The sequence below is a fragment of the Nicotiana tomentosiformis genome, chromosome 5 (assembly GCF_000390325.3).
Source record: "Nicotiana tomentosiformis chromosome 5, ASM39032v3, whole genome shotgun sequence".
NCBI lineage: Eukaryota > Viridiplantae > Streptophyta > Magnoliopsida > Solanales > Solanaceae > Nicotiana > Nicotiana tomentosiformis.
Genome location: NC_090816.1, coordinates 54,509,252 through 54,581,340, shown reverse-complemented (window position 1 = coordinate 54,581,340; position 72,089 = coordinate 54,509,252). Strand labels below are relative to the sequence as shown.

The 72,089-nt window shown below is 40.3% G+C and overlaps 3 protein-coding genes across 3 annotated transcripts; all 3 read left to right on the top strand.

Annotated features, from left to right (window-relative positions):
* Positions 1-36,344: 36,344 nt before the first annotated feature.
* Positions 36,345-37,593, top strand: LOC138892378 (uncharacterized). Its single transcript, XM_070176087.1, has 3 exons — positions 36,345-36,520; positions 36,588-36,944; positions 37,149-37,593. Exons 1-3 carry the CDS (start codon positions 36,345-36,347, stop codon positions 37,591-37,593), a joined length of 978 nt encoding a protein of 325 aa, XP_070032188.1.
* Positions 37,594-39,716: 2,123 nt separating this feature from the next.
* Positions 39,717-44,360, top strand: LOC138892377 (uncharacterized). Its single transcript, XM_070176086.1, has 3 exons — positions 39,717-39,892; positions 40,051-40,502; positions 44,125-44,360. The coding sequence occupies exons 1-3, from the start codon at positions 39,717-39,719 to the stop codon at positions 44,358-44,360; spliced, it is 864 nt and encodes a 287-aa protein (XP_070032187.1).
* A 10,346-nt stretch (positions 44,361-54,706) lies between these two features.
* LOC104087721 (26S proteasome regulatory subunit 8 homolog A-like) lies at positions 54,707-60,887 on the top strand. Its single transcript, XM_009592277.4, has 9 exons — positions 54,707-55,020; positions 55,552-55,649; positions 57,571-57,795; positions 57,914-57,976; positions 58,097-58,260; positions 59,366-59,522; positions 59,619-59,717; positions 60,072-60,182; positions 60,407-60,887. Exons 1-9 carry the CDS (start codon positions 54,822-54,824, stop codon positions 60,545-60,547), a joined length of 1,257 nt encoding a protein of 418 aa, XP_009590572.1. The 5' UTR covers positions 54,707-54,821; the 3' UTR covers positions 60,548-60,887.
* Positions 60,888-72,089: the final 11,202 nt, after the last annotated feature.

The window sequence follows — 72,089 nt, the reverse complement described above, 5'->3', positions numbered from 1 at the left end:
TGGTGTTATACAATACCGCCAAGGCGAACTGCCCGATACCATAAGAATAACTGACAATATTGCAGAGGCAAACAACCTGATCCCATAAGAGTATTTATAATCCTGCCGAGGTGAACGACCCTATCCCATAAGAGTAGAGAAACTCTCTCGCTTGCAAAAATACATGCATGTAGAGAAGACATGGACCTACCATTCATCAAATATTTTATGATTTTCAAAGTAAGAGACTCGGTCAATATTTTATTTTAGTTTCAATCCCAGTCATAAATTGAAGAAATCAAATATACAATATTAATACACACAGTACATTTAAGGAATGGTATGAATCTAAGTCTACTTAAATATAAACATGAATACAGCTACATACGAACTCTCATCACCTAGTGCGTACGTATCCCCCACAACAAGTAGAACACAACAATTTATATACCTAAGGGGATAATTCTGTGATGACCCAAAAGGTCATCTTTAAATTTAATTAATAATTATGTATTCTAAGACCTCAAAAAGTACTATTTATCATTCCTCGGCTTGCATGTGTAGTCTGTATAATTTTTCGAAAAGTTTTTATATGAAAAACTGATTAAATTGTGAAATAGAGCCTTAAAACTCAACTAAGTTGATTTTGGTCAATATTTTGAGTAAACAGACTCGGATCAGTATTTTGACAGTTCCGGTAGGTCCGTATCGTGATTTGGGACTTGGGCGTATGCCCGGAATTTAATTTAGAGGTCCCTAACTTGAATTATCACCAGTTGGCAAAAACTAGAATCTTAAAGGCTTAAAGATTTCAAAGTTTGACTATAAATTGACTTTTATTGATATCGGGGTCGGATTCGAGTTCTGAAAATTTTTATAGGTCCTTTATGTCATTTATGACTTGTATGTCAAATTTGGTGAGAAACGGAGTTAATTTGACGTGATTCGGACGTTCGGTTGTAAAAATATAAGTTTTAAGGTTTTCTTAAAAATTTCATTTGATTTGGTATCCGGTTTGTAATTCTAGGTGTTAAATTGGTGTTTTGATCGCGCGAGTTGAACAAGGCACGAATGTATATAGATTATCGGCAGTTGAATAAGGCTACTATCAAGAACAAGTATCCACTGCCAAAAATTGATAACTTATTCAATCAACTTCAGGGTGCCAAGGTGTTTTCAAAGATCGACTTGAGGTCTGGTTACCAGCAGTTGAAGATTATGGCATCTGATGTCCCTAAGACAGCTTTTCGGACTCGGTATGGGCATTACGAATTCCTAGTGATGTCATTTGGGTTGACAAATGCTCCAGCAACATTTATGGATTTGATGAATCGGGTGTTCAAGCCTTATTTGGATTCCTTTGTGGTTGTGTTCATTGATGATATCTTGATTTACTCCAGCAATCGAGAGGAGCATGGGCAACATCTTCGGAGTGTACTCCAGATGTTGAAAAATAATCAGTTATATGCTAAATTTTCAAAATGCGAGTTTTGGTTAATCTCAGTTGCCTTTTTGGGGCATGTTGTATCGGCAGAAGGCATAAAAGTGGATCCTAAGAAGATTGAGATTGTTCAGAATTGGCCTAGACCTACTTCAGTTACAGAGATCCAGAGTTTCCTAGGTTTGGCAGGTTATTATCATCGGTTAGTGGATGGGTTTTCATCTATAGCAAGCCCATTGACCAGACTGACCCAGAAAGGTATCCCATTCAGATGGTCAGACGAGTGTGAGTTGAGCTTTTAGAAGCTCAAGACTGCGTTGACTACGGTGCCAGTGTTGGTATTACCCACAGGTTCAGGATCTTATATGGTGTATTGTGATGTATCTCGCATTGGTCTTGGTGCAGTATTGATGCAAGATGGAAAGGTGATTGTATATGCGTCGCGGCAGTTGAAAGTTTACTAGAAGAATTATCATGTTCATGACTTAGAATTGGCAGCCATTGTTTACGCGCTGAAGATTTGGAGGCATTAGCTCTACGGCGTCTCATGTGAGGTATTTACTGATCATCATAGCCTTCAGTATCTGTACAAACAAAAGGATCTCAATTTGAGGCAGAGAAGATGGTTGTAGTTGTTGTAAGACTATGATATCACCATTTTGTATCACCCCGGAAAGGCTAATGTGGTGGCCGATGCTTTGAGTAGAAAGGCTGTGAATAAGGGCAGCGTTGCTTATATTCCGGTTGGTGAGAGACCGTTAGCTATAGATGTCCAGATTTTGGCTAATCAGTTCGTGAGGTTAGATGTTTCAAAACCCAGTCGGGTTCTAGCTTGCACAGTCACTCGGTCTTCTTTATATGAGCGCATCAGAGAGAGGCAGTATGATGATCCTCATTTACTTATCTTCAAGGACACAGTGCGGCACAGTGATGCCAAACAGGTTGTTGTGGGGGAAGATGGAGTTCTGCAAATGCAGGGTCGTATTTGTGTGCCTAATGTGGATGGGCTTCGTGAATTAATTCTGGAAGAGGCCCACAGTTCCATGTATTATATTCCTCCGGGTGCCGCCAAAATGTATCAAGTTTTGCGGCAACATTATTGGTGGAGGAGAATGAAGAAGGATATAGTTGCATTTGTAGCTCGGTGTCTGAATTGTCAACAAGTCAAGTACGAGTATTAGAGACGTGGTGGTTTGCTTCAGAAGTTAGAAATTCCTGAGTGGAAGTGGGAGCGTATCACTATGGATTTTGTTGTTAGGCTCCCACAGACTCAGAGAAAATTTAACGCAGTTTGGGTCATTGTGGATAGGTTGACTAAGTCAGCACATTTTATTCCAGTGGCAGTTACCTATTCTTCAGAGCGGTTAGCTGAAATTTACATTCGTGAGATTGTCCGCCTTCACGGTGTGCCCGTGTTTATTATTTCATATCGAGGTACGCAGTTTACCTCACACTTTTGGAGGGCTGTACAACGTGAGTTAGGAACGCAAGTTGAGTTGAGTACAACATTTCATCCACAGACAGACGGACAGTCAGAGCGTACTATTCAGATATTGGAAGATATGCTACGCGCTTGTGTTATAGACTTTGGAGGTTCTTGAGATCAATTCTTGCCACTTGTAGAGTTTGCTTATAATAATAGCTACCAATCGAGCATTCAGATGGCTCCATATGAGGCATTATACGGAAGGCGATGTCGTTCGCCAGTTGAATGGTTTGAACCAGGAGAGGCTCAGTTGTTGGGTACCGATTTGGTATAGGATGCCTTGGATAAGGTCAAAGTTATTCAGGATCGACTTCGCACAGCTTAGTCTAGGCAAAGGAGTTATGCCGACCGTAAGGTTCGTGATATTGCATTCATGGTTGGAGAAAGAGTATTGCTCCGGATTTCACCTATGAAAGGTGTAATGAGGTTCGGAAAGAAGGGCAAGTTGAGCCCTAGGCATATTGGACCCTTCGAAATTCTCGAAAGGGTGGGTGAAGTAGCCTACAGGCTTGCACTACCACCTAGTTTATTAGCAGTTCATCCGGTGTTCCATGTGTCTATCCTCCGAAAATATCATGGTGATCTGTCCCATGTGTTAGATTTCAGCTCAGTCCAATTGGACAATGATTTGACTTATGAAGAGGAGCCAGTAGCTATTCTAGCCCGACAGGTCCGACAGTTGAGGTCTAAGAGTTACCCTTCAGTTTGGGTGCAATAGAGAGGTCAACCGGTTGAAGCATCTACCTGGGAGTCTGAGTCAGACATGCGGAGTAAATATCGATACCTTTTCACCAGCTTAGGTACTTTTTCTAACTCTGTTCGAGGACGAACATTTATTTTAGAGGTGAAGAATTTGATGACCCAAAAGGTCATCTTTAAATTTAATTATTAATTCTGTGTTCTAAGACCTCGAAAAGTACTATTCATTATTTCTCGACTTGCGTGCGCAGTCCGTATAATTTTCTGAAAAGGTTTTATATGAAAAATTGATTAAAATGTGAAATAGAGCCTTAAAACTCAATTGAGTTGACTTTGGTCAACATTTTGAGCAAACAGACTCGGATCAGTATTTTGACAGTTTTGGTAGGTCCGTATCGTGATTTGAGACTTGGGCGTATGCCCGAAATTTAATTTGGAGGTCCCTAACTTGAATTATCGCCATCCAATGAAAACTAGAAGCCTAAAGGCTTAAAGATTTCAAAGTTTGACTACAAATTGATTTTTATTGATATCGGGGTCGGATTCGAGTTCTGAAAATTTTTATAGGTCCGTTATGTCATTTATGACTTGTCTGTTGAATTTGGTGAGAAACAGTGTTGATTTGACGTGATTCGGATGTTCGGTTATGAAAATAGAAGTTTTAAAGTTTTCTTAAAAATTTCATTTGATTTGGTGTCCGATTCGTAATTCTAGGTGTTAAATTGTTGTTTTGATCATGCGAGCGAGTTCGTATGAGGTTTTTGGACTTGTGTGCATGTTTGGTTTGAAGCCCCGAGGGCTCGGGGTGAGTTTCGGATAGCCTACGGACCATTTGAACTTTGAGAAAAATCTGGTTTTTAGCTTCTGCTATCATCTGGTGCATTGTGCTTCGCGATCGCGAAGCCATTCCTGCGATCGCAAAGAGGAAAGTTGGACTGGCACATTTTGTGCTTCGTGTTCGCGACCGAGGGAACGCGTTCGCGAAGGGTCCAAGTGCAAAGCTTCGCGTTCGCTATCGAAGACTCGCGTTTGCGAAGAGGGAATAAGGCAGAAATTGAAGCACACAAAATTTTGCTACGCGATCGCACAAGTCAGTAAGCGATCGCGTAAGGTTGAGAAAATGTTCTATTCGATCGCATGGCCATTTACGCGATCGCGTAGAGTTAAAATTCCGGGCAACCAAAACATGATTCGCGATCACAAAGTATTATTTGCGATCGCGAAGAGTAAAATGGACCTGGGCAAAAGTTGTTCTACGCGATCGCGAACGAATTTCCGCGATCGCGATGAATAAAAATCTGGGCAAACAGAACTTAAGTTCTGGAAATGGGATTTTGACCCATTTTTCACCATTTTCGATTTTGAGCTCGGGTAAGACGACTTTTGGGCGATTTTTATGGAAAAATATTGGGTAAATGTTTCTTATACTATATTGATTATATATCATGATTTCATACTCATTTACATCATGAATCCGTGAATTTATGGAAGAAAAATCAGACTTTTATAAAATCTTCCAAAAATGTAAAATGAAGATTTGAAAGCCAATCTGATGTCAAAATTTGATAATTTTTGTATGGTTGAACTCATATCAGAACGGGTGTTCGGATTTTGTAAGTTTTTTTCGGGATTCAAGACGTGGGTCCCGCTGTTGATTTTTAAAATGAATTTCGGATTTTTATCCGAAAAATTTATAAATTCATATGGAATTAATTCCTACGATCTGTATTGAGAATATTGAATTGTTTATGACTAGATTTGAGGATTTAGGACACGAGTTCGCTTGGCAAAGGTTTATTGGATTCTTGAAATTTGATTGCAAAGTGAGGTAAGTGTCGTGGTTAACCTTGACTTGAAGGAATAGAACTCTTGAATTATTAATTATGCGCGATGCATGTGTATGACGTATAGACAAGGTGACGAGTGTCTATACGTTGTCAAATTAATTGTTTGCATAATTACTTGAAAAAATCATAAATCATTTTAAATCATGAATTAATTATTATATTAATTATTTCACTCATATTCCTTGTCAAATATTAATTCTTGAATTCCTGCAATAATTGTTACATGCTTATTTGACTTATATGTCTTGATTTCTATTTGACATGTAGCATACTAAATATTAAACTGCCTATTTTCTCCATGATTTCCACAATTAATTGCTAATTGTCATTGTTTGTTCATAAATAAATTATAATTATTGTGTGCCTTAATGCTTAATAGTTTCTCATTGAACTTGGTATTTATTGGAGTAATTTTTATTATATTTATGAGTTGTTAAAATATATTGAGGGATCGGGTTGCACGCCGCAACGGAAATAAAAGTAAATCTATATTGGGTGATCGGATTGCACGCCGCAATAGACTTATTTAAAAGTCTATATTGGGGGATCGGATTGCACGCCACAACAGACTTATTTAAGAGTCTATATTGGGGGATTGGATTACACGCCCCAACAGACTTATTTAAAAGTCTATATTGGGAGAACGGATTGTACGCTGCAATAGACTTATTTAAAAGTCTATATTGCGGGATTAGGTTGCACGCCACAACGGAATTGTTTAAAATTTATATTGGGGGAATGGGTAGCATGCCACAATAGAAACAAGTTGAGGGATTGTGACTGCTGAGTTGATTTCAATTATTAATATTATTTACTGGTCTTACTAATATTCCCGTTATTATTATTGTTGTTATTACTATTATTGCGTACAAGTTAAATGTAAGTGACCCGCCTTAGCCTCGTCACTACTTCGTCGAGGTTAGGCTCGGCACTTACCAGTATATGGGGTCGGTTGTACTGATACTACACTCTGCACTTCTTGTGCAGATTTCGAAGTTGGTCCCAGCGGCGTACCATAGACTTGCTCGGATTTCAGCTACTCAGAGGAGACTTGAGGTATAACTGCACAGCGTCCGCAGTTCTGAAGTCCCCGTCTATCTTATTTTAGTTGTATGTTTGCTTTCAGATAGCTTTATTTTATTCAGACCTTTATTTGTATTATTCTAGAAGTTCGTTCACTTGTGACACCAATTCTGGGATGGTATTTAGACATCGCTATTTTTATGGATCATTCAATACATTTTAGACTTTACTTCCACATTTGTTTCTTTGTTATTTATTAATTTAAAATTGTTTTAAAATGGATAATATTATTCTAACGTTGGCTTGCCTAGCAAGTGAAATGTTAGGCACCATCACGGTCCCGAAGGTGGGAATTTCGGGTCGTGACAGTTGGTAACAGAGCACTAGGTTACATAGGTCTCACGAGTGACGAGCAAGCTTAGTAGAGTCTGAAGGATCGGTACGGAGACGTCTGTACTTATCTCTCAGAGGCTATGAAGTTTAGGAACAATATCACTTCTTTCTTATTCTGTTGTGCGATTTTATTCTATCATCGATGATTGAACCATTCTACTCTTATTCTCTCGCAGATGGTGAGAAAACGTAATACCTCTACCGATGGTCAGGGACCAGAACCCCCAGTGGAAACTATGGCCAGGGGTAGAGGTCGAGGCCGAGGTCGTGCTAGAGGCAGAGGCAGAGGCAGAAGCAGAGGTAGAGCTCAGTCTAGAGCTCGAGCAGTATCACTTGTTGTAGATCCTTAGGTGGATCTTCAAGAGGCGGTTCCAGTTCAGACTGTACCAGTTGGACCAGTTTAGGTTCTGGAAGGGTTCATAGCTACTCCGGTGCTTCAGGATGCTCTAGTCCGTCTGGTGAGTCTTATGGAGGGTGTGGCCCAGAATGGTACATTTCTAGTGGCACCAGCTGTCTCACAGGCTGGGGGAGGAGCACAAACTCCCACTACTCCCGCTCCGGAGCAGATGGCTCCCCAGAATCGGGCTCCCGCAGCCCCGCCAGTTGGGGTAGTTCAGCCAGTTATTGCAGCACAGACCGGTAATAGGCCCGCCATTTCTTTTGAGGCCTTATTGAGACTGGATAAGTTTACTAAGCTCTTTCTAGTTCACTTCAGTGGTACACCTTTTGAGGACCCATAGGATTATCTTGACCGCTGCCATGAGGTGCTGCGGAACATGGGTATAGTTGAGACCAATGAGGTTGATTTTGCTGTATTTCAGATGACGGGTTCCGCCAAGAGGTGGTGCAGAGATTATACATTGACCAGACCAGTTGGATCGCCTGCACTAACCTGGGAGCAGTTCTCGCAGCTATTTCTGGAGAAGTTCCTTCCTATCTCACTGAGAGAGGATTATCGCAAGCAATTTGAGCGTCTACAGCATGGCAGTATGACTGTTACTCAGTATGAGTCCCGTTTTGTGGATTTGGCCCGTCATGCTCTCCTTTTACTACCTACAGAGGGAGAGAGAGTGAGGAGGTTTATTGATGGACTCACCCACCCTATCAGACTTCAGATGGCCAAGGACACCGGAAGTGAGATTTCTTTTCAGGCGGCTGCTAATGTCACAAAGAGGATCGAGATGGTTCTTGCACAGGAGAGAGGGTAGAGGTCCGATAAGAGGCCTCATCAGTTCGATGGTTAACGGATCATTTTTGGAACATTGGTCACATCAGGAGATATTGCCCTAGGTTGTTGAGTAACAGATCTCGACAGGATTCTCGTGCCATCATACCGGCACCGGTTGCTTCACCGTCTGCTCAGCCAGTTATAGGTAAGGGTCAGGCAGCTAGAGGTGAATGTCAATCCATTAGAGGTGGAGGTCAAACCATTAGAGTTAAAGGCTAGCCAGTTAGAGGCTGTCCCAGAGACACAGTTCAGAGTGGTGGGGCCTAGCCCCGATTTTATGCTTTTCCAGCTAGGCCTGAGGCCGAGTCATCTGATGCTGTGATCCCAGGTATTATTCCAGTTTGCCATAGATATGCCTCAATTCTATTTGATCCAGGATCTACTTATTCCTATGTGTCCTCCTATTTTGCTTCGTATTTGGTTGTGCCTCGTGATTCTCTGAGTGTTTCTGTGTGTGTAGCTACACCAGTGGGAGACTCTGTTGTAGTAGACCATGTCTATCGTTCGTGTGTGGTTACTTTTGGTAGTCTTGAGACTAGTGTGGATCTTCTACTTCTTGATATAGTAGATTTTGATGTCATTTTGGGTATGGATTGGCTGTCACCTTATCATGCTATATTGGATTGTCATGCCAAGATGGTGACCCTGGCCATGTCGGGGTTACCTTGGTTAGAGTGGAAAGGAACTCCTGGTCATTCTACCAGCAAGGTTATTTCTTATATGAAGGCTCGGCGTATGGTCGAGAAAGGGTGTCTAGCCTATTTGGCTTATATTCGCTATTCCAGTGCGGATGTTCCTTCTATGGACTCAGTACCAATTATTTGTGAATTTCCAAAAGTATTTCCTGCAGATTTGCCGGGGATGCCACCCGACAGAGATATTGACTTCTGTATTGATTTCGCTTCGGGCATTCAGCCCATTTCTATCCCACCATACCATATGGCCCTGCCAGAGTTGAAAGAATTGAAGGAATAGTTACAATACTTGCTCGATCAGGGGTTCATTAGACCCAGTTTCTCGCCCTAGGGTGCACCAGTATTATTTGTAAATAAGAAAGATGGTTCTATGCGAATGTATATAGATTATCGGCAGTTGAACAAGGCTTCTATCAAGAACCGTTATCCACTGCCAATAATTGATGACTTATTTGATCAACTTCAGGGTGCCAAGGTATTTTCAAAGATCAACTTAAGGTCTGGTTACTAGCAGTTGAAGATTAGGGCATCTGATGTCCCTAAGAAAGCTTTTCAGACTCGGTATGGGCATTACGAATTCCTAGTGATCTCATTTGGGTTGACAAATGCCCCAGCAACATTTATGGATTTGATAAATCGGGTGTTCAAGCCTTATTTGGATTCCTTTGTGGTTGTGTTCATTGATAATATCTTGATTTACTCCAGCAATCGAGAGGAGCATGGGCAGCATCTTTGGAGTGAGACAAATGGGCTATGTTCCGTGTTAAAATCAAGTCAGCCCGGGGATTTATTCTTCGCGATCGCGGAAGGTCTCTCGCGATCGCGAAGGCTAACTGCCCATCTGACCAAAAATTCCCTTCGCGTTCATGACCGACAGGCCGTATTCGCGATGCACCCTCTCCTAGCATTCCTCGTTCGCGATCCCCTTGTCGTGTTCATGAAGGCCAATAGCCTTCCTGCCCAGCTCCACTCCTGCCTTCATCGCGTTCGCTTTAGGACCCCCGCATTCACGAAGGAGAGCCAGGTCCTCCCTCGCGTTCGCAGAGCTTTCTTCGTGTTCGCGAAGAGCAACCTGTTTCCACCCAGAATTCATTCTTCACGATCGTGGGATACCCTTCGCGATCGTGAAGCACACCAACAATTTCAGCCAACTTTAACTTAGCTCCGGGTGGTAAAACATACACCCGAGCCACTCGGGGCCACATCCAAATGTACCAACAAGTCCATAAGCATACTACAGATCTACTCAAAGCATCGGAACACATAAAATAATACTGGAACCAGGAATCTCACCTCAAAACCAAATTAATCAACTTCTAAACTTCAAACTCATTCCAACCAACTTCGAACATGACAAAACACACTTAGACAACTCGGAATGATGACAAATTTTACGTAAAACTCACAAATCACAATACGAACCTATTCCAGGGCTCGGAATCCCAAACGTACATCGATAACACCAAAGTCTACTTCAAATTAAACTTAGGAAATTCTAAAACCTTCAAAATGCCAACTTTCAACATTAAGCGTTGAAACACTCTCGGTTCAACATTAAGTGCTGAAACACTCCCGGTCTACCCAAAACTTGATCCGAACATACGCTCAAGTGAAAAATCATCATACGAACTTATTGGAACCTTCAAATCTCGATTCCGTGGTTGTTTACTAAAAATATTGACTCAAGTCAAACTTGGCCACCTTAGGCCACTATTATGGAACTAATTGTTTCAAATTAAACCCGAACCCTTCCAAAACCAAACCAATCGTCCCCGCAAGTCATAAAACAGTAAAGGAATATAAGGGAAGTCTTAAATAGGGGAACGAGTATCTAGAAAGTAAAACGACTGGTAAGATCGTTACATTATTCACATCTTAAACAAATGTTTGTCCTCAAACGGGTATAGAATCATACCTGGAGTGCCCTCCTTGGTCCCCCAAGTGTGGATATATGCTCCACATGTCCTCCTTCGTCTCCCAAGTCGCCTCATCGACTGGTTGACCCCTCCACTGGACCTTCACTGTTGAAATATTCTTAGACCACAACTTGCAAACCTGCCTGTCACCAATAAAAACTGGCTCCTCCTCAAAACCCAAGCTCTCATCAAGCTGCATTGTACTGTAATCTAACACATGTGACCTGTCAGCATGGTACCTCCAGAGCATAGACATGTGGAATACCGGATGAACACCCGATAGGCTAGGAGGCAAATTAAGCATGTATGCAGCCTCTCCAACCTGTTCCAACACCTCGGATGGACCGATGAATCTCGGACTCAGCTTGCCCCTCTTTCAGAAGCTCATGATACCCTTCATCGGTGAGACTTTCAAGAGAACCTTCTCGCCCACCATAAATGATAAATCACGCACCTTCTGATTTGTGTAACTCTTCTGTTTGGATTGTGTTATGCGAAGTCACTCCTGAATCAACTTTACCTTATCCAAGGCATCCTTTTACCAAATCAGTACCATAAAACCTAGCCTCGTCGGGCTCAAACCAACCGATGGGGGAACGACATCTTCAACCATACAAGGCCTCAAATGGATCCATCTTGATGTTGGACTGATAACTATTGTGATAGGCAAACTCGGCCAATGGTAAGAATTGATCCCACTGTACCTAGAAAACAACCACACATGCTTTGAGCATATCCTCCAAAATTTGAACTGTCCACATCGACTGCTCATCAGTCTGCGGATGAAAGGCCCTGCTGAGCTCTACTCAGGTACCCAACTCACTCTGTACAGCTCTCCAAAAATGTGAAGTGAACTGAGTGCCTCTATCTGAAATGATGGAAATAGGCATGCCATTAAACCGGACGATCTCTTGAATATAAATCTGGGCTAACCTATCTAAAATGTAAGTAGTCACCATCGGAATAAAGTGTGCAGACTTGGTCAGTCTGTTGACAATGACCCAAACGGCATCAAATTTCCTCAACGTTCACGGTAAACCAACCACGTAATCCATAGTAACGCGCTCTCACTTCCACACCGATATAACTATCTGCTGAAGTAGACCGCCTGGCCTCTAGTGCTCGTACTTAACCTGCTTGAAATTCAGACATCTAGCCACATACTAAACTATGTCCTTCTTGATCTGCTGCCACCAGTAATGCTGCCTCAGGTCATGATAAACCTTTGTGTCACCTGGATGAATAGAATAACGTGAACTGTGTGCCTCCTCTAGAATCGTCTCCCTCAGGCCATCAACATTAGGAACACATAAATAACCCTAGAGTCATAGATCACCATCATCGTTGATAGTAACCTCCTTGGTGTCACCCCGTAGCAATGTCTCTCTAAGGACTACCAAGTGTGAATCATCATACTCACGATCCTTGATTCGCTCGAATAAGGAAGACCAAGCCACAACACATGCAAGAACCCAAATGGGCTCTAAAACATCCAACCTCACAAGTCGGTTAGCTAAGGACTGGATGTCCAAAGCCAACGGACTCTCCTCCGCTGAAATGAATGCCAAACTACCCATACTCTCGGCCTTTCTGCTCAAGGCATCTGTGACCATATTCGCCTTGCCCGAATGATAGAGGATGGTAATATCATAATCCTTCAGTAACTCAAGCCACCTGTACTGCCTTAGATTAAGATCCCTCTACTTAAACAAATGCTTCTTACTGTAGTGATCAGTGTAAACCTCACATAAAACCCCATAAAGATAATGCCTCCAGATCTTGAGGGCATGAACTATCACAGCCAACTCCAAATCATGCATAAGATAATTCTTCTCATGGGGCTTCAGCTAACATGAAGAGTATTCAATAACTTGCTCATCCTGAATCAATACATAACCCAAACCAACGCATGAAGTGTCACAATACACAATATACATCCCTGAACCAGATGGCAAAACCAACACCGGTGTTGTAGTCAATATGGTCTTGAGCTTCTGAAAGCTCGCCTCACAATCATCGGACAATCTGAAATGAGCACCCTTCTGGGTAAATCTAGTCAAAGGAGCTGAAATAGATGAGAAACCCTCCACAAACCGGTGATAATAACCTGATATCCTAAGAAATGCCTGATCTCGGTCTCTATGGTAGGACAAGGCCAACTCTGAACTGCCTCGATCTTCCTGGGATCCATCTTAATACTCTCACCTGATACAACATGCCCTAAGAAAGACACAGAATCTAACCAGAACTCGCACTTAGAGAACTTAGCATATAGCTTTTGTTCCCGCAAGGTCTGAATCACTAACCTCAAATGCTGCTCGTGCTCCTCCATACTAACCGAGTAGATCAATATGTCATCAATGAAGATAATGACAAATGAGTCAAGATATAGACTGAACACAAGATTCATCAAATCCATAAACACCGTCGGGGCATTAGTCAAGCCGAAGGACATCACTAGAAACTCATAGAACCCATATCTAGTCAGGAAAGTCGTCTTTGGAATATTCGAAGCACGAATCTTCAGCTGATGATACCCAGATCTCAAGTCGATCTTCGAAAACACTCTAGAACCATGTAGCTGATCAAAAATATAATCAATGTGCGGCAACGGGTACTTATTCTTGATGTTGACTTTGTTCAGCTGGTAGTAATCAATGCACATCCGCATACTCCCACCCTTCTTCTTCACAAATAATACCGGTGCACCCCAAGGTGACACACTCGGCCTGATGAACCCCTTCTCGAGAAACTCCTGAAGTTATTCCTTCAACTCCCTCAACTCCTTTGGAGCGATGCGATAAGGCGAAATAAAGATAGACTAGGTGCCTGACACCAAATCAATGCCAAAATCAATATTCTGATCTAGTGGCATACATAGTAGATCAGCTGGAAATACATCGAAAAACTCTTGTGCCACCGGCACTGAATCTATCGTGTGAGTCTCTTTAGTGGTATCCCTAACAAAGCCAGATAGGCTAGACAACCCCTCTCGCCAATATTTTGAGCCTTCAAGAAAGAAATAACCCAACTAGAAGTACCAATAGATGAACCTCTCCACTCCAATCTAGGCAACTCAAGCATTGCCAAGGTAACGGTCTTGGCATTGCAATCAAGAATGGAATGGTATGGAGACAACAAGTCCATGCTCATCATAACCTCGAAGTCAATCATATCGAGCAATAGAAGATCCGCTCTGGTCTCATAACCACATAAAGTCACTACAAAGGACCGGTAAACACGATCCACAATAACAGAATCACCCACTGGCGTGGACGCAAATACAGGAACACCCAAGGACTCATGAGATAATCCAAATAAAGAGAAAATAGAGAAGAGACATATGGATAAGTAGATCCTAGATCAAATAGTACCGAAACATCTCTACGATAGATAAAAATAGTACATGTGATCACTGCATCAGAGGCGACTGCCTCTGGCCTGACTGGGAAAGCATAGAATCTAGCCGAAGCGCCACCTAACTGGCCTCCACCTCTAGGGTGACCCCTACCCACCTGCCCTCCACCTATGGTCGGGCAGACGGTGCGGTAGCTGGTGCAGTAATTATAGGCCGATGGTCCTTCTGCACTGCCATGCCCCTAAGCCTGGGACAAAATCTCTTCATGTGGCCCAACTCCCTGTACTCAAATCAACCTCTCTAAGTGGTGAACTGCTGGCTCGGAGTCTGACCCTGATAAACTAAATACCCACTAGAGAAACCTTGAATAGCCGATGGACGATAAGTACTCTCTAGACTACCACTGAAGTAGGGTCGTGCTGGAGCACTCCGAGTAGGCGGTGGTGCTGAATACATGGTCCTGCTAGGCTGGCCCCTTTTAAACTGACCTTTGCCCCTAAACGGGGCACCATTGAATCCACTAAAATGTCGAGAACATTTATCCCTTGATGCAAACTCTCTACTCTGGTTGTGGATACACTCGATCCTCCGAGCTATCTCCACAACCTAAAAGAATGGAGTCCACATCTCTATCTCACGGGCCATAGAAACATGAATCTGAGGGTGTAGACCCGTAATAAACCTTTGCACTCTCTATGCATCTGTTGGGAGTATAATAGCTGCATGATGAGAAAAGTTAATGGATCTCACATCGTAGTCGGTCACAGACATCTGACCCTGTCAAAGTTACTCAAACTGACCCCGAAGTTGCTCTCTCTCTCAAGGTGGAATATACTTCTCCAAGAAAAGATGTAAGAATTGATCCCAAGTCAAGGGAGGTGAACTTGCTGGCTTGCTCTAGAGGTAATCTTGCCACCACCTGCGGGCCTTGACCTCTAGCAGAAATGTGGTGAAGTCTACCCCGTTGGACTTCAATATTCCCATATTATACAGCCTCTCCTTACAATGGTCAATGAGATCATGTGGGTTCTCTGACCTGTAAGGCCACGTACAATTTCGCCAAGGAACTTGAGGCTTTGTGGTGCCGAGGTACAAACGTTTTGGGTTGAAGAATGCATTGAAGAAGTTGGTGGAACTTTTGGTAGAAGAAGACAATTATGTGGTCAGATTTGTGACCACATTTATCTATACTGTGGGCCGCATACCCGTCGCAGAGTTGAGCAGAAAAATTGTGAATTTTGAAGGTCGTTTTGCGGTCCATTCTGCGATCGCATATCCATTTCACGGTCCGCACTTCTGTCGCAGAGTTAGCATGAGGAATTACGTTGGGCAATTCTACGGCCCACTCTGTGGCTGCATAAGTGGTCTGCGGACCGTAGACCGGTCCAGGCCAGTCCAATTCTTGGCATCATTTTTGCAACCCATTTTGCGGGCTGCATATCTATTATGCGGTCCATTCTGCAACCACAGACCTGAGTTCAGAGGGTCCATTTTCCTATTTTTATAACCCGACCCCATTTTGATAAATAGCCTTAGGAGCTCATTTTGAAGCAAATGTCTGATGATTTTAGAAAGAGGTAAGAATATTTTAGAGAGAGAAGGAGGAAACCTAGCATTCTAATCACCCATTCTTGCACCAATCTTCAAGAATCAAGGAAGCCAATCACTAGATTATGATTTATCCGGGTAAGTCCTACTCCTAAGCTTTCATGCAAGAAGTTATAAGTTCAAGTATATTGTGGGGGTTGGAAATAGGCCATGCATGTGACAATAGATTGTAGTGTGTGTGATTAATGAACCATTTTGGTTAGTTTCTTGTTGAAATTGGTTGAGGGAGGAAGGGATTACAATTGTAGAGCTTTATAGTCTATTTTGCATACTATGTGTTTGACAAAATTCCTAAGAGAGTTACACAATGAGAACCCTTCTAATTATTATCTGATTTTCGCTATCTTCCTATAGATTGTTATTGCTAGAAGTGTTGGGACGTTGTAGTAACTTAAGGAAATCTCAAACAAGGTATGTTGGATAAACTACTCTCTTAGAATTGAATTACATGTTCACGTAAGTTTCAAGTATGGTTGGCTCAAGTTCCTTATTCCCATGTTCCGGGTTGTTCCCAAGAATGTGTTCAAGAATGATACGTGTATTAAAATGTTATGACTTGATTCGTGTTTCAAATGAAAGTCCATTATGCTTAACTTGGAAATAATACTCCATGCGTCTAAAACTCCAATTGCTTATATGTGTACCTAAAGTCTTGATTTGAAATGCCTTATTGTTGATAATCTATAAGGATGCTTGAAAGTGAAGGAAGTGGGTTGGAGATATAAAGTGTGGCCAACGTGCCAAGAATGAAAGTTTTTCTTGTGGTCAATGGTGCCGAGGAAATGAAATGATGTGAGAAAAGTTGTGAAATAAGCCTTGATTCAGCTGTTCCAAACTGACTTCAAAAATAGAATTGCCTAAAAGCTTATGTACCTAAGTCATGCCCAAATGTGGTTGTTTTAACAAATGCTATGCTTTGTAAGTATTTTCAATGTGTGTTGAGCTCTTATATCTTCATGAGTTGAAATTGTGTATTGCCCTTTTGGGAAAAGTATTTCAAGAATAAATGATGTGTTACTCGTTTATGATTTTAACTTGTGCTTCGATTGCCAATCATTTTACTCCATTTCTTGGAAAGAAATCCATTGTGTTTAAAGTCTTCATTACTAATAAACCTAAAGTTGTGATTACACCTCCACCCGCATATATTGGGGTGAGGCGGCAGGGCTGCTTTGTGTAGAGATTATGGTATAGTGATACACCTCCACCCACATATATTGGGATGAGACGGCAGGGCCGCTTTGTGTAGAGATTGTGGTATAGTGATACACTTCCACCCGCATATATTGGGGTGAGGTGGCAGGGCCACTTTGTGTAAAGATTGGGGTATAGTGATACACCTCCACCCGCATATATTAGGGTAAGGCGACAGAGCCGCTTTGTGTAAAGATTGTGGTAATATGATTACACCTCCACCCGCATACATTGGGGTGAGGCGGCAGGGCCGATTTGTGTAGATATTGTGGTGTTGTGAATGTGATTTGGTTGTCTCTGGTGAGACGGCTTAGCCGATCGGGCTGAGATCGGACTCCGTGCTAAAAATAAAACACTGTGGTATATCGGATATCGATGCTAATGATCCCCTAACCAAAAATATATATATTATATCTGTATTTTGAAAATTGTTATGTTTTAAACTTGGCATTTGGATATTGTTGATTGTTACTTGTTGTTTCCATAGTTTTTCCCCTTTCTTATATTGGCATTCTATTTTGAAAGAGGATATTTAGCTTTACATACTAGTACTATTCCTTATGTACTAACCTCCCTTTTGCCGGGGGCGCTGCATCTTCAATGGATGCAGGTGGTTCGTCAGCGGGCGGTTTTGATCCTTGTTAGCAGTTACTCTCTATTCAGTAGATTTTGGTGAGCCCTACTATGTTCCGGACTTCATGTCATTTGACGTTGTACTTTATGTTTTGAGGTATAGCCGGGGTCTTGTCGCCGGCAGTTTCATACAACTCTTTTGTTATACTTAGAGGCTCCGTAGACAGGTTGTGAGTGGTGTTTAATGTTGGGAATTAAACTAGTAAGTGTTGGTATTTGGGCAAACATATTTTTCAACATATCTATAAACTTGTAATATTTTGGAAATCATAAATGAATATCCTTTAGTAATGGAAAAAGAATGTGGAACACTTGACTCTTCTCATATCTATCACTTGTACTGATTCTTATGTTGTTAATGGGCAAGGTTGGGTAGAAGGCATCTTGCAGGCTTGCTTAACCAGGGTATCTTGGTTGAGCGCCGGTCGCGCTCCCTGAGGTCGGGGCATGACATGACCGCTCACCGCCAAAGACAAAAGGACGAACCCTAGTCCATATATCTTGCCGCTTCTACTCCTCAATGGTCGCAGCCAGTCTGGTCTCTGGTCTAACAGTTGCAACTGGCTGAGCCCCGGCCACAGGTAGTGTACCTGGGGTCTTATAAATAGCAGTAGCATGCCCTGGAGCATGAACGGTAGGAGGCTGTGCTCCCCCTCCTACCTGAGATGTGACTGGATCTTCTGGAAATAGCTTAGCCTGGGTCATAGAATCCATGAACCACAACATAAAGCTCATGACCTTCTTAAAGCCTGGTGCGATCATAAAATCTTATGGGGCCGCCTCAACTGCCGGTACCTCATTATGCTCCTCAATAATAGGATCCTCCACTGGATCCACTAGTGGTACTACTAGAGCAACTCTAGGATGTCCTCGTCCTCTAACAGGAGTTGTGGCCCTCCCTCGGCCTCTGCCTCTAACAACCGGGGGAGCAGCCCCTCTACCGCTAGGTATAGCCGTAGCACGCGTTCTCACCATCTGTGAGAGAATAAGAGAAAGATACTTAGCACAACATCAATTGCATGATAGGAGATGATGAAAAAGAAGTTTCCTAACACCTTATAGCTTCTCGAAGATAAGCACAGACGTCTTTGCACCGATCCGCAAGACTCTACTAGGCCTGCTTATGACTCGTGAGACCTATATGAACCTAGTGCTCTGATACCAAACTATCACGACCCAAATCCCATAGTAGGTCGTGATGGATCCCAACGATGTTGTTAGGCAAGCCAACAGTGAACCTCCAATTTAATTATTCATTTTTAACTTTTAAAATCAGAAATTTCTTTAATTACACAGAATTAAATGGAGATCTCATGGAAACATACATACCTTTTTACCAAAAATACCAAGTACGAATAATACATCAAGCAAAGAGATAATAACAATAATTACAGCTGAGAAAGTACCCTAGAAGTCCCCAAAACCTGGTGTCACATGTGCGTGAGAAATCTAGGGAATATACAAAACTACTACAGCTACTATCTGAAATGAAATAGACAGAATAATAAATAAGATAAGAGGAGACTCCGGGTGCTGGAGATCAAAGCATTGAATACAACTCACTACTAAGTTTCCGTGTAATGCGTCTACGCGCCCGTGTGACCACTGAAAGTACATGTCTCAGTACATGTACAATCAGTACAGAAGTGTAGCATGAGTAGGTAAATCAACGAGTATCTAGTCTAACCTCGAATAAGTAGTGATGAGGGATCGATTTGACACTTACTAGTGGTCAAATAATAAAATACATAAAATAGACAGGTATGAAGCGTAACATGTGACAAAAAAACAATTAATCTTTAATAATAAACTCCCAAACATGGATTATCACGAAATCACTAAAATGTCATAATCGGCCTCGAAGGCACAAGATCAACTGATACCAATACCAAATCAACTCTCAAGTGTTATGCACGAGTCTGTCGAGGTGAACGGCCTGATCTCATGGGAATGGTGTTACATAATATCGTCGAAGCGAACAACCCGATCTCATAAGTGTAAAGAAACTCCCTCGCTTGCGGAAATACATGTGAGTCGAGAAGACACAAAACTACCATTCATCAAATATTTCACGATTTCCAAAGAGACTCAGTCAATATTTTATTCTAGTCTCAATCCCAGTCATAAATTAAGAAAATCAAATATACAAGATTAATACACACACTACATTTAAGGCATGGTGTGAATCTAAGTCTACTCGGACATAAATATGAATACAACTAAGTACGGACTCTCGTCACCTTGTGCGTATGTATTCCCCATAACAAGTAGCACACAACAATTTATACACCTAAGGGGATAATTCTCTCTTACAAGATTAGGCAAGAGACTTACCTCACTTCCAAGCTCACTACTCGGCTCTTAAGCCTCACTAGAAATTCCCAAATGACACCGAGCAATCCAAAACTAGTCAAAAGTCGTACAAACTAATCAATATATGCTCAAAAGTTCATAATTCATCTATTAGAGTAATTTCCCAATCCAATTCAAAAAATCCATAAAAGCTACCCCCGGGCCCACTTGCCCGGATTTCGAAAATGTTTTAAGTTAAATGTTACTCATAACATTACGAGCTCAAATATATAATTTATTTCCAATTCCATAATAGATATGTGGTCAAATCTCATTTTTACCAAATCCTAGGTTCTTAAACAAAAATCCCAAAATTCCATAATTTCTATGTTAAAATCTACTCGTAATCCATGTATTTAATTCAAGAATTGGTAGAATTCACTTATCTTGTGATGTTGATGAAAATCCCCCTCAAAAGTGCTCTCAAATGCGTCCAAAACCAAGTGGAAATGTGAGAGAAATGGGCTAAGTCTCATGTTAAAATCAAGTGTTCCCAGGGATTTCTTCTTCGCGATCACGGAAGGTCTCTCGCGATGGAGAAGGCCAGCTGCCCAACTGACCAAAAATGCCCTTCGTGTTCGCGACCGACCGGTCGTGTTCGTGATGCACCCTATCCCAGCCTTCCGCATTTGCGATCCCCCTGTTGCGTTCACGAAGTCTAATAGCCTTCCTGCCCAGCTCCACTCCTGCCTTCTTCGCGTTTGTGTCGGGACTCCCGCGTTCGCGAAGAAGAGCAAGGTCCTCCCTCGCGTTCGCCGAGCTTTCTTCATGTTCGCGAAAAGAAAGATGTTTACCCTATAATTCCTTCCGATCGCGGGATACCCTTCGGATCGCGAAGCACACAAGCAATTTTAGCCAACTTTAACTTAGCTCCGGGTGGTCCGAAACACACCCGAGCCACCCGAGACCCCATCCAAATGCACCAATAAGTACATAAATACTACGGACTTACTCGAAGCATCAGAAAACATAAAATAACACCGGAGCCAAGAATCCCACCTCAAAACCAAATTAATCAACTTCTAACCTTCAAACTCATTAAAACCAACTCTGAACGCGACGAAACATACTTAGACAACTCGGAATGATGCCAAATTTTACGTACAAGTCACATATCACAATATGAACCTATTTCAAGGCTCGGAATTGCAAACGAACATTATCGATAACACCAAAGTCCACTTCAAATCAAAATTAGAAAATTCTAAAATCTTCAAAATGCCAACTTTCAACATTAAGCACTGAAACTCTCCTGGTCCACCCGAAACTGGATCCGAACATACGCTCAAGTCCAAAATCATCATACAAACCTATTTGAACCTTTAAATCTCAATTCTGAGATCGTTCACTAAAAATGTTGACTCTAGTCAAACTTTGCCACTTTAGGCCACTATTATGGAACTAAGTGTTCCGAATTCACCCTCGAACCCTTCCAAAACCAAACCAACCATCCCCGAAAGTCATAAAATAGTAAAATCATATATAGAAAGTCTTAAATAGGGTAACGGGGATCTAGAAAGAAAAATGACCAGTCGGGTCGTTACACATAACAGTATTGCGAGGCGTTCAGCCCGATCCCATAATTGTGTACACTGTCGAGGGTCGACTGGCACGAACCATAGATGCATCTCATAATACTATCAAGGAAAATGGACCGATCCCATAATGATACTGCTAAGGTGTTCAGCCCAATCCTATAGGAATAGTGAAACTTGACGGGTCACTAGCCCCACTCACGACTATATGTGTGAGTTATGAGATTCAAGAAACTTTCGGACAAATTCGTACAGCGCGGGAGAAATCCGTAAAAGGAAGTGCAATTTTTACTGCTAATCAGGTAACTTGCCAAATATCTCAGATATCAAGTCTGATACTTACGCAAGTCTAGTCTCAGGCAAAAATGTAAATTAAAGCATGTAAGAAGGCAAGGATAACTCAAACAATACAATTAAAGAATGGCGTGACTCTAAGTCTACCCGGAGCTAATCAGGAAACGTACAAACACTCGTCACGTCATACGTGTGTAGCTCCCACAACATATAGCATATAACAAATATAACACCTACATGAAGATTCCCCCTCACTAGATAGGAGACATACCTCGCTCCGAAATCTGATAACCGGCTCCAACGCCCCTCTTACTCCTCAAACCAATGCGAAACGAATCTGAAACTAGTCAAAAACGTGCAAACCAATCACAATATACTCAAAACTCGTAATTTAATAATTTATAACAATTTCCAATTCCACTCGAAAAGTGAACAAAGTCAATCCCCGAGCCCAAGCGCCCGGATTTCAAAAACTTTCGAAGATAAATATTACAAATAGCACCACTAACACAAATATATGATTTATTCCCAATTCCATGTCTAATATTTTGGTAAAAATCCAAAAATACCATTTCTAGGTTTTCTTCCAAAATCTCACAATTTCTACAAATGTTCATGTTAAAATCCATATATAATCCATGTATTTAACTCACAATAAGTAGGAATCACTTACCTTACAATAGGTGATGAAAATCTCCCATCAAAGAGCTCCAAAAATCACCCAACCAAGTGAAAGTGCGAGAGAAATGGGCTAAGTCCCGAAATAAAAAGTAATCTACCCAGGCCTTTCCTCTTCGCGATCACGGAAGAAGCCTCGCGATAATGAAGGCCAAAAATTCTAGCTTCCCAATGTACTCTTCACGTTCGCGGATACCTGGTCACATTCGTAATGACCAACAACCCCAGCCCTTCACGTTCGTGGTACCCCAGCCGCGTTCGCGAAGGCTATTAGCCTTCCAGCCTCCAGCGCCTAATCCTTCTTCGTGTTCGCGGAGAGGAGCAAGGTCCTCCATCGCATTTGCGTTGGACTCCTCATGTTTGCGAAGAGCAACCTTAGATCCCCCTCATAAGCCTTCTTCGTGATCGTGGGACCACCTTCGCGACCGCGAAGCACACCAACACACCAGCAGCAGCAAAACACCCAAACTTGGTTTGAATCACACCCGAGGTCCTCCGGACCCCGTCCAATCACACCAAAAAGTCCCCATATCTTATCCAAACTTATCCAAAGACTCGAAACATCATGGACAACATCAAAACCATGAATCGACGATCAAATTCCTTTTTTTTATCTTTCAAATCATCAAACTTCGTCGAACGCATCTGAATCACACTTAGACATATGCCAGATCATGACCAAACTTCACACACAAGTTCCAATCCATAAAATGAACCTATCCAAGGTCCCAGAATACCACCCGGAGTCTGATAACGCCAAAGTCCATTTAAGTCAAACTTAGAAAATTTTAAAACCTTCAAAATGCAAACTTCCGATATTAAGTGCCGAAACTCTCCCGGACCATCCGATACTTAATCCGAACGTACGCCTAAGTCCGATATCACCTTATAAAACATATAGGAATGTTCAAATCCCGATTCTGAGGTCATTTACTCAAAAGTCAAACTTTGATCAATTCTTCTAACTTAAGGCTTCCGAATTGAGAATTTCCTTCCAAGCCAACTCCGAAATTTAAATCTGACTATACGTGCAATTAGTATTATATGAAGTGAATCTAATCAATGTCTTAAGCAGGCGAACGACATGCTAGAACCCGAAACGACCGGTCGGGTCGTTACATTCTCCCCCACTTAAACATATGTTCGTTCTCAAATGTGCCAAGAAATCGTTTCAAGGTTACCAAAACCATTGTATAACTCCTCGTGCACCTACCCGTGCCATCATAATCCATATGATCATGTTAGATCAACCCAGACGGAGGATCCTTCCTGGCACCTTAGCGCACACACCTTAGAACCAAATTCCAACATCCGAAATCTTCTATAAGATCTGATTCTAGCATACGTACTCTATATCGATCCCCACAAGATGTACCATACATATACACCCAAGTCGTAGTAACACGATGCACCACATAGCTCATATGTCCCTAGTAAGATCTTCAAACCACAATAGCTGCAATTTTCGAACCCGATGCTGGTAATATACCTCATGACATATAAAAATCATGTTCCCAACCTCACAATACCGCAGTGATGAAAGAGAGGTACAGACTCTCATAACCACCCGTCAAATCAATACATCATGGGGTTCTTCCTCTTGACAAAACCATTGCCGCTTTCTGAACTGATTAGTGACATTCCTTCTCTAAACATATATTATACTCATTTGATTACACTGATTCCAGGTCCAACAATCTTATCTCACCCAGTACAAGCTGCTCGGTTGAACAGCCACATCAAAACCATCTAAAATCTCATACGACATTATCAATGCGCCAATAAGCCATAACTCGAATATGACCAATAAGGAAAAGCGATCCCGAGTACAGAACTATCCAGCCCACGTAAAGAATAAAACAACCAAACGGATGCTATGAACCAATCTTAGAGATGAGAAACAAAACACACAAAATAAGTATAAGGAACCGTACTCAACATCTTAGTGTTGCGGCATTCAACCCGATCCACACATAATACCTGTGGCGACGTGCCACCCGATTTATACATAACAATCAATAAGGGAGTACCCATTGAGAAAAAATGCGCATACCCACTCGACACACACATATCAGCTACAAGCACGCCAAGTACATAAACATAACTCTGGGGAGACAGATAGCACCATGCGCTATAAAGGCCCAAGCACGTCTAAGGTACAATAAACAACAAGTATCTCGAGAGCCATCTCGCTCATATAACATCATAAGCTACACAGTATCACAACATACGTGTGAATAACCAAGCTGTCTCACAACCCACATGGTATAAAAGAAAAACACATGAAATAGACGACAACATGAATAACATCCACCACGCTCGAAGATTCATCCATAGATAAATGTTGCGTCATATAAACATATTTGATCTGGTGTAGACACATTAGGCCTATCAATGGACCTTAAGCCAATTCTGATCATTCCAAAATAGGCCAATAACCTTCCAAAGATCCACAATGACCCTATCCATGACATATATGATCAACCGTCAAATCCGGGAAAAACTTCCACAGTCTGCAACCAAAGGAATAGAGTGTCTCTCAAACATAAACTCTCCAATCAGCAACAGTACCAAAATCTTCATACCTGATTTCAATCTCTACCACTTAAATGACTAACACGTCACACTTATACAATCATCCCATGGGAGATACTCCCACAACCTTCCACACCAGGTAGAAAAATCTGCACATCCATAGCTACCAACCATACTATTTCTGTAATGCAAATCAAGAATTCTCAATTCAATACACAATGCCTCTTCCACCCAACACCATTCTCAAGTGACACTAAAATAGCACCAGCATACTTTGAACATCTGAAATCTTTCCCCGTTCCTCCGAGCACATGGAATCCCGGTCAAACTGAACTGTAACCTTGATCCTTTAATTCTAATTCCACACTGCTCACTGCACCTATCATATTATTACGCGAGAGTGCAAGAATTCCATCATATATACTGAACCATCAATGGAATAACCACTCCATTAGCTATAACCCTTTACTTAACTTTTTTCAGAAGAAAAATTGCAACACGCAACCAAATTCCCATAACCGCAGAAGACACAAACCTCAAGTTGTGGCCTAAACTGCCATAACTCTTTCGAGACCAATTTATACATAACCAAACCATCATAATTCAATTCTCTGAATCAACCAAATTATAGGGACTTCCAAGCCTATAGTATAGCCACAAAACACCTATATAGACTTATCGCATCGAAGAAACCGATCACTTCCTTTACCATGCCAATCCAAACTGCTACTAAGCTAACTCAACTCCTCAGTTTTCTCTTGGCTTACCTTAAACATTAATACCTATCCTTTCCAGCACACAATGGATCTCAATCGACACCCATCCCGAGTGACCCCAAACTGCAAGGCCACGTCGTCTCAATATCTATAAGCTAATTTATGCCCTTTCATGCGCTCAATAGTACTTCCAACTGCTACACCAGTTCCGATGAGACCTCTTGCGAACCCGAAACTATTTCTTCCATGTTTCTAACACTGTAATGCAGAGCCGATGATAACATATAATACTCCTAGCACCCTTCACACTCTACTGCAAAACCCAATCCTCAGATATATAAAGAACCCAAAAATCCTTAAGCATCACCCTTAAATCTTGAATCCACTAGAACCATTATTGAGGGTCGCCCACTCTAAGCTAGTCATGAATATATCCAAACAACTAGCACTCTGTTAGCACACAAATACCTTAAAGAAGCAACCGCATGAATCCCTTTCCTTGTACATCACATTCACAAAGAAATATCTCATCTGAGTCATTCCACAACCTTCACACGTCAATAAGGTGAAATGTAGCACATATCCATCAAATTCCTTGCTCGAATTACTCTTGGTGTTCTCTTACACAGTCATAAAAAATCCAATAATGTATCGATAACCAAAAACTACAAAGCCACGTAACCACGTGACCCAATCATCAACGGTAGGCTCCCCCATTTGGCTTTAAGCCATAATCACATCAATCAAGAATCACCCGCAATGACTTCTCCTTCTAGCTACCATGATCCCACACTGTTACCTAGCCAAATTTCTCACAAGCTCTTGTTGCACTAATCATACACATCCCGAATTATCAGCCACAAACTCACACTCGACCTCCTGACAATCGCACCATCTTCTTCAAGCGATCAAAGCCCACATCGTAGTACATGCTTCTCGTTGGATAGAAAGTAGAACTATTCATAGGAACTTTTTCTGAAATCATGTAACCCTAACCTGCTCACAGGAGTTAGCCCACCTATGTAACCCCATATCGACATTCCCTAACGACTTTGCCATAGTTATACCCACTATGAAATCAGTTACTCCTCCTGAGCCCGCACTCGTCTACCAGCTGTAAGAGTCCATTTATTTCCATTAACATTAACTGAAGGACCAACATTGCATTCAAAACTCGAAGTCATATTACACCTCAAAATGATAATCAATCATTTATGTTCCTCTACATTCCAAACAAATCTTTAAATCACATTTGAACTTCCTAAGCATAGAAGTTGACACCTAAAATGGAATACACCGACTTAGTCATTTGTCCACCATGACCCAAATCTCTCTAAGCTTTCTCAGAACATGTGGCAATCCTACCGCTAAATCCATATGATACGCTCCCCACTCCCGCTCCAATCTAGCCATCTTCAAAGAAAACCACTCGATCTCTACTGCTCATACTCGACCTGCTAACAATTCAATCACCATGAGACACATTCCACCACATCCCTTCTCATCCTTTGCTGCCAAAAATTCTGCCTCAAATCATGATCCATCTCTATAGCACCCGAACAAATAAAACGCCATCAACTTTAAGCCTCCTTAATGATCATCTCCCTCGAGCCATCCATACTGGAAACATCGATCCGACTTGAAGGTCGCAATACACCGTCATCTCAGATTACCGCTTCTTAGGTACCACTTCACAACACCATTCCTCCAAGGGCAATCAAATGAAGACCATCGTATCGACAAGCCTTAATGCACTCAAATAAGGATGACGATGCGACAACACAAAATAAAATTCCACCACGTTTGGAAATATCAAGTCTAGCTACTCTGTCAATCAAAACCTGAACATCTATAGTCCACTTGCCTCTCCTCTGCTGGAATTAAATATCGAATCTCCCAATCATGAGCCGAATAATTCTCCTCCTGAATCATTCATAGTTGTGACACATAGGTGAGCACCCTACCACTTACGCCAGTAATAGGTGATGTAAATCTCCCCTCAAAGAGCTTCGAAAATCGCACAACCAATTGAAAGTGTGAGAGAAATAGGCTAAATCTTGAAATAAAAAGTAATTTGCCTAGGCCTTTTCTCTTCGCAATCGCGGAAGCAAAAACTTTCAGCTACCCAATATACTCTTTGCGTTCGCGTTCGCGACTGCCTAGTCGTATTTGCGATGACCAGCAACCTCAGCCCTTCACCTTTGAGGTACCCCAGCCACGTTCGTGATGGCCATTAGCCTTCTAGCCCCCACCGTCTCATCCTTCTTCACGTTCGCAAGGTTGGCTCCGCGTTTGCAAAGAGGAGCCAGTCTTCCATGCGTTTGTGTTCGCCTCCTCACATTCATGAAGAGCAACCTCAAGTCCCCCTCACTGGCCTTCTTCGCGATCGCGGGATTACCTTCACGATCGCAAAGCACACCAGCACACCAACAACAGCAAAACACCCAAACTTGACCCGACACCACCCCGAATCACACCCGAGGCCCTCGGGACCCCGTCTAATTATACCAACAAGTCCCCATACCTTATACAAACTTATTTGAAGGCTCAAAACACCGCAAACAACATCAAAACCATGAATCGATGATCAAAATCCTTCTTTTAACTTTTAAATCTTCAAACTTTGTCAAACGTGTTCGAATCATGCTTAGACATGCCGGATCATGACCAAACTTGGCGCACAAGTTCCAATCCATAAAATTAACCTATCCAACGTATATTAATACCACCTAGAGTTCAATAACGCCAAGGTCCATTCTAAGTAAAACTTAGAAAATTTAACATAGAAGATGCAAACTTTCGATATTAAGCGCCAAAACGTTCCTGGACCATACGATACTCAACCCGAATATATGCCCAAGTTCGATATCATCTTACGAACCTATAAGAACCTTAAAATCCTGATTCTGAGGTTGTTTACTCAAAAGTCAAACCTTAGTCAATTCTTCTAACTTAAGGCTTCCGAATTGAGAATTTCCTTTAAAGTCAACTCCGAACTTCTCAAAATTCAAATCTGACTACACGTGCAAGCCATAATACATGAAGTGAAGCTACTAAAGGTCTTAAACCACCGAACGACATGCTAGAACTAAAAATAACCGGTCGGGTCGTTACAATAATGGATATAGAAAAAGAAAACAGGTTATCCACTGTGAGATTTAAACAATGGTTTCATGTCTTGCTTCTTAATTAATATCTAATAATTATTTACAATTTTTATATAGAAGTTTAAATTTTAAGGTTATTTGCACATAATCCAAATAACCCAAATCAAAATTTTACATGATTTATGTCTGCGCATTGCGCTAGTACTAATACTAGTTATTATATATTGGATTGGGTTGCACGCGCAATAGTATTATTAATATTTGGGATCGGGTTGCGCGCTGCAACAGAGAGGATGTTATGCAGTTGCTTTTGGTTGTTATGCTCCATTACCGTATTGTGTTAGGAGGTTGTGAAGTGATGTTATTCTAGGGCCCTCTGTTAGCTACTTCTTTTATTCCATTGGTTATGTAGTTATCCATTTCCCTATACTATTTTTGTTTCTCTACTTATTACTTGTCAGGTTTACGGTGAGTGTCTTGTCATAACATCGTCACTACTTCGTTGAAGTTAGGCCCAATACTTACTGAGTACATGGGGTAGGTTGTACTCATACTATATTTCTGCACTTCTTGTGAAGATCTCGATGTTGGTTCTAACAACGTTTAAAGGTGATTGCTCGGACCCTTTTCTTCTAGGAGACTTGAGGTAGTGATGTTTGGCGATTACAGACCCTAGAGTCCCCTTCCTATCTCTTACTACTGTTTATTGTACTAGACAATATTGTATTTCCATTTCAGACTTTTATTTAGCATTGTTAGTGGCTCATGTACTTGTGACACCAGATTTTAGGAATAGTTTTAGACAGCGATGGTTGTACCTAATATACGTTTATGTTATTTTACCTTTTTATTATTATAACAACCCGACCGGTCATTTTAAGCTCTATCATGTTGTTCAATGGTTTGAGACCTTGAATAGCTTCACTATATGTATTATGACGTGTACGTGTAGTTGGATTTGATTTTCGAGAAGTTCGAAGTTGAATTGGAAGGATAATTCTTAATTCGGTAGCTTTAAGTTGGAAGAGTTGACCAAGGTTTAACTTTTGAGTAAACGACCTCGTAATTGGGATTTGAAAGTTCCTATAGTTTGTAAGGTGATTTTGAACTTGGGGGTATGTTCGGGTTGAGTATCGGATGGTCCGAGAGCGTTTCAATGCTTATTATCGAAAGCATGCATTTTGAAGGTTTTGAAATTTGCTAAGTTTGATTTAGAGTGTACTTTGGTGTTATCGGACTTCACACGGTATTACGGGAACTTGGATAGGTTCATTTTATTGAGTATAACTTGTGCGTGAAGTTTGGTCGTGATCCGATATGTTTAAGTGGGATTCGGATGCGTTCGGCAAAGTTTGCAGATTTGAAAGTTAAAAGAAGGATTTTGATCAACGATTCGTGATTTTGATGTTATTCGTGGCGTTTTGAGCCTTTGGATAAGCTTGGGTAAGGTATTGGGACTAGCTTGTATGATTGGATGGGGTCCGGGGGGCCTCAAATATGTTTATGGATGGTTTCTAACCATGTTTGGGTGTTTGCTGGTGCTGATTTATGGTGTTGTTCTTCGCGAATGTAGTGGGAAGCACAAGTTCGCGATGGAGGATTTTGGCTACTAGAAATTTGTGCTATATGAACGCGACAAAGGCGTCGCGAACGCGGAGAAGGATCTGGGGCCAGGGGACTTTTACCCTACGCGAACACAACATGGGAATCGCGAATTCGAAGGATAACGGGCTGGCAAATTTTCCCTTCGCGAACGCAGGAGATCGACCACGAACGTGAAGGAGGGGATTGATGCTGGAGGAATTTAGTCATCGCGAACGATATGGTTTGCTCGTGAATGCAAAGCTATGGGGAGGGTAGGCCTTCGCGAATGCGTTTGTTTTCTCACGAACACGATGAATGGCTTGGCAGAGGCTTATAACAGTGAGCGTGGGGGTGAGCTCATTTATTTCAATTTCTCTCTTGTTGAGGCGATTTGGGTCAATTTTGAAGAGTCATTTTCATCATCTATCATAAGATAAGTGATTCCTACTCATTATGAGTTAATTACATGGATTATATATGAATTTTAACATGAAAATTGGCATAAATTGTGAGATTTTGGAAGTAAACCTAGAAATGGTATTTTTGGATTTTTTCCGCGAAATTGGATGTGAAATTTGAAATAAATTATATATTTGAGTTTGTGGCACTATGGGTAATATTTATCTTCAAGAATTTTCGGAATCCAAGCGCGGGAGCCCGGGGTTGACTTTGTTGGCTTTTCGTATGGAGTTGGGAATTATTTTTAATTGTTAAATTACGAGTCTTTGGGTATATTTTGATTGGTTTGTACGTTGTTTGATTAGTTTCGGATCATTTGACATCGATTTGAGGTGCTAGAGAGGAGTTGGAGCCAGTTATTGGATTTCAAAGCGAGGTAAGTCTCTTGTCTAACCTTGTGAGGGGGAATTTATCCCGTAGGTGTTATATTTGTTATGTGCTATATGTTGTGGGAGCTATACACGTATGAGGTGACAAGTGTCCGTGCGTATACCAGAATTCCTGATTAGGTCCGAGTAGACTTGGACTTACTCCATGCTTTAGTTGTAATATTTGGGTTATTCTTGCCTGTTTATTTACTTTAATTTGCATTTTTGCCTGAGACTACATTTGCGTAAAGTATCGAACTTGCTATTTTAGATATTTGGCAAGCTACTTGATTAGCAACAGAAATTATACTTTCTTTTATTGATTTCTCCCGCGTTGTACGAAATTGTCCGAAACGTCTCTTAAACTTTATAATTCATACATATGTTCGTGAGTGGGGCCAGTGACCCGTCATGTTTCACTATTCCTATGGGATCGGGCTGAATGCCTTAACAGTAATATTATGGATCGGGTTGTACGACCTTGGCAGTATTATGAGATGCATCTATGGTTCAAGTGGGTCGACCCTCGGTAGTGTACATGATTATTATGGGATCGGGCCATACGCCATGACAGGAAATCATGCCATTACTGTTATGGGATTGAGCCATTCGCCTCGGCAAAATCGTGCGAAATATTTTATAAGGAGTCAGCGTACTTATGAGTCTTCCTGACTTGAGATGTGACCGTTTAGTTGGTGTTGACCATTATGTATTCTATTTGAAGAAGTATCCGCTACTTGAGTTCTTTGTGTTTACTCTTCAGTTGAGGATCATATTGTATACTTATATATGTTTTTATTGTTTTACTTTCCATGCTTCATACTTGTCTACTTTTATCGTACTTAATTTATTGGACCACTAGTAAGTGTCGATGTCGGCCCCTCGTCACTACTTTTTCAGGGTTAGGCTAGATATTTACTGGGTACGCATTGATTTACGTACTCATACTATACTTTTGCACTAATTGTACAGGTACCGAGATAGGTTCATCTGCTGATCATCTTGGCGCAACTGCTATAGGACTTTATCGTGAGTTGCATTCCATGTTACGATCTGTAGCACATAGAGTACCCATAATATTCATTTATTTTATTCTGTCCATTTTATATTCCAGGCAGATATTGTATTGTACTCCCTAGTAGATGCTCATTTACTTGTGATACTGGGTTTTGGGAGTTTCTAGTGGGTGTTCATAGTTGTACTTATTGTTATTATCACTATGTTTTATGTATTATTCGTACTCAAAATTTTGGTAAAGAAATATGTATGTTTCTATGGGTTCTGGATTTAAATTCTATTTATTTAATGAAATTCATGATTTTAAAGGCTAAAAAGGATAATTAAGTTGGAGGTACGCTCGTTAGCTTGCCTAATAGCATTGTTAGGCGTCATCACGACCTATTATGGGATTTGGGTCGTGACAATTATTATAAATGTCTCTTTAATGGTTTAACTATTTAATTGTTGTGTTAATGTTGGCTTGCCTAGCAAGCTGATGTTAGGCATCATCATGACCCCATGATTGAGATTTTGGGTCGTGACAGTTTCTCATCTGATTATGAGCAACTATATCTTCCTAGGCCACAATGATGTTGGAAGAAGTAACCTTGTGTGATTGTGATACTAGATCCAAAATTTATTTGGTTTGTTGAGTGAAATAAAAATCGAAAACACGGCATTGAATTGGGTAGTGATATTGTTAATTCACTTATTAGATATCTTGTAATTGAAGCGAGGACAAAAATATTATAGGAGTTGGATTCCTCAAAAGTTCGAAATTAAAGTTGTGAATTCTTTAGGTGATAAATTTGGACTTGAGAATTGAAGTGTTTACCTTTGTTCGGTAAAACTTATTTGGAAAGTATTGTCTGAAACTGTATACGGCCAAAATCGGGCTATCCCTTTGCTTGACTAATCAAAACTGGAATATGATAGATTAAGGTCCGACCTCGAGTCATATCGAACCGGGGTGTGAAATTATATCGCCAAGCTCGACACCCCGGGACTGAACAAAGTCGAGATCAGGCGAGATCGGGGGAAACTTGCTGAGTCGGATAACAGAAAGGTGAAATATCCACGATCAAGCGTAGATCACGACGGAGATCTCGGCATGTATCAAGGATAGGCCAATTAATTAGCCAATCAGGAAATTTCTTACTTCATTTAGAACTGTATGAAGAGTAGGACTCCCCTACTATATAAAGGGGGTATGATCATTTGTAAATAGAGGAATTTTACGCAACATAAAGCAATACATTGTCATTTTCTAGCTTTCATTATTGTTTAAGTTGAAAGCAATACTCTGTTCTTATATCAAGTTGAAACTTCTCTTGGTTCAAAGGTGGTCTAACACAAGGGCCAAGGCTATTCGTCTCGTTTGGTTTGCATTTATTTCTTATATCGTCAAATTCAATATTAATATATTTGTAACACCCAAAATTTTTACTAATATTTGCATTTTCGATTGAGCATCTTTATAATGAGGAGATAATTTTACTTCGCACTTCCTAAACATGAAATTTACAATACATGAAAATTCCTTACTCTAGGTTGTGTTAATATTGACAAAGAAGTTCCATGGTATTGCTATGTATAACACTTAATATTATTTTGATGAATTATTATTAAATATATTATAATTAAGTTTTTGGGCTGCCACCCTTTTGTATTTATCTAAGGATATTTAGTAGTTGGGCAGCCATTTTTATTTCATATTTATCCAAAATTCTTAAAGATAACTTTGATTGACTTAGTCTTCTATAAACTCCCCATTTTCATTCTTTCAAGAAAAATAAAACCCCTACTCTCTCTCCTTCTTATCACCTGAAAGATTCATGAAAACTACCATAAATTTTCACTAAACTAACCAGCAAAATTCGTTCTTGGTGAAGCTCAAGTTGCTCCTCTCTTTTGTGGTAAGTTACTAAACCCGTTTTTATACTAGACAGCTATTAGTTCTTTCTTTATATCTTTTTGTATAGAGCTCCGTTTAAAGTGATCTAAGACTTTCTGGAAAGCTATTTCATAGATCTATAACTCTTGTGAAGGAACAAAAACTTGGTTTGTCTTTTATTTACCCGAAAATAGGTAATGAATTACAAGACAAGTGCTGCCCAGATTTTCTGTTTTATAAACCCTCCCTGTACTACTGTTAGTAAGTTTAGCATAACGTTTTGTAACAAATTGATACGGGGGTGATTCAAGATGTTCTTAAACTCCAAGATACATATCTACAACTGTAAAGAAGACCACACAGTCTAGTTTGTCCTTTTTCATCTTCCAATCTGAGTCACAACACGAGACAGTGATATTGTCCAGAATTTCTGTTTCAAACATTTTGGGTAATTTTTACCAATATCATGTTTAGTTTGACATGTTAAGTTACTGAACTTATATAGATATTTTATTATGTATTTAAGTTATATATATCCTTCTAAAAGCTAAGGGGAAGTGTTTGAGGAAGTGGACGGATTTGGTTTGTCTATGGCATAGACGATTCGAACGTTCTCAAGTTGTGGTTGAACTATTTTATGGTAAAACACCAAGGTTTGTGTATAAACCTTGTACTCTTTACTTGTTGGAATATTTTGAAATATCCTGATATTTTATTTTTCTTGTCTTCAATTTATATCGTTGTATTCGTGTTATATCAAGTATTGTAAGATATTTGCTAGATCACCCACTCGTGCGGATTTGCTTGATCATTTTGCATTCTTGTTGGGACTTTGTCCTTCTTGTGGCAGTGACTTTGTCAATCATCTTGGAATGCCTCTTGATTTGGATCTTTTGCCATCTTGACTTTGGATTTGTAGTTCGTTCTTAAATTAGGGAACTTGTCCGTGTTAAGTACAAACTAGGAAGCCATTTTTAATATGGTTCTTGATTCTCTTGACTATTGGGTTTTAACCCTACTTGATTTGGGGCTTAGAACCATCTTGATATCTGATTTTGCTTAGTCTGATGGCATGACGTACATATTGGGAGAAAAATAGATATTTGACTAACTCTCTTGGATTGATAGTATATGCTTTCTCAACTCTTGAATCTTTAACATTGTTATTGATATTTGGAAATACTTCAAAGGTTGATATTTGATAATTTTGATATATTTATTCACTTGTTTTAAATTATATTTTATTTGAGCTACCTATGACTGGAAATGGGAATTGGAGAAGTTAATGGCTCCAAGCATAAAGCTTATACGCCACTAAGCTTTATGCTTAGCGATAATTATTTTCTATCGTAGGTAATGTACGGGATAAAATTTGAAGGCGGCCTTATGAAATAGTCTTTTTGGGAGCACTTATGGAGATCACATTTGCATATGCACCATACTTTTATATAGTTTTGGGACTTGTACATGATATATATGTCACACTTATGTATGTTATTTGGAGGCTTGGATATTAAGACCAAAATCTTATAACTTGAATTTGGTAACTTATTTTGCTATTTTAAGGTGTGTTAATAACTCAACTCTTGTAATATGTTGAATTTACACTTTGTCTTATACATATGTACAAAGGAGAAAATTAGTTTTCCTTTTTATACTCGATAGTTTGAAATTTATGTACAATACAAACTTGCAGTGATGTTGATTATTCAAGAAGGGTTATATCACCTTATGTTGATATTTTGACATTGTATTTCATTTTTAAAAATAAAATAAAATTATGAAGAGTATTTTCAAAAAAACAATAAGAAAATATTGCACTTTGGACCTCATCGCATGGGCCTATTTCCGCTACTAAATTATTCTAAATATTTTTTTAAAATAATGTCTTCTTAATGTTGTAAGTAGTAAATTAGATTTATTTCGTAAGTAGCACCCTTCCAAAGGGGTTGCTACAAGTTTTGGTACCAGCGCCTAGGTTTTGTGATTCTAGGATTTTTGTTATAATCGTACCTAATATTTTTGTTATTTTCTTTCTTGAAAATGACTTGGATATTATAAATTTTTGCATACTTGTTTAATGTAATTTGATGTATTACTTGTGCATATGCATCATGTACATGTCCCTAATATAGTGTGATCTTATCTTTTATAGGAATTTTAATATGGCCTCTTCTTCGAATAGATCTATTGAATCCGTTGATGAAAGTCAGGCCCATTATAATGCTCCACCTCACTTTCAAGAAGGAGATGAGGCACCCTTGCCTAACACCTAAATCATCATCGTGTTAGTGAAAATAAAGTGGACAATAATCCAAGAGCAATGGGTCATAATACTCCTATTATGACTCCTCCATGGCTGGGGACAATGTCAGAACCTAGTGAAATGAATTTTGAGAAGATGAGGAAAGTATGTGGAGTTGAATTTGAAGGCACTACTGATCCCACGGTAGCTGAACAATGGCTCGAGCGCATGGAGAGGGTCTTTGAACAACTAGAGTGATGCTGGCAAATTGAAGTATGCTATCTCTCTTTTACAAAATGATGCCTATGATTGGTGAATAAGTGTGCCAAATGCAAAAGCAAAATCTTCGGTGCTGACTTGGGATGACTTTGTGAAAGCATTTCGTGCGAAATATGTCCCCCATGTCTACTGTGATGCAAAGAAAAAAGAGTTTCTGAATTTAAGACAAGGGAGTATGTCTATTGCAGAGTATCAACAAAATTTTCTCAGGCTTTCTCGCTATGCTGGAGGTATTATTGATGGTGAAAGAGACAAGTGCAGAAGATTTGAAGAAGGTTTGAATGGTTACATTCGAAAATCTATGGCAATCTTGCAACTTGAGGATTTTTCCAAGCTAATTTCAGTTGCTCTTACTTGGGAAGGAATTGACAAGGAAGAAGCTAGTAGGAGAGAAAACAGGTTTAGGAAGGGTAATTAAGATTATGGCGGTATATCCAAGAAGGGAAAGTTTGACTATTGCAAGACAGAAAGTGTACAGAAGTCATCATATCATAAGTAGAATAAGCCAAATTTCTCTACTACTAGTACTCCAAATTATGGCCAAGGCAAAACCTATACACCTACTTGTGCACATTGCGGAAAGAATCACTATGGTGCCTGCAGAAAAGCTTCTGGTACTTGTTTTAATTGTGGAAGTATGGATCATAAAGTGAAGGATTGTCCTAATCCTAATCCTCTTTCTTATACACATACAGAGGGCTCAGTTCAAAAGCCTATCACTACTCATTCTCAAGCTAATAGCGGTGCAAGACCTAGAAATATGCAACCGGCGGGTTCAGGTGGTGCTAATCAGGCTAGTGGGTCGAGATCTACTGCACGAGTCTATGCTATGAGACAGAAGAATGACCAAGATGGCCCGGACGTAGTTGTTGGTAAATTTCACTTATTTGGCATATCTGTTGTTACATTATTTGATCCTGGATCTTCGCACTCTTATGTTTGCTCATCACTTGCATTTCCTCATACTTTTAAATCTGTGAGACTTGACTTTGATGTGCTGGTCACGAGTCCATTAGGTCATCAGGCTGTTGTTAATAGGATTTACTGAGATTGTCCATTCATGATTCAAAATCTAGTCTTCCCTGCAGACTTGCTTGAAATGCCCTTCAAAGACTATGATGTTATTATTGGTATGGATTGGCTCCATAGGCACCATGCATTGGTTGATTATAGGTTGAAACAAGTGACTTTTAGAACTCCTGCATACTCACACATAGTAGTTCAAGGAGAAAGATCATTGACAACTAATATTATTTCTACGGTCTTGGCAAGGAAGATGATTTGTCAAGGTTATGATGCCTATCTTGCTCATATAGTCGATACACGATTGGGGAGTCCAAGTCTTAAGGACATACCAATAGTGTGCGACTTTCCTGTTGTATTTCCTGATGATCTTCCTGGGTTGCCTCTAGAAAGGGAGATTGAATTTCCTATAGAGCTTGTCACTGGAACTACTCCTATTTCTATCGCTCCTTATAGAATGGCTCCAGCTGAATTAAAAGAGTTAAAGGCTCAATTGCAAAAACTTCTTGAGAAAGGTTTTATCCGTCCCACTATTTCGTCTTGGGGAGCTCCTATTTTATTTATGAAAAAGAAAGATGGCCCTCTTAGGCTTTGCATTGATTACCGACAGCTGAACAAGGTAACAATCAAAAACAAATACCCACTTCCTAGAATCGATGACTTGTTTGACCAACTGAAGGGTGCCAGCTTGTTCTCAAAAATTGACTTGAGGTCTGGATATTATCAGTTGTGCGTGAGGGAGCAAGATGTTCCTAAAACTGCTTTTAGGACCAAGTATGGCCATTATGAATTTTTGGTAATGCCATTTGGTTTGACAAATACTCATGCTGCATTTATGGATTTAATGAACCTTGTATTCAAGCCTTACCTTGATCAATTTGTGGTGGTCTTTATTGATTACATTTTAGTCTATTCCAAGAATAGAGAAGATCATGATAAGCATATTCGGATTGTCATGCAAATTCTGAAAGAGAGGCAACTCTACGCGAAGCTTTCCAAATGTACTGAGTGAAGTGGCATTTTTGGGGCATATTGTATCAGCTGAAGGTGTGCAGGTTGATCCTAGTAAGATTCAAGCTATTGTTGATTGGAAACCTCCTAAAACTCTAACTGATATTAGAAGTTTCTTGGGTTTAGCAGTATGCTATAGGAGGTTCGTGAATGGCTTCTCTATTATAGCTTCTCCTTTGACCAAACATTTGTGTGCGATGACAAGTGTCAAGAGAGCTTTGAAAAGCTTAAATCCTTATTGACACAAGCTCCAATACTTTCTTTGCCAGCTGAAGGGAAAGATTATGTGGTATACAATGATGCATCTCACCATGGCTTAGGTTGTGTTTTGATGCAAGAAGGGAAAGTAATTGCTTATGCCTCTCAAAAGTTGAAATCGCATGAGTTGAATTATCCCACTCACGATCTTGAACTTGCTGCCATTGTTTTTGCCTTAACAATTTTGAGGCATTACTTGTACTGGGAGAAATGTCATATATTTACTGATCACAAGAGTTTGAAGTACTTGGGTACACAAAAAAGAGTTAAACTTGAGACAACGTAGATGGCTTGAACTCATCAAAGATTATGATTGCAAAATTGATCATTATCTTGGTAAAGCTAATATGGTTGCAGATGCGTTGAGTCGCAATTCCCTTACAAGTTTAACTCTAAGTCCTTTGCCCTTGCTTCTTGAATTAACAGCCATGAATGTTTCTCTTTCATTTAATTTTAATGGTTATATCATTGCTAATTGCAAGTCAAGCCAGTCTTACTTGAGCAGGTCCAAGAAGCGCAGAAGTTAGATGAAAAGCTTGTAAAACGGGTTGAAGAAGTCCAAAATGGAAGAGAATCAGATTTTACATTGAAGAAAGATGATACCTTATTTTATAAAAATAGGTTGTATGTTCCTAATGATGATGAATTGAGGAAGCAGATCTTGATTGAAGCAGATAGTTCGCCTTATGCAATACATCCTGGAGGTACTAAAATGTACCAGACCATCAAGGAGCACTACTGGTGGAGTGGTATGAAGAAAGACATTGCAGAGTTCATTTCTAAATGCTTGGTATATCAACAAATAAAAGATGAACATCAAGTCCCAGTTGGTCTACTGCAACCCTTTCAATACCCGAGTGGAAATGGGAAAGGATAACGATGGACTTTATTTCTGGACTTCCACGCACTCAAAGGAATCATGATGCAATTTGGGTCATTGTAGATAGACTAACTAAGAGTGATCATTTCTTGGCAATCAGAATGGACTACTCAATGGAATGTTTGGCAGAATTATACATTAATGAGATTGTGAGGCTGCATGCCAGTCTGAGAGGGTAATACAAATCTTGGAGGATATGCTTCGAGCCTGCATTATTGAGTTTGAGGGTAGTTGGGACAAACACTTAGCCCTGATAGAATTTGCTTACAATAATAGCTAGCAATCAAGTATAGGCATGCCTCCTTATGAAGCTTTGTATGGGAAAAAATGCAGAACGCCTCTTTGTTGGAACGAGGTTGGTGAAAGAAAATTGGTGGGTCCTGAGATTGTTAAACAAACTGAAGATAAGGTAAAAATCATCAAGGATCGCTTAAAAATTACCTCAGACAGACAAAAGTCTTATGCTGATCTTAAGAGGCATGAAATTGAGTATAAAGCGGGTGATAAGGTATTTTTAAAGGTTTATCCATGGAAGAAGATTATGAGATATGGCCAAAAAGGTAAACTTAGTCCACGATTTATTGGACTTTATGAAGTGCTTGAGAGAGTTGGCCCGGTTGCTTATAAACTAGCCCTTCCACCAGAGTTAGACAAGATCCACAATATCTTCCATGTTTCTATGCTTAGAAGATACCGCTCAGATCCATCTCATATTCTTCCTATTGAATCTATTAAGCTCAATCCTAATTTGACATATGGAGAAGAACCAATCCAAATCTTAGCGCGTGAGTTAAAGGAGTTTAGAAACAAGAGCATCCCCTTAGTGCAAGTTTTTTGGAAAAAATCATTCTTGCAAAGAAGCTACCTGGGAGCGAGAAGAGGATATGCGAGATCAATATCCACATTTGTTTAGGGACTAGTACCAGGTAAATTTCGGGACGAAAATTATTTAAGGGGGAGAGAATTGTAGCACCCTAAATTTTTACTAATATTTGCATTTTCGATTGAGCATCTTTATAATGAGGAGATATTTATACTTCGCACTTCCTAAATGTGAAATTGACAATACATGAAAATTCTTTACTCTAGGTTGTGTTAATATTGACAAAGAAGTTCCATGGTGTTACTATGTGTAACACTTAATATTATTTTGATGAATTGTTGTTAAATACATTATAATTAAGTTTTTGGAATGCCACCCTTTTGTATTTATCTAAGGATATTTAGTAGTTGGGCAGCCATTTTTATTTCATATTTATCCAAAATTCTTAAAGATAACTTTGATTGACTTAGTCTTCTATAAACTCCCCATTTTCATTCTTTCAAGAAAAAGAAAACCCCTATCCTCTATCCTTCTTATCGCCTGAAAAATTCATGAAAACTACAATAAATTTTCACTAAACCAACCAGCAAAATTCGTTCTTGGTGAAGCTCAAGTTGCTCCTCTCTTTTGTGGTAAGTTACTAAACCCGTTTTTATACTAGACAGCTATTAGTACTTTCTTTAAATCTTTTTGTATAGAGCTCCGTTTAAAGTGATATAAGACTTTTTAGAAAGATATTTTATAGATCTATAACTCTTATGAAGGAACCAAAACCTGGTTTGTCTTTTATTTACCCGAAAATAGGCGATACAATATAGGACAGGTACTGCCCAGATTTTTTGTTTTACAAACCCTCCTTGTACTACTGTTAGTAAGTTTTCCATAACTCTTTGTACAAAATTGATATGGGAGTTGTAACACATATCTACAACTGTAAATAATACCACACAATCTAGTTTGTCCTTTTTCATCTTCCAATCTGAGTCACAACACTAGACAGTGATACTATCCGGAATTTCTGTTTCAAACATTTTGGGTAATTTTCACTAATATTATGTTTAGTTTGACATGTTAAATCACTAAACTTATATAGATATTTTATTATGTATTTAAGATATATATATATCCTTGTAAAAGCTAAGGGGAAGTATTTGAGGAAATGGACAGATTTGGTTTGTCTATGGTATAGACGATTCGAACGTCCTCAAGTTGTGGTTGAACTATTTTGTGGTTAAACACCAAGGTTTGTGCATAAACCTTGTACTCTCTATACTTGCTAGAATATTTTGAAATATCCTGATATTTTATTTTTCTTGTCTTCAATTTATATCATTGTATTCATGTTATATCAAGTATTGAAAGATATTCGCTAGATCGCCCACTCGTACGGATTTGCTTGATCATTTTGCATTCTTGTTAGGACTTTGTCCTTCTTGTGGCAGTGACTTTGTCACTCATCTTTGTATGCCTCTTGATTTGGATCTTTTTTCATCTTGACTTTGGATTTGTAGTTCGTCTTAAATAAGGGAACTTGTCCGTGTTTAGTACGAACTAGGAAGCCATTTTTAATATGGTTCTTGATTCTCTTGACTATTGGGTTTTGACCCTACTTGATTTGGGGCTTAGGTCTATCTTGATATCTGATTTTGCTTAATCTGATGGCATGACGTATATATTGGGAGAAAAATAGATATTTAACAAACTCTATTGGATTGATAGTATATGCTTTCTCAACTCTTGAATCTTCAATATTGTTATTGATATTTGGAAATACTTCAAAGGTTGATATTTGATAATTTTGATATATTTATTCACTTGTTTTAAATTATATTTTATTTGAGCTACCTATTACTGGAAATGGGAATTGGAGAAGTTAATGGCTCCAAGCATAAAGCTTATACGCCACTAAGCTTTATGCTTAGCGATAATTGTTTTCTATCGTAGGTAATGTACGGGATAAAATTTGAAGTCGGCCTTATGAAATAGTCTTTTTGGGAGCACTTATGGAGATCACATTTGCATATGCACCATAATTTAATATAGTTTTGGGACTTGTACATGATATATATGTCACACTTATGTATGTTATTTGGAGGCTTGGATATTAAGACCAAAATCTTATAACTTAAATTTGGTAACTTATTTTGTTGTTTTAAGATGTGTTAATAACTCAACTCTTGTAATATGTTGAATTTACACTTTGTCTTATATATATGTACAAAGGAGAAAATTAGTTTTCCTTTTTATACCCGATAGTTTGAAATTTATGTACAATACAAATTTGCAGTGATGTTGATTATTCAAGAAGGGTTATATACCTTATGTTGATATTTTGACATTGTATTTCATTTTTAAAAATAAAATAAAATTATGAAGAGTATTTTCAAAAAAAAATATTAAAAAATATTGCACTTTGGACGTCATCGCATGGGCCTATTACCGCTACTAAATTATTCTGAATGTTTTTTGTAATTAATGTCTTCTTAATGTTATAAGTAGTAAATTAGATTTGTTTCATAAGTAGCACCTCCCAAATGGGTTGCTACAATATTCTCTTAATTTGTGCCAAGTTATATCACGTATCCTTAAAATCGCGTATAAATTCAATTGTTATCCGTTTTAGGGTAAATAGTTTGGCGCCCACCGTGGGGCTAAGGATAATAATGATTGCCTGGTACTTACTTTCATAACACACACTATTTTTCACTTGTTCTTGTGAGTATCTTTGATTCCAGGATCAAAATGTCGAACTCTCAGGCAACACCCGTACATGTGGATAATGACTTCGACCACCATGATGAAAAAGACAACATAGCACCAGGGAACGACGTACCTCCAATTGGCCTCGATGGAGTTTCGGCTATAGACCCAATCGACATCAGCTCGCATGTAGCCGTCAATGCAAATTTAGTCATCGATCTCGAGAGTAGCGTCTGTAGTGATGTCCGATCGGCCGCTTAGAGCATACATGGCCGCGAAGAGGGCAGAATCAGCCTTCAAGTGATCTTCAAGATGTTGCAGGCTCAACAAGCTGCGATAGCCCATCTCTAAAACCAGAATCATGCGCCAAGCAGGATTGAGCCCGAGCCATCCCAGGAAGTTGTTCACAGGGTCGAATCGGTGTCAAGGAAATCGAACGGGAATGAATCAGGGACTGATCCCGCAATCATAAAGATTCTTGAAGAACTAACGAAACAAGTTGAGTAGGGGGAAAAGAAGATCGAAGAAAATGATAAGAAGGTGGAAACTTATAACTCTAGAGTTGATCAAATCTCGGGGGCACCACAAATATTAAAGGGTTTGGATTCAAAAAAGGTTCGTACAAAAGCCCTTCCCCCCGAGCGCGGCTCCCAAACCGATCCCCAAGAAGTTCCGCATGCCCGAGATTCCTAAATACAATGGAACGAACGACCCAAATGAGCATGTCACATCTTACACATGTGCAATTAAAGGGAATGATCTAGAGGACGACGAGATCGAATCCGTGTTGCTAAAGAAATTCGGGGAGACCCTGTCAAAGGGAGCTATGATATAGTACCACAATTTACCACCTAACGCTATTGATTCTTTTGCTATGCTTGCAGATTCTTTTGTAAAGGCACACGTCGAAGCAATAAAGGCCGAGACTAGAAAGTCGGACCTTTTCAAGGTAAGACAGAAAGATAACGAGATGCTTAGAGAGTTTGTGTCTCGGTTCCAAATAGAACGAATGGATCTACTACCGGTCACCGATAATTGGGCCGTTCAAGCTTTCACTCAAGGACTCAATGTACGAAGCTCAGTTGCTACACAGCAGCTGAAGCAGAACTTGATTGAATAACCGGCTATTACCTGGGTCGATGTACATAATCAGTATCAATCAAAAATTAGAGTCGAAGATGACCAGCTGGGACTCCTTCTGGGTCTGTTTATCCTATCATGCCCATTGACAGAATCAAAAGGAACATTGATCGAGAACCAAGGTTGAACAGGGATCGATACCAGCCATATAATGGAGATCGTAGGAACAACGGATCTGGGCGAAACCCTATATGAAGTGAAAGGAGAAATGACCGAGGTCAGAGCTCACGAGGGCTCATGAGCAAGAATGTCTTCGACAGGCATACCGGACCTAAAGAAGCACCACGATTGTCAGAATATAACTTCAATGTTGACACAGCCGCCATCGTATTGGCTATCGGACGCATCAAAGATATTAAATGGCCTCGACCTTTGCATATTGATCCAGCCCAGAGAAATCCCAATGAAATGTGCAAATATCATGGCACCCATGGCCACAGAGTGGAAGATTGTAGACAGTTGAGAGAAGAAGTAGCCCGGCTATTCAATGACGGGCACCTTCGGGAGTTTTTGAGTGATCAAGATAAGAATCATTTCAGAGACAGAGATTCCAACAAACAAAATGAACAAGAAGAACCTCAACACGTCATTCACATGATTGTCGGAGGGGTCGATGTTCCCCAAGGGCCAGTGTTAAAATGCACCAAGGTGTCGATCACAAGGGAGAAACGAACTCGGGATTACGTACCAGAAGGAACCTTGTCCTTCAACGACAAGGACGTAGAAGGAATCATGCAACCCCATAACGATGCACTGGTAATATCTGTACTCATGAATAAGACTCGAGTTAAATGTGTGTTAATTGATCCGGGTATTTCGGCCAACATCGTTCGATCAAGGGTCGTAGAACAGCTCGGCCTACATGACCAAGTTGTGCTCGCAGCCCGAGTGCTAAACGGATTCAACATGGCTTGTGAGACTACTAAGGGTGAAATAACTTTGCCAGTGAACATGGTCGGGACCATCCAGGAGACCAAGTTCCATGTGATCGAGGGTGATATGAGGTATAACGCCCTGTTCAGGAGACCATGGATCCACAACATGAGGGCAGTGCCCTCGACCCTTCACCAGGTTCTAAAATTCTCGACACCAGAGGGAATCAAAATAATTTACGGGGAGCAACCCGCCGCAAAGGAAATATTTGTCTTTGACGAAGTGATTCCAGTATCGACGATCTCATCGACGAATGGGTCAAGTTCGAAGGGAAAATAGGAGGTCAAATAGCAACCACAGACGCCAGCCTCGACCCTACTAGAGAAGCAGGGAACTGATAAAGATGATGATTATGGGGTCCCTCGATCCTTCATAGTACCCGATAACTCCGACGCTACCAAATCAACGGTCGAAGAGCTGGAGCAAGTCATACTAATCGAACATCTGGCCGAATAAAAGGTATACTTGGGCACGAGGTTAACTCCCACCCTCAGGAAAAAACTTATTCAATTTTTTATAGCTAACATGGATTGTTTTGCTTAGTCCCATCTCGACATGACAGGGATCCCACCGGAAATCACCACCCATAAACTAACTTGGACCTGAAGTTCCATCAGGTGAAGAAGAAAAGGAGACCCCAGTCCGAGATCAAGCATGCCTTCATCAAAGACGAGGTAACCAAGCTCCTTAAAATAGGGTCTATCCGGGAAGTAAAATACCCCAAGGATGTGTGTAGATTATAAAGATTTAAATAAAGCATGCCCCAAGGATTCTTTTCCTTGCCTAATATCGATCGCATGATCGATGTCACGGCCGGCCATGAGATCTTCAGTTTTCTCGATGCCTATTCCAGGTATAACCAAATACAAATGAACCTGGATGATCAGGAAAAGACCTCGTTCATCACTAAGTATGGTACCTACTGCTATAACGTAATGCCACTTGTATTAAAAAATGCTTGTGCCACATATCAACGCCTAGTAAACCGGATGTTCGAAGAAAAAATAGGGAAATCTATGGAAGTTTACATTGATGATATGTTAGTTAAGTCCTTGCGAGCAGAGGAACATTTGAAACATTTGCAGGAAACCTTCAGTATATTGAGGAAATATAACATGAAGTTGAACTCGGAAAAATATGCGTTCGGGGTCAGGTAAGGCAACTTTCTCGGATTCATCGTATCCAACCGAGGAATCGAGATCAATCCCCAACAAGATAAAAGCTATCAAGGACATCACGGTAGTAGATAATGTAAAGGTCATATAAAGGTTAACCGTGCGCATAGCCACCCTGGGGCGATTCATCTCGAGGTCCTCAGATAAAAGCCATCAATTTTTCTCGTTGCTGAAGAAGAAAAATAACTTCACATGGAATCCGGAATGCCAGCAAGCCTTGGAAAAACTTAAACGATACTTATCAAGCCCGCCGCTGCTTCACATACCGAGGGCAGATGAACAGTTGTACTTATATTTTGCAGTATTGGAGATAGCATTAAGTGGAGTCCTAGTTATTATGTTAGCCAGACCTTGGGCGAGGCCAAAACTAGATATCCCTACCTAGAAAAATTGGTGCTCGCTTTGATAAGTGCCTCTAGGACACTGAAATCGTACTTCAATGTCACCCCATATGTGTTGTAACAACTTATCCATTGCGAAATATTATGCACAAACCCAATCTTTTAGGACGGTTGGCCAAATGGGCCATAAAAATCAGCGGGTATGATATTGAATATCGACCCCGAACAACCATTAAGTCTCAAATTTTGGCAGACTTTGTGGCTGACTTCACACCGACCCTAGTACCCGAGGTCAAAAGAGAGTTGTTAGTGAACTCGGGTACATCCTTGGGAATCTGGACCCTCTTTACGGACGGCACATCAAATGCAAAGGTGTCCAGACTCGGCATCGTACTAAAACCGCCCACAGGCAACGTGGTTAGACAATCTATTAGAACTGTGAAATTGACTAACAACGAGGCCAAATATGAGGCCATGATTGCAGGTCTCGAACTAGCCAAAGTCTTGGGAGTGGAGGTGATTGAAGCCAAATGTGACTCCCATCTTGTGGTGAATCAGGTTAATGGAACCTTCGAAGTGAGAGAAGAACGAATGCAAAGATACCTCGATAATTTACAAGTAACTTTATATTGATTCAAAGAATGGACTTTGCAACACGTGCCTCGAGATCAAAATAGTGAAGCTTATGCCCTCACAAACTTAGGGTCATCGGTCGAGGACAACGAGCTCAATTCGGGGGCCATCGTGCAACTCATGAGGTCAGTAGTCGAAGAAAGCCACGCCGAGATAAACTCCACAAGCTTGACCTGGGATTGGAGAAATAAATATATAGAGTATTTGAAGACCGAAAAACTTCCTTCAGATCCAAAAGAATCGAGGGCCCTACACACGAAGGCAGCACGATTCACCTTGTCCGAAGATGGAACCTTGTTCAGAAGAACGTTCGATAGTCCACTAGCGATATGTCTGGGACAGGGAGATACCGAGTATGTTCTGAGGGAAGTTCACGAGGGCACTTACGGAAATCATTCCGGTGCCGAATCATTGGTTCAAAAGGTAATCAGAGCCGGCTATTACTGGATCGGCATGGAAAAAGATGCGAAAGAGTTTGTTCGAAAATGCGACAAATGCCAAAGACAAGCACCGATGATTCACCAACCCAGGGAACTACTCCATTCAGTCTTGTCACCATGGCCATTCATGAAGTGGGGAATGGGCATCGTTGGCCCTCTTCCATGGGTACCAGGTAAAGCTCAATTTATTTTATTTATGACTAACTATTTTTCTGAGTGGGTTGAAGCACAGGCCTTCAAGAAGGTTAGGGAGAAGGAAGTTATCGACTCCATTTAAGACAACATCATATGTCGGTTCGGGATGCCATCCGAAATTGTGGGTGACAACGGGAAACAATTCATCGACAGTAAAGTAACCAAATTTCTCGAAGATCATAAGATCAAAAGAATCCTATCAACACCTAATCATCCTAGCAGGAACGAGCAAGCCGAATCTACCAACAAAACCATCATCCAAAATTTTAAGAAGAGGCTAACCGACGCCAAAGGAAAGTGGAAGGAAATTTTGCCCGAAGTTCTTTGGGCATACCGCTCAACCTCGAAATTCAGTACCGGGGCTACCCCATTCTCATTGGTTTATGGCGCCGAAGCCCTAATACTGGTCGAAGTCGGAGAGCCGAGTATCACGTTCCGATATGCAACAAAGGAATCGAATGACGAGGCCATAAATATAAGCCTGGAACTATTGGATGAAAGGTGTGAAGCCGCCCTCGTCAGATTGGCCGCCCAAATACAATGGATCGAGAGATACTACAATTGAAGAGCCAATCTTCGATATTTTAATGTCGGTGACTTAGTGCTAAGGAAAGTCACCCTCAACACCTGAAATCCGAACGAAGGGAAATTGGGTCCGAATTAGGAAGACTGTACCAGATTCTCGAGGTCACTGGAAAAGGGTCCTACAAGCTCGGAACGATGAATGGAGAACAACTACCGAGCAATTGGAATATATCTCACCTAAAACGGTATTACTATTAATGTACGACCCCATTTCATTTCCTTTTTTCAGACTAACACTTGCATGTGGTCAATGAGAAACGACAATGGATTTTTTGGTGAACACCACGAAGTCTTTAGGTATGAAAGCACGTGTTGCACTCTTTTTCCCTTAGACCGATTTTGTCCCAAATAGATTTTTCAGCGAGGTTTTTAACGAGACAACAATGAATCGTGCTAACTTAGAATCAATCCCGATTATGAATCGGCACCGAAGATCAATTTAACAATATCCGAGGTTCCTTTGCAATCAACCTCGAATACTGGTGGGCTACCCTCGAATATGCACTATCTCCTAATATCAACTCTAGCGAGGAAACTACTTCATAAAGGAAGGGTTTTGATAGATAGGATTTATTGTAAGGGCCAAACGATCGAAAAGAACCGTGCCCACGTAGATTGCTTGAGCCTTGGCATAAAACGTGTACGTATGTATGACTATTTTGATCGAGAATAAAGAGAAGTACTTTCCTTGCAATCATCTTATATTTTAAAAATCTTCCTCTTTACATCACTTAAAGAGCTTCGTACTTCCGAAAATAACGAGCCCAAGGGCAACACATAACTGGAATGCGAACGACCACTCCCTCACTCGGGGACTGCTGTCCAACTCAAACGGCCCAAGCCATTGGGCCTCGGGAGCAAAAGACCTATTAGGCAACTCCCCAGTTTTTAAAGGCCACGGCCACCCCACTCGGGAACTGTTACCTCGGGCAAGCCCGGATAACTCGGGAAAAAACAAGCCCAATGGGAAGCTCCTGAACTAAATGGCTACGACCAAATTAACACGGCTCGGAGACGTCCAAAATCCGTAACAAAAAATAGGCCTTCGAAAAAGAAAAAATTTCACAACGGGTTCTAAAAGCTACCCTCGGCAAACTATAATTTGAGTTACTTACTTCTGGAGAAAGTTCTCGGTAACAATGAACCCCCGAAGTACCTCAAAATAAAAAAATTATAAAGGCAGGGTTTGTCTGAACTTACACAACCTAAGTTATTGTATGCTAAGGCATTCCGACCTTTGTGAATATAAGTGATAAAGCAAAAGAAAAAATTGAGAGACTATAGGGGAAGAAAACCTTATATATATAATAATTCTTTTATACAAAGGCCAGAATGGCCTAGTATAAAAATTTACAATGGTCAAAACGACCTCAAAAAGATGCAAAAGAAAGCAAAAAATATAAAGGCCTATGTGGCCTGGTCTTCATCGGAGGTAGCATCTCCATCCTCGAGATATTCCCCATCTTCGGACTCGCTTAAGCTCTCGGAATCTTCCTCAGGAAAGGCTAGCTTCCGGGCCCTAGCTTCCTCTGCCTTGGCATTCTCAATTTTGGCCAGGACATCGAAGCCTTGAGCATGAACTCCCTCGAGGGCTTCTCTCAAGCCTGCCATCTTGCATGATCCAGCATACTCTTGGCCTTCGCCTGGATGGCCTTAACATCGACCTTGAACTGGGCCACTTTAGCATCGGCTTTGGTGTTGTCCACGGCCACCTCAGATCTGGCCACTTCGAGTTCATTGGCCAAGTTTGCCTTATCAAAGATAGCTAAGTCTAATTGAGATTGAAGCTCCTCGATTTTCTTGACCTGCACCGAGGCCTTCTCTTTTGCAGCTTAGAGTTGGGTCTCGGCCGACTCCAATTGTGCTTGGACATTTTCCTTTTTCGAGGCTAAGATGTCCATATTCTTCTTTAATTCTTCAGCCTTGGCTTGTATCACATCTACCTATGTCTTGTGCTGCCCGATCTGTTCGAGTCTCTGCCAGACCTACAGGATCAGATTATTAGTTACTATCTCTAATTCATCTTCACTATCGTGAAGCACTCGAAATACCTGCTCGTCCATCTCGACATGCTCACTCTGAGTCGCTTCTAAATCGGCCCAAAGCTTCTCACTCAGAAGCTTATAAGTATCCTCCTTCTCGGTGGATTCCCGGGCCTCAGCCACGTGCTCTTCCTAAATTCTGAAGAAAGCCTCATGATGCAACACCGAAGCCTGCAAGCCCGAAGAGAGATGTTAGAATTACTTACAACTTCAAGTTTAAAATAAATAATGAAGTGAATCTCGAACTTACCCGATTCAAAGCATGTTGGGCCTCATTAAATAGGCAAGGCGCCTCCACTGCATTCATCACGGCTTGGTCTTCCTCGGTCACCAAGCATCTGAGGTAGCTAGCAAACCCTACAGGGGCAGAGAAAACCCGGGCATCCTCGGGGACAGAAAATGTTATCGATCGCCTGCGGTCGGGGTTAACACTTGGGGCAGGGAATCGATCCACCAATTTTGGGCTCAATGATGATCCAGTAGCACCCGATAATGGTACCTTATTTAGCACCAATAAGTCGCCCAAACCGATAGCACCTTCCGAAGCTATAGAGTGGAGGCCATCAAAAACGTTATTGAAAGGATCGGCTGCACCTTGCGCCCCTTCTCCAAGTTTACCCTTTAATGCCTGAGCCTCGTTAATCATAGAATCCGTAAATGAGGGTGACCCAGAAATGTCAATCACCCCAGGCACTTCCTTGGGTACGTTATCTTCTGCCTGGGACATACCTGTCACACTTTCTTTTTCGACCTCACTGGCTTGGGCCAAATCGGTCTCGACCCTCTCGGGGACTTCACCCATTGTCTCTACTACGGCCTCCATGGCTCGAGGCATCTCGGAGCCACATCTTACTCGGGCCATCAGCTCAGAATCTTCTTCTTCCTCGGACTCGTCCCTCAACCGATTGAGTGAGTCCGATGAGAGTTCTCGGGCCCCAGCTTTTTTGCGCTTATGCGCCAGCCGCTTCCTCGGTCTCTACTTTTCAGAGTCGGAGGGAATCGGGGATTTTTTTCCCCCTTCTCTTTGACATGTTTCGGAGTAGGGGAATTGACGTGTATATCATCATCAGCTGATGGAGGCCTCATCTCGACGTCCTTTGGTAAACCTGCGAAATAAAATAACAAATCAGGGACCGATGATAAAAAGAAATAATTTCAGATGTATCAGGGAAAAGCTCTTACCATGATTGCGGGCCACCCATCGACCTTTCGATAATTCCATCCAAGCACGCTCAGAATACGGCCTCTGTGACACAAGGCCCTCGACCCATTCCTTAAGTTCAGGAACTGCGTCCGGCATCTGGGCCACAGCTGCGACACCAAAAATATCAATGAAGAAAGAGATAAGAAGGAAGATAACGAGATTGAACCTTCGAAGTGAAACACTACTTACGTCTTCTTCTTCAGTAATCTTCTTCTTGTTTATTCCAGTTGTACGTCTGGAACAATATTATCTTCTCCTTTGCATTTTGAGCATATGTGATCTGGATATTTGTGACTGATTAACTTGCAATATCTTGTTAATAATTCTGGAGAAATAAAATTTGTCCTTATAGCTCTTGTGGTTGTAGATTGTTCTGGCATGTTTTCAGCAGGGATCATGTCCGAAGTCTTTACTCGAACAAATTGGCCCAACCAACCCCGATCCCAAGTTTCGTCTATACTCGAGAACGGAGCCTTACTTGCCCGGCGATCAAGCATGATCATCCCCCCTCGATAGAGTCGGGGACGATAGAGGCGCATAAGGTGGTCGAGGGTAAAGGGACACCCCTCGATTTTGCTTGCGAAAAATCAGAGGAAAATCACTATTCTCCAAAATGAGGGGTGGATTTGGCCAAGAGTCACATCATACCTCTTGCAAAAGGCAATGATGATGAGTCTAAAGGACCAAACGTGAAGGGATAAATGTAAATACTTAGAAAATCCTCCACGTGGGTAGTGATCGATTCCTCGGACGAAGGAACCACCACATGCTTATTGACCCAGTTACAGTCCTCTTTGACCTTGGTGAGGAGATCCTCGGTGATTGAGCATATGTATCTCAAGATCGGCTGACAACGGCCTGGTACCAAGGAGGTCTTTTTAACCTTAAAATCGGTAACAGTGGGGTACCCTACCAGAACGAACTACTCAGGTGAGGCTCCGCCGCACCCCCGCCACCGGCGGGTCATGATGAAGAAGCGGCCTCCTTTTGCGGTATGATCTTAGAAGTTTTCGCCATTGAAGAACATGAGGAAAGAGAATTAATATGGTATACGATTTGATGAAAATTTGGGTACGAGAGTTGCAAAGTAAAGGGATTTTTGAAAGAAAAATAAGAATATGAGGAGCTTTGAGCGTAAAGTTTGAATGAAGAAAAATTAGATACTTATAGCTTGTTGGTGACGGCTCAGAACCGGTAGTGGCCGACCAGCGACTGGCACGCATTTAATGCCTTGATAACTGGACCGACGGAATGTTTCGATATCCATTTGTCGCTTACGTCATAGTCGGGTTCATCACTTACGTCATGGCCCATCGAGACGGGATTCAGAAATTCATGTCGTTTCTCGTCATTTTCTCTCCGAGAAACGAGGGGACTATCTGTATACGGCCAAAACCGGGCTAGCCCTTTGCTTAACTAATCAAAACTGGAATATGGTAGATTAAGGTCCGACCTCGAGTCATATCAAACCGAGGTGTGAAATTATATCGCCAAGCTCGAGACCCCGGGACCGAACAAAGTCGAGATCAGGCAAAATCCAGGGAAACTTGCTGAGTCGGATAACAGAAAGGTGAAATATCCGCGATCGAGCGTAGATCACGGAGGAGATCTCGGCATGTATCAAAGATAGGCCAATTAATTAGCCAATCAGGAAATTTCTTACTTCATTTAGAACTGTATCAAGAGTAGGACTCTCCTACTATATAAAGAGGGTATAATCATTTGTAAACGGAGAACTTTTACGCAACATAAAGTAATACATTGTCTTTTTCTAGCTTTCATTATTGTTTAAGTTGAAAGCAATACTCTGTTCTTATATCAAGTTGAAACTTCTCTTAGTTCAAAGGTGGTCTAACTCGAGGGCCAAGGCTATTCGACTCGTTTGGTTTACATTTATTTCTTGTATCGTCAAATTCAATATTAATATATTCTCTTAATTTGTGCCAAGATATATCACGTATCCTTAAAACCGCGTATAAATTCAGTTGTTATCCATTTTTAGGGTAAACAGAAATATAGAATAGTGATAAATAATTATTTGTTATTCAAAACATTGAAGAAAATTTCAAAATTCCAAACTGATGGATCTATGAGATTTGAACTGTTTGTGTGACTAACATTCAAAGCGGTGGCCCATTTGTGTTAAAACCTTTTTGGAAATTACTAATTGGAAGTTAAAAATCGTTGGTAGATATTGTTGAATGTTGGATTCTTTACAATTTGAGGAAGAAGCTAACCCACGGTTGAAGCTCAGAAATAGTGGGTTGGTTCCATTGAGACTAGAGAAAAATAAGAGACAAGAAAAAAAAAAAGGAAAAAAAGAAGAAGAAAAAGGTAAACTAATAAGAACAGAAAAAAATGTAAAAAGAATTTTTAATATATACACACACGGCGTCCAAGTATGGACTGCCGTTAGAAATAGAAGATTAATTAAACTTTGGTAACTGTAAAGGTGTATTTAGACGAATAGTACAAGGAATGATAAAAGTAAAAGGGTAAATCTAACCCTTTTTTATAATTTATATAGATAGATATAAAAACTAGATAATAAGCAAATATAGGGTCGAGATCGTAATTCACCATAGGGTTCGTTTGGTTAGAAAATAATATCTGATTGAATTAGTTATATTGAAATTAGTTATGTCGATATATAACATATTGTATTAATTCTGTTATTATCAATTTTACTACTCAATAACTTATCTCGCCATTATTAACACTGAATGATAGATCATAAATATAAATTATTTCGATATTTATTTTTATGATACAATACTAAATATTTTTGCTTATCCGCAAACGACCCCTTAATCTTTTCCCCTCGAACAAGAAAAGAAGCAGTGATATTTAACAAACTTTTGCTCCAAACTATGCACTGCTTTGATTGAATATAATGGCGTCAGCGGAAGTAGAGAAGAGCAGGACGGAGATGGAGAGAGAGGAGAGTTGTTCGGCGGCAAAAGGAACGAAGCAAGGAGAAGGGCTGAGACAATATTATATGCAGCATATCCATGATCTCCAGCTTCAGGTCCGGCTCAAGACTCACAATCTTAATCGACTTGAAGCCCAACGCAATGAGCTCAATTCCAAAGGTTCATTCCAAATCTCGAAACCGGAACTTTATTAAACCTAGATGTCTGTATTTTAGAATTTCTTTCCTGTTTACGTTTGGGGGCACTCCTATATGCTACGCATACTGCATTGCTATGTGCATCTATGTGATTATATTATGAATTTTCAAATTAAAGCCAAGAATTTCTATTTTTAGCACGGTAACTGCTTCCACTGTGTTAATGGACCCTAAAAACTTCCAGTTAATTCTGATGATTAAACAAGAAGAATGAGTTGTCATTCTTTCCTCTTTTATAGAGATCCTTTTTTCTATTTTACCCTTCTGATATTTTAGTTTAAATTGCCTAATATTTCCCGAACATCCCAAAAGTTCTTTCTTTAGCTTTATTTTTTTTTCTTGGGGTGGGGTTTGGGGGGGGGGGGGTACCCGACTTTGTGTGATGTTTTTGATGCCTGTCGTTTTGAGTTGTAATTTGGAATTTTACAGTCTATGAACGGAACAGTGTTTTGTTTGGCTCATAAGATGTGTTTTCTTGTATGTGTATGCCCAGTGAGAATGCTTAAGGAAGAATTACAATTGCTTCAGGAGCCTGGATCATATGTTGGTGAAGTTGTTAAAATGATGGGGAAGTCAAAAGTTTTAGTTAAAGTAATGCATCTAAACCTTGTTATTTTCTTACTTATATCCAAGAAAAGGAAAAACTTCTTGTTATCTTTGAAATTCGAAGTGTTTGTCCTACAATATAAAATCTGTCAAACACATGCTTTCATATTACAGAAGCTTCTGTGAGCTTTCCCTTGGCAAAGGATTCATTTGGTTTATTAAAAATATTCCTGTCAATGTTTATTTTCCTAATGCATATCCACAATCATTTATGGTTCATGTGCTTTTGGTTCACTTCTGTGAGTTTTTCCTTGGGAAATGTTGCACTTGGTTCATTTAGCGGCACATTGTTCACGGTGATGTTTACATTACTAATGCATGTAGCAACGACCATTTATGTTTCATGTGCTTGGTTGACTTGCTTGCTAGCAATTTGCTCCCTTAGTGCTTGTTTTTGTTGATGAATGAAATAGCTCTTTTTTTGTCGAATTGATTTGCATTCTTTTTCTGCTAAAAGGAATAGTTTTTGCCCCTGAAGGTCTTCCTAGGTGGCGGGAATGAGGGGATTTTCTGTGATCACACTAAAATTTATGGAAATAGTTGACCGGAAATGCATATTCTCTTAGTTAGTGCACATGTGTGCACACACACAAATACACATATGTCAGCATATTTCACCAACCAAAAAAAAAAAAGAAGTTATCTACACAGTTTGCATTTTTGGAGCATTTTGTGGGATGACTTCACAAACATGGTTATATCAAAACTTTTTAAGTGCTTATGTGATTGCAATGAAAGATGAGGCTCTAAATTATACAACAAGTTAAAAGCATATTATGCTTTTGAAGACCATCGTCACAGATGAAAGGTTGTAATGGGTTTTTGAGTTGTCTGGGGCAATAAATGGTCATCTCAGCTTAAGTTTTAACGTTGATATGTTATTATGCTCAGGAACTTATTCCTTGACTTAATGATCTTATTTCCCACTTCATGAGTTGTTTGGGTTTCTATCTTAATGTTAATCCTCCTTTGGTCTATTGTTTCTGACTGTCCATCATAATTTTCATTTCTATTTCTTCCCTCCAGCATTAATGGTGACAAATTCAATTCTTTAATAGTTGTGTTGAATAACAGTTATCTTATCGCTGCTTGTATTTGCCCTCTTTCAATGCTTCATGATAGTATTTGAACGAATAACAAAACCTTAAAAGATGTTTCTACCTTTTTATTAAACTTTAAAGCATGTCATTCAATATTTGTTTACCTTCCCACCTCTCCTTGGAGAGAATTTAAACAATTATGAGACAATGATAGCGTGCCATTCCATGTGTGTGCTCTATGATGAATATAAACAACTTATATTTTAAGATGCTCATCCGCTGTCTGTTTCTAATTTTGATCTAAATAAATATTATCATGTAGCTTTTACATGACCTCTAGAAGAGGGTGATGATGAGAACCTTTTACTATTTATTACTTATTCATATGGTATGGGCAGAAATGATTTTGCTTCATTGAGTTTATTAATCTGCTCTACTTTTTGGTAACCCAAAGTAATTTTGTTACTGCTATTTTTGTTTGGATTGTAATGCAAAAATGAAGGATGAAGAAAGAAAATTTTAGAAGCTGGGTTGAGGAGCAAAGATACTAGGCTACAGTGCAGAATATCCTCCCTTACATAAAAATGTGAATGATTACTGAAGTTTGTTAATTCCTTATCAAAAAGAATTACTGAAGCTTGTTAATTTCTACTCTATATCAGTCAGAACTCCTGGAAAAAGCCTTGCGCGTCGCACAATGATTAGGATGCAGTGTTTCTATAGTTTTCTGTGGATCCACTTACCAATACTTATTCAACTTGAAATGTTGATCAAACATAAGTTTTCATACCTCTGTATCCCTCTTTTCTATACATCTATAATTAATTTCCAAATGCTTATTTTCTTATCTTTGTGTTATGCGCCAGGTTCATCCTGAAGGAAAATATGCTGTTGATATTGATAAGAATATTGACATTACAAAGATTACTCCATTAACCAGAGTAGCCCTCCGCAATGACAGCTATGTTCTCCATCTAATTTTGCCCAGCAAAGTGGATCCATTGGTCAACCTAATGAAAGTTGAGAAAGTGCCTGATTCCACTTATGACATGATTGGTGGCCTTGACCAGCAAATTAAAGAGATTAAGGAGGTTTTGCCTTCATTGTGTTATTGTGTTTAGTTAGTTTTATGATCTATCTTGAGACCTTGATCTTTGATGCATTGTACATTTGTGTAACCTTTTTGAACTTTGGCCTTTTATGCATTAGGTTATTGAGCTTCCCATTAAACATCCTGAGCTGTTTGAGTCTCTTGGAATAGCTCAACCTAAGGTATATTCAGTTATTCACCATTTACCATGTTTTCTCCATTTCTTCCATCAGTATTTTAAGCATAACAGTGGTTGGACAAATTTATGTGTGCTTATTCTATCTCCTCCTTTTCAAATGAAGGGAGTGCTTCTTTACGGGCCTCCAGGTACTGGAAAAACATTGTTGGCTAGGGCAGTTGCACATCATACTGATTGTACCTTCATTCGGGTCTCTGGTTCTGAATTGGTGCAGAAATATATTGGAGAAGGTTCTCGTATGGTGCGAGAACTCTTTGTGATGGCCAGGTTAAGTTTCATTATAGCTTGAGTACTCAACACATATGTATCTCTAATGTCCATAACTTTTATTACATAATCAGTTCTGTTATGCATCTTTCTGATCTTATTACATCCAAATCATTGGATAGCCATTTCTAGCTCACTATGTTGAGCTGCTAAGGTCAAATTCGATCCTTACATTGGGTTAGCCTACGATATACTACTGCAATTTGTTCATTTTTGTGGGCGACAGAGAAAAAGTGAGGGAGTTTTGCAGTAGGCAGCCTGAATATTCATGCATTAGGTGTGCCTATTTGCAGATGTGCTTTTTCATTCTTTCATTATTTGTGATTGATATGGATGAAATGCCCAAGTATGCCAGCTTGAAGATTTTAAGAAGAAGACTTCTTGTATTTTTGTGTGTATTTTTACATCCCATGAGAATAGGTTATACAATAAGTCCGAAGACTAAATAAGGAAAGACAATCAATTACAATTAATTATAGTGAAGGAAATATTCTAGAATCAATCTACTCTTACAATTAAACTAGGAAATCTCTAATTAATCAACACCCCCCTCAACTTGGTGCAACGATATCGCACATACCCAACTTGCAAACCAGTGTTTGAAAAGTCAATGTGTTGAGACCTTCAGTAAACACATCAGCTAGCTGCTTTTGTGATAACACATGGAACGAACTTAAGATGCCACTTGTAACTTTTTCTTTGATGAAATGTCAATCAATCTCAACATGCTTTGCTCGATCATACTGGATTGGATTATGAGCTATACTAATTGCAGCCTTATTATCACTAAACAAGGAAAGTTTCCCGTTTTCGGACAATCTCAATTCCTCTAGCAGCTTTTGTAACCACAAAAGTTCACAGACACCCTAGGCCATTTGTGCTCCATGAATAAGAATTCATGGATGTCTAATATCTGAAACTATCTTGTTGCTTGAAAGTTGGGGCATGAAGCTTGTAATACCATAAAATCTGCTAACTTGATGAAACTTTCCAAAAAATCACCGGACAGTCCTATTCTGGAGAAGTACATTTAGCTCAGTGCTTCATTTTCGCTCTCTTGTTATACATTTAGCTTTAGAAAAGGCTGGTCTTGAATGTATTTCAGGGAACATGCTCCTTCTATCATTTTTATGGATGAAATAGACAGTATTGGATCTGCTAGAATGGAATCAGGAAGTGGCAACGGTGATAGTGAAGTGCAGAGGACAATGTTGGAGCTTCTTAATCAGCTCGATGGATTTGAGGCATCAAACAAAATTAAGGCAAGTTTTGTCAATCTGGATCACTTGCATGTTGCCTAGTTTACAAGTGTATTATTCTGAGATTGTTAAGCTGAAAAAGAAGGGTCCTGGCTTCAGGTTTTGATGGCTACAAACCGTATAGATATTCTGGATCAAGCACTCCTGAGACCAGGAAGGATTGATAGGAAGATCGAATTTCCAAATCCCAATGAAGAGGTACGGTTCCTCATAGCTTGTAAGATAGTAAGATGTTAACATGAGGATGCATTGGTTTCATATACTGTTTCTAGGTTCATGGATCTCAGGTCTTCCCTTTGTGATTGCTTACTTTTTTTCTTTTTTTTTTTAATTACTCCTGCTGGTCTTTTTTATCTGTGGCTTTACCCAAAACCTTAAACGACAAACAAAAAGGACGGAAGGGAGTATAGTACAAGAGGTGTTTAAACATGATTGAAAGGATGCGGCAATATCTACCTCTCTGCTTCCTCACAGAGCTGCATGCCTTCTATTGTTATTTCTATAACCCTCTGATGATTCATCTTAATCAATTATGTTCTCATTATTCTGCAGTCCCGTTTCGACATATTGAAGATTCATTCCAGGAAGATGAACTTGATGCGAGGGATTGACTTGAAGAAAATTGCTGAGAAGATGAATGGCGCTTCTGGGGCAGAACTTAAGGTGTGCAGCGATTGCATGTCTTTTTGGCTTTAATTGATATCTGACGTATCCTTTTAATGTGCACTTTGATTGCTTGAGAGCATGCGCATGCTTAGTTTAGCGGTTGAACTTGTGATCTAGCATGTGAGAGACTTGTGTAACTTCTACTTTGACTGAGTGCCATCTGACGCTTCGCTTGCTTATATTTTGCCATGCCTTTGATGCATCTTATGATCTGTTTACAGGCTGTGTGCACAGAAGCAGGAATGTTTGCTCTAAGGGAGAGGAGGGTACACGTGACCCAAGAAGATTTTGAGATGGCAGTTGCCAAGGTAATGAAGAAGGAGACGGAGAAGAATATGTCTTTGCGAAAGCTGTGGAAGTAAATGACGGTAGCATACCAATGGCAAAAATATTCTACTTGTGGACGTTAGTGCATAAACTCTGTGCTCAACTTTTCTATTCAGTTGATATCGAATGTACAAAATTCGTGCTGACTGATTTTTTTTCTAATATATAGAAGAGGCTTTGAAGCAGCTGGGCGTTGTCTTGCCAGCTTGCCGACAAAGGCCTCTTCTTGTTATTACATATGTAACTTTATTGTTGTGAGCTTTGATTGGTCCAATAAGTTGATTAACTACACTAACTTTAGTAGAATTTGACTGCGGAGACTTTTTAGCCCTTTGAGGCAACCTTATAAGTTTTCAGTGGGTCCACCTCTCATTATGATTGCGGCTGACAATTCCATTTCCACAGCTAATTTTATTTTTTTGTATATAACTTGTCCATTACCATTAGTATTTATGTTTGTGAGCAAACAAAATTTTCATTTTTAACTCATTCAACCAATTATCTATTAGAGCAAAATTTAAAATGTCCCAGCCATTGTTACCCTTCATTTGTTCTGCTTTATTTTCACTACATGAAATGGTGCATCATACAAATAAAAGAGATGATTTTAAACAGTATATATCTATGTCTACTTTTAAAGTTTTGAGCTGTCGTTATCAAGCTATTTAAGAATTATCAAGGACTATATTTTTATATCATAAATTGCAATTATATATTATGACAATTGATTTTTATAAATACTCTCTAGGATTAATGATGTATATCATAAGTTATAATTATTTTATGTGGTAATTCATTTTTTTACTTGAAATTGTTTTGCACAAAAGTTATAGTAGATTTAACTTGTGTCAACAAAGACTTTATTTTTTTTCAAGAACTAAATGATTTACAGGAAAAGATTTATCAAATCATCTTTTTGTAATACCTTTTACTATGGTTAACTTGAAAATTTCTATTCTAAAAGCTCTTAATATAGTTGTTGTGTCAAGTACTATTTAGTTTAATAAAATACTTGCACAATATTTTGTGAAGTAGTTAATTTGGTTTAATCAAGTTGAAAAAAAATAATTTGCAAAAGACATATTTTATTTTCCTGGTCATTCTTTGTTTAGTTTTCTATTACGAAGTTAAATTTTATTTGAAGTTCTTTTTATTTATTTAAAATTTTCTCAAAATGTTTGTAAAGGTCCGCGAAGAATAAAGAAGGGAGACAGTAAATAAAAATAGAAATCAATGTTTACTTTACAATTATTAGAAATCAACGTGTATATATTAACTAAGCTTACTTTCTAAATAACTCAAACGTAAATGAGATAAATGGAGCACACAAGGGTATTATGAGTTCACTACTTATAACTACGCTCAAGTAAGCAAGATAAAGCTAATGGAGAAAAATAACTTTTTAAAATACCAAAGAAATGAGAATCATCCTTGCATATTTGCAAGGTTTATTTTTAAAAAAATATCCATCGAGTGTCAAATTGAAATAACAAAACTTATTAAAAATATTATAATTAAATAATCTAGTGTTTATACATATGGCACCAGGAGCTTCCTGAGCAAGGAGATATAGCAGCATTGCTTCTTGTTCTCTGGCTCGTTTAAGGATCTTCAATCTTCCGTTTGATTTTATCATGAAACTCGGAATACTCTATCTATTACCTGTCCTGTGCTGTTTCTGTAAGTCGAGAGTATCAAATTCAGACCCACTCAAGTGTTTTGACTTTTGACTCATCTATAGTACTTCTTCAATATAAGTTCTTGATGTTTGTTGCTATTTCGATTATAAAGTTACTTTATACAACTCACAATTTCTGAAAGTTCGTTTAATCATCCAAATATTAAATATTGATTAGATATTTTTTTCCTATCAAACAAGCTTTTCAACCTTTATGTTTTAACGGTTATTTTGTTTCGTTATACCATTTGTATACGGGTAGAACCGAGCTCTATGCTTGATCGAGGCATCTGGAACAATAGATCAAGGCTCGGTACCTGCGTAAGAGATCGAAGTTACAGATGTGACTGAGCTCGATATTGAGGATCGAAGTTCGAACAAGACCATCAGATTTGCCCTCGAACTTATCGGGGGCACGACCGACCCTGCTTCTAACGACCTCGAAGAAAAGCTTTGCCAACTCACAAGACAAGTATCCGTGATTCTCGCCACTGACCAATCATTATGACGAAAATTAGCCGATTAAGTCAAAAAGGGAGCCAACGGTATACATAATTTCATATAAAATAATGTCTTAAAAGTTTCATCTCCCTGTATATATAAAAGGAATGGAGTAAGTCTTTGGACACATTGTAACATACTTTAGAGAACAAGATACCATTTTTTCCAGCTTTGTTCATATTATTCTGGCTTCAATAATATCACATCTAAATTCGAAGGAACTTAACCTTGCGAGGCTTAAGTTGTTCAATCTGCATGGTTTGTATTTATTTTTCTACTTATTCTTTCATATTAAATCTGATTTCTCATTTTGTATCAAATTAGATCACTTATCCTTAAAATCACATATAAATTCAATTGTTATCCGATTTTTTGGGGTAAACAGTTTGGCGTCCACCGTGGGGCTAAGGATAATAGTGGTTATTTGGTACAAACCTTCATAATACACACTACTTTACACTTGCTCTTTGAAGTATCTTTGATCTCAGGCCGAAAATGGCAAACTCTCAACTGGCACCTCTACATATCGACAACGAGGCTGGTCATTTAAGGTAAGAATAACAACATGGCGCCCGCTAATGCAGGGCCACCCGCTGATGTTGTTGGGATTCAGACTGCAGATCTAATCGATGTAAATTCACATGTGGCCATCGACGCAAACTTGCAGACCGACCCTGAAAATAGCGTCTGTGGTAGAGCCCGATCTGCAGCTCGAAACACATAGAACATTGAAGAAGATGAGATTAGTCTACGCATGATCTTCGAAATGCTACAAGTTCAACATGTGGCGATAGCTCAATTCGTGTCCCATTTTAAAATGGAACGAATGGATCTGCTGCCAATCGCTAATGATTGGGCTATTCAGGCTTTCACTCAGGGACTCAATATTCAAAACTCGGTGGCTTCACAATAATTAAAGCAAAGCTTGATAGAATACCCTACCGTTACCTGGACCGATGTACACAATCGGTATCAATCAAAAATCAGAGTCGAAGATGATCAACTCGGGGCACCTTCGAAGTCTATATACCCGCCAGGATTCTCGATAGACCCAAGAGGGACATCGATCGTGAACCAGAATCAAACAGGGATTGATATCGGCCCTATAATGGAGATTAAAGAAGCAGTGGGTCGGGGCGGAACCCCGTGAGGAACGACTGGAGAAGTGATCGAGGTCGAAGAAACTGGGGGCTCATGACCAAAAATGGCTTCGACAGGACCATCGGGCCTAAAGAAGCACCAAGGCTATCAGAGTACAACTTTAATGTCGATGATGCCGCCATCGTATATGCTATCAGGCGCATCAATGATACCAAATGGCCTTGACCTCTACAATCTGATCCAGCTCAAAGGGACCCTAACAGATGTGCAAATGTCATGGCACTCACGGTCATAGAACGGAAGATTGTCGACAACTGATGGAAGAAGTAGCCCGTTTATTCAACAATGAGCACCTTCGAGAAATTTTGAGCGATCGAGCCAAAAACCACTTTAGAAATAGGGATTCTAACAAACCGACAGGACGAGAAGATACCAAACCCCAACACGTCATAAATATGATCATCGGTGGAGTCGACATCCCACAAGGGCCAATGTTGAAATGCAGCAGAATCTCCGCCACCAGGGAGAAACGAACTCAAGACTACGTACCTGAAGGAGCCTTATCCTTCAGCGACGAGGACACAAAAGGGATCATACAACCTCACAATGACGCACTGGTAATATCTGTACTCATAAATAAAATTAGAATCAAACATGTGTTAATTGATCCAGGTAGCTCGACCAACATTATTCGGTCAAAGGTCGTAGAATAGCTTGATCTACAAGACCGGATCGTGCCAGCAGTCCAAATCCTAAACGGGTTCAACATGGCATGTGAAACCACCAAAGGGGAGATAACGTTACCGGTCAACACCGCCAGAATCGTACGGGAGGCAAGTTTTATATGATCAAAGGGGATATGAGGTACAACACCCTTCTCGGAAGGCCATGGATCCACCACATGAGAGTAGTACCCTCAACTCTTCATCAAGTGTTAAAATTCCTAGTCCCAGGGGGGATCAAGACAATCTGCGAGGAACAACCAGCCGCAAAAGAGATTTCTGTCGTCGAAGAAGTGGTTCCGATATCAACGCTCACAACACCAAAGGAACCGAATACTAGCGCCGATCCAAAAGCCAAATAGCAATTACTGATCCCGAACTTCATCGGATCAGATAAGCAAAAAACTTACTCCGACGATGATCACGGGGTTCCCCGATCTTTATAATCCCCGATGATTCTGACGTAACCAAATCGATGGTCAAAGAGCTGGAGTAGATTGTATTAATCAAGCATTTGCCCGATCGGAAGGGATCCCACCAGAAATAATCACTCACAGACTAAGCATGGACCCAAAAATTAATCCGGTCAAGCAAAAGAGGAGGACCCAGTCTGAGGTCAAACATGCTTTCATCAAGGACGAGGTATCTAAACTCCTAAAAATAGGGTCCATTCGAGAGTTTAAATATCCGGATTGGTTAGCAAACGTAGTGGTAGTCCCTAAAAAAGAGAATAAACTAAGAATGTGTGTAAATTACAAAGATTTGAATAAGGCATTCCCCAAAGACTCTTTTCCTTTGCCCAACATCGATCGTATGATCGATGCCACGGCCGGCCACGAGATCCTCAGTTTTCTCGATGCCTATTCCGGGTACAACCAAATACGGATAGACCCGGGTGATCAAGAAAAAACCTCCTTCATCACTTAAAATGACACATACTGTTATAATATAATGCCATTTGGATTAAAAAATGTCAGTGCCACATAACAACGCCTAGTAAATCAGATGTTCGAAGAACAAATAGGAAAATCGATGGAAGTTTACATTGACGATATGTTAGTTAAATCCCTGCGAGCAAAGGACCATTTAAAGCATTTGCAGGAAACCTTCAGTATATTGAAGAAGTACAACATGAAGCTGAATCCAGAAAAATGCGCATTCGAAATTGGGTCAGGTAAATTTCTCGGGTTCATGGTATCCAACCGAGGAATCGAGATCAACCCTGACAAGATCAAAGCTATCAAAGATATCACGGTAGTGGACAATGTGAAGGCCGTGCAAAGACTAACCGGGCGCATCGCCACCTTGGGGCGATTCATCTCGAGGTACTCCGATAAGAGTCATCGATTTTTCTCGTTGCTGAAGAAGAAAAATAACTTCTCATGGACCCCAAAATGCCAACGAGCTCTAGAAGAGCTCAAAAGATACTTATCGAGCCCACCGCTACTTCACACACCGAAAATGGACGAACAACTATAATTGTATTTGGCAGTATCAGAGATAGCAGTAAGTGGAGTACTAGTCCGGAAAGAACAAGGTACGCAGTTTACGATTTATTATGTTAGTTGGACCTTAGGTGAGGCCGAAACTAGATACCCCCATTTGGAAAAATTGGCACTCGCTTTGCTAAGTGCCTCGAGGAAGCTAAAACCATACTTCCAATGTCACCCCATATGTGTCGTAACTACTTACCTGTTAAGGAACGTTATGCATAAACCCGAACTCTCGGGCCGATTGGCCAAATGGGCCGTAGAAGTAAGCGGGTATGATATTGAATATCGACCTCGGACTGCCATTAAGTCCGAAATATTGGCAGATTTCATGGCCTATTTTACACCGGCCCTGATACCCGAGTTTGAAAGTGAGTTATTGATTAACTCAGGGACACCTTCGGGAGTCTGGACCCTCTTTACAGATGGGGCCTCGAACGCCAAAGGATCCGGACTTGGTATCGTACTAAAGCCATCAACAGGTAATATAATTAGACTGTCTATTAAGACTGTGAAATTGACTAACAATGAGGCTGAATATGAGGCCATGATTGCAGGCCTTGAATTAGCCAAAAGCTTGGGAGTAGAGGTGATCGAAGCCAAGTGCGACTCCCTCCTTGTGGTAAACCAAGTTAACAAAATATTTGAGGTCAGAGAAGAGCGAATGCAAAGATACTTAGACAAGTTACAGGTGACTTTACATCGGTTCAAAGAGTGGACTTTGCAATATGTACCTCGGATCAAAACAGTGAAGCCGATGCCCTCGCTAACTTGGGATCGTCGGTCGAAGAAGACGAGCTTAAAACAGGAGAGGTCATACAAATTATAAGATCTGTAGTGGAAGAAGGCCATGCCGAAATCAACTCGGCGAGCCAAACTTGGGACTGGAGGAATAAATACGTGGAATATATCAAGATCGGAAAACTACCCTCGGACCCAAAAGAATCGAGGGCTCTGTGTACCAAGGCAGCCCGATTTAGTTTATCCGAGGATGGAACCTTAGTCAGAATAACGTTCGATGGACCGATGGCAATATGTTTAGGACCAAGGGATACCGAATACGTTTTGATGGAAATCTACGAAGGTACCTGTGGAAATCACTCGGGCGCTGAATCATTGGTTCGAAAAATAATTAGAGTTAGTTACTATTGAATCAACATGGAAAACGACACAAAGGAGTTCGTTCGAAAATGCGATGGATGCCAGAGGCATGCCCCGATGATTCATCGGGCAGGAGAGCTGTTACATTCGGTATTGTCACCGTGGCCGTTCATGAAATGGGGGATGGACATTGTCGGCCCCCTTCCGCGGGCGCCCGATAAGGCCCAATTTATTTTATTTATGACTGACTATTTTTCTAAATGAGTGGAAGCATAGGCATATATAAAGGTCAGAGAAAAAGAAGTCATCGATTTTATTTGGGAACACATTATATGTCGATTCAGAATACCGTCCGAGATTGTGTGCGATAACGGAAAACAGATTAGTGGCAGCAAAGTTAGCAAGTTTCTTGAAGACCATAAGATCAAAAGGATCTTATCCACTCCTTACCACCCCAATGGGAACGGACAAGTAGAATCCACCAACAAAACCATAATCCAAAACCTCAGAAAGAGATTGATCGACGCCAAGGGGAATGGAAAGAAGTGCTACCCGAGGTCCTATGGGCGTACCGTACAACTTCGAAGTCCAGTACCAGATCCACATTTTCTTTGGTTTACGGCACCGAAGCTTTAATACCGGTCGAGGTCGGAGAACCAAGCATCAGATTCCAACATGCAACAAGGGAATCAAATGATGAGGCTATGAGTACGAGCCTAGAACTGTTAGATGAAAGGCGCGAAGCCGCCCTTGTCCGTTTGGTCGCCCAAAAACAACAGATCGAGAGATATTATAATCGAAGGGCCAACCTTAGATATTTCAATACTAGGGACTTAGTATTAAGAAAAGTTACACTAAACACTCGAAACCCGAACGAAGGAAAATTGGGACCGAACTGGGAATGACCGTACCAAATTATCGGGATCACCGAAAAAAGATCCTACAAGCTCGGGACAATGAACGGCGAGCAATTACCATGCAACTGGAATATATCTCACTTAAAATGATATTATTGCTAAGGTACGACCCCAATTCTTTCTTCTATTTTTCTTTTTTACATTTCAAATTGACACTTGCAGGCAACTTATAAAGGATGATACGAGATACTAGTTCTGAAAGTACGCGTTGCACTCTTTTTCCCTTGAACTAGTTTTGTCCCAAATAGGTTTTCCGGCAAGATTTTTGACGAGGCAACAAGTAATCGTGCTAACTTAGAATGATCACGACAGCATTCGAGGCCTCTCATCGGTCAATCTCAAACACTGGGGCAATATCCTCGGGTATCGAATTTTACAAGGCATTTCGATTTCGTAATTGAAGGGCCTCGATCAACGGGATTTATTGTAAGGGCCAAACGGTCAAATGAATCGTGACCGCTCAAATCACTCGAGTCCTAGCACAAAACGTGTATACATGTACAACTATTATGCATAGGAATAAAAAAAGAGACTCTTCTTTGCATATAAACATCTCGTCTTCAAAAACGTCACTTGCATTTTTCAAGGAATTTCCTACACCTGATCCCCTAAAGATATCGAGCCCAAGGGCCACTTTAATCTGAGTTCAAACATTCACTGCACTCGAGGACTGTGGGCATTGCCTAACTTAAAAGGCTAAGGACGTTCCGAGTTAATAAAACACGAGGGCATATGGCATGCCCGAATTAAAGGTTAAGTCCATTCCGAGTTAATAAAACTCGAGGGAATAAAGCTTATTTGGCATGCCCGAACTTAATGGCTAAGGCCCTTCCGAGTTAATAAAACTCGAGGGCATAAAGATTATTTGGCATGCCCGAATTTAACAGCTAAGGACAGTCCGAGTTAATAAACTCGAGGGCATCAAGCTTATTTGGCATCGCCCGAATTAAAGGCTAAGGCCATTCCGAGTTAATAAAACTCAAGGGCATAAATCTTATTTGGCATGCCCAAACTCAACGGCTAAGACCGTTCCGAGTTAATAAAACTCGAGGGCATAAAACTCATTTGGCATGCCCGAACGCAATGGCTAAGACCATTCCGAGTTAATAAAACTCTAGGGAATAAAGCTTATTTGGCATGCCCAATCTCAACGGCTAAGGCCGTTCCGAGTTAAAAAAACTCGAGGGCATGAATCTTATTTGGCATTGCCCGGCTAAGGCCGGTACGAGTTAATAAACTCGAGGGCATAAAGCTTATTTGGCATTGATCGAATTAAAAGGCTAAGGCCATTACGAGTTAATAAACTCAAGGGCATGAAGCTTATTTGGCATTGCCCAAATTAAAAGGCAAAGGCCGTTCCGAGTTAATAAGCCCGAGGGCCTGAAGCTTATTTGGCATCGCCCGAGTTAAAAGGCTAAGGCCATTTCGAGATAATTATTTCATGCTAAGGTATTTCGATCGTCGTTAAGATAAATAAAAAAGCAAGGGAAAAATTCGAGAAACGATGAAAGGAAAAAGCCTTATACATATATATATCAAAATTTATTTACAAAGGCTGGATAGCCCCGACACACGTTTTTACAAAGGCCAAATGGCCTCAACAAACAAATGAGTACAAAAGACGAAAAATGGCCTAATCCTCATCGAGAGCTACGTCGCTGCCTACAGGCTCTTCTTCACCACCGGACTCCCCCGACTCTTCAGATGCCTCAGAATCCTTCTCGGGAAAAGCTAGCCTCCGATCATTGGTTTCGCATGTCTTGGCGTTTTTGATTTCAATCAATATGTCAAAATTCTGAGAATGGACTCCCTCGAGGGTCTCCCTTCGGGATTCCCACCTTGCATGCTTCACCATGTTTTTTGCCTGCTCCTGGATAGCCTCGACATCAACTTTGAGTTGGGCCACTTTTTTATCAGCTTCATTCCGGGCCGTAATAACTTCTGACTTGGTAGCCTCGAGCTCCTTGGCCAGATTCTTTTGACCAGAAACAGCCGAGCTAAGCTAAGATTGGAGTCCCTCGATCATTTTGGCCAGCGCCAAATTCTTCTCCTTTACAGCCCGAAGATGAACCTCCGCAGAAGCAAACTGTGTCCGGGCAGTCTCTTTTTCCGATGCTAAGCGATACATATTATTCTTCCATTCCTCGGTCTCGGCTTTGACTGCATCCACCTCACCTCGGAGTTTCTCGATCACGTCAAATTTATTCTAAACCTGCGAGTTCGGATTGTTAGCTACTGAGTCTGACTCATCATCACTAACTCCAAAAACTCTCCTTACCTGCTCAACCAGTTCGGTATGTTCCCTACGAGCCGCTTCCAGCTCAGCTTGGGATTTTCATTAAGGAGTTTGTAAGCATCCCTCTTTTCGGCAAGCTCCTGAGCCTCGGCCTCGAAACATTTTGACTCCTCCCGGTATCAAAGAAAAGGCTCGTGATAAAGCACCTAGGCCTACAAACACAAAGGAAAATTGTTATGATTATTCATGATTAAAGTTAAGTACATAATAAAGGGACATTCGAAATTACCCGATTCAATGCCTGTTGAGCTTCGTTGAATAGGAAGGGTGCCTCCACCTTGTTCATTTTTGTTTGATCCTCTTCGGCCACCAAGCACCGAAGATAACTGGCAATCCCCACCGATTGAGTGAGTCCGATGAAAGTTCTTGGGCGCTGGTTTTCTTAGGTTTCTGCGTAAGTTGCTTCCTCGGTCTTTTCCTTTCAGGGGCCGAGGGACTCGGAGCTTTTATTTTCCTCTTCTCTTTGCCCTGTTCCGAAGCAGGGGGATCGGTATGTATATCATCGCCAGCTGATGGAGGCATCATCTCAACGTCCTTTCCTTAACCTACAAAATAAAAATATGATGGATCAGAGACTGATGATGAGATCAGATGTATCATTAGGGAAAAACCCTTACCATGATTACGGGCCTCCCATCGGCCCTTCGAGAGCTCGCTCCATATGCGATCAGAATAAGGTCTCTGTGTCACAATGCCCTCGACCCACTATTTCAGTTTAGGAATGGGGTTCGGCATCTGGGCAACAGCTGCATCACATAACATCGATGAGAAACCAAACGAAATGAAAAGCAATAAAAGGAATACCGAAGGCAAAGCAAAACTTACGTTTCATGTTCCATTTCTCAGGGAACTGCATGTCCGCAGCCGGGATTAAGTCTGAGGTTCTCACTTGAACAAATCTACCTAACCAGCCTCGGTCTCGATCCTCGTCGATACTCAAGAACGAGGTCTTGGTAGCTCGACGTGCAAGCTTAATTAACCCTCATCGGTAAAGTCGAGGACTGTACAGGCGCATGAGATGGTCGATGGTGAATGGACATCCCTCGACCTTGCTCACAAAGAATCGAAGCAGAATAACGATCCTCCAAAATGAAGGATGTATCTGCCCGAGCGTCACATCATACCTTTTGCAAAAGGCTATGATAACCGGGTCTAGAGGATCTAATGTGAAAGGGTAAGTGTAAATACCTAAGAAATCCTCCACGTAGGTGGTAATTGATTCTTCAAGGGTAGGGACCACTACGTGTTTGCCTACCCAGTTGCAATCCTCTTTAACCTTATCGAGGATGCTGTTCGTGATCGTACATATGTATCTCGAGACCGGTTCACATCGACCCGGTACCATGGGTGTGTTCTCAACCTTGAAATCAGCCACAGTAGGGCACCCAGTAGGGATGTATGATCTCAGAGGGGGTTCCTCAGTTGCAGCGTGAGGAGTGTTTTCAGAAGGTTTTGAAGAAAAAGGTGCTTCTTTTTAGGAACAAACTTTGAAGTTTTTGCTATTTTTATAAAAAAAATGAAGGAAAAAGATTGTTGATAAGGGGAAGCTTTGAGGTTGGCAATGAGAAAATCAAAAGATGAAGAAGATGAAGTTCTTAGAATGCAAGAAGGATGTGAGCATAAAAGTTATACACAAACGGATTAAAGGGTATTTATAGGTTCCCCAAGCGGCGGCTCATCTCACGAGGTAGCCGACCGTCAACTGACATACATTTAATGCCTCGAAGACCGGACTGACGGGACGTTTCCACTATTCTTATCACCTATGTCA

Coding starts and splice junctions, on each gene's coding strand:
- LOC138892378 (XM_070176087.1), top strand. CDS start 36,345: ATGGGTCATAATACTCCTATTATGACTCCTCCATGGCTGGGGACAATG. Junction 36,521..36,587: donor AGGGTCTTTGAACAACTAGA/GTGATGCTGGCA, acceptor TTGGTGAATAAG/TGTGCCAAATGCAAAAGCAA. Junction 36,945..37,148: donor GCTAGTAGGAGAGAAAACAG/GTTTAGGAAGGG, acceptor TGGTGCCTGCAG/AAAAGCTTCTGGTACTTGTT.
- LOC138892377 (XM_070176086.1), top strand. CDS start 39,717: ATGGACTTTATTTCTGGACTTCCACGCACTCAAAGGAATCATGATGCA. Junction 39,893..40,050: donor CTGCATGCCAGTCTGAGAGG/GTAATACAAATC, acceptor GAAAAAATGCAG/AACGCCTCTTTGTTGGAACG. Junction 40,503..44,124: donor ACCAATCCAAATCTTAGCGC/GTGAGTTAAAGG, acceptor CTATGCTTGCAG/ATTCTTTTGTAAAGGCACAC.
- LOC104087721 (XM_009592277.4), top strand. CDS start 54,822: ATGGCGTCAGCGGAAGTAGAGAAGAGCAGGACGGAGATGGAGAGAGAG. Junction 57,796..57,913: donor AAATTAAAGAGATTAAGGAG/GTTTTGCCTTCA, acceptor TTTATGCATTAG/GTTATTGAGCTTCCCATTAA. Junction 57,977..58,096: donor TTGGAATAGCTCAACCTAAG/GTATATTCAGTT, acceptor TTTCAAATGAAG/GGAGTGCTTCTTTACGGGCC.